Source organism: Mirounga angustirostris, unplaced genomic scaffold (genome assembly GCF_029215605.1).
Source record: "Mirounga angustirostris isolate CCGP_5_RB_7025 unplaced genomic scaffold, mMirAng1.0.hap1 SCAF_6, whole genome shotgun sequence".
Lineage (NCBI taxonomy): Eukaryota > Metazoa > Chordata > Mammalia > Carnivora > Phocidae > Mirounga > Mirounga angustirostris.
Window position 1 is genome coordinate 113836720 of NW_026991714.1, and position 71127 is coordinate 113907846.

General features: G+C 48.1%; 2 protein-coding genes across 2 annotated transcripts; both read right to left on the reverse strand.

The window, feature by feature from the left end:
* Positions 1 to 8460: 8460 nt before the first annotated feature.
* LOC123842623 (protein PFC0760c-like) lies at positions 8461 to 19452 on the reverse strand. Its single transcript, XM_064595538.1, has 6 exons — positions 19434 to 19452; positions 17041 to 19152; positions 15773 to 15811; positions 14595 to 14678; positions 13069 to 13146; positions 8461 to 10550 (listed from the first exon to the last, which is right to left on the reverse strand). The coding sequence occupies exons 1-2, from the start codon at positions 19450 to 19452 to the stop codon at positions 17186 to 17188; spliced, it is 1986 nt and encodes a 661-aa protein (XP_064451608.1). The 3' UTR covers positions 8461 to 10550; positions 13069 to 13146; positions 14595 to 14678; positions 15773 to 15811; positions 17041 to 17185.
* Positions 19165 to 29002, reverse strand: LOC123841880 (anthrax toxin receptor-like). The gene is made up of 7 exons (XM_064594925.1): positions 27910 to 29002; positions 27765 to 27833; positions 27323 to 27400; positions 27167 to 27227; positions 24827 to 24922; positions 21408 to 21477; positions 19165 to 20843 (listed from the first exon to the last, which is right to left on the reverse strand). Exons 1-7 carry the CDS (start codon positions 28288 to 28290, stop codon positions 20612 to 20614), a joined length of 987 nt encoding a protein of 328 aa, XP_064450995.1. The 5' UTR covers positions 28291 to 29002; the 3' UTR covers positions 19165 to 20611.
* Between the last annotated feature and the right edge of the window lie 42125 nt (positions 29003 to 71127).

A 71127-nucleotide genomic window follows, 5' to 3' on the forward strand; every position in this document is an offset into this window, starting at 1 on the left:
CTTCTGTGATTCACTGGGTGCTCAGTGTTTGGTGGTTAATCTTTATGTGTTTGAACATTTTCCAGCTCTCCCCATGTTACTCATTTCTAGTTTCATACCATTGTGGTTGGAAAAGATACTTGAAATGATTTGAATCATCTTAAATTTGTTAAGACTATTTTTGTGGCCTAAAATATGATCTATCCTAGAAAATGTTCCATAGCTGCTTGAGAAAAATGTGTATTCTGCTGTTATTGCTTGGCATGTAATGGCTATGTGTGTTAGACCTTGTTTGGTCTACAGTGTTGTTCAAATCCACTGTTTCCCTATTGATTCTCTGTCTGGATGATCTTTCCATTGTTGAGAGTGGGTATTGAGGCCCTCACCTATTATTGTATTGCTGTTTATTTATCCTTCTGTTCTGTTAGAAATTGCTTTATATATTTAGGTGCTCCAATGCTGGGTGCATAAATAAGTACAATTGCTGTATATTCTTGATACATTGACCTCTTTATTATTATACAGTCTCTTTGTCTTTGTCTCTTGACCATTTTTCGCTTAAAGTCTATTTGTCTGATAGAAGTATAGCTATCAATGCTGTCTTTTGGGACCGTTTGCTTAAAATATCTTTCTCCATCCCTTCTCTGTCAGTCTCTATGTGTATTTAAAGCTAAAGTGAGGGGGTGGAGCAAGATGGCAGAGGAGTAGGAGACCTGGATTTTGTCTGGTCCCAGGAATTCAGCTGGATAGGGATCAAACCATTCTGAAAACCTACGAACTCAACAGGAGATTGAAGAAAAGAATAGCAACAACTCTCTGAACAGAGAAGTGACCACATTCTGGAAGGTAGGACGTGTAGAGAAGTGAATCGGAGGCGATATTCAGGAGAATAGATGGCGGGGGAGGGGACCTCCGACGGCCGCTTCTGGCAAGTGATAGAGCAGCAGAGCACAAAATCGGAACTTTTAGAAGTCAGCTCCACTGAAGACGTCACTCCAGTGGCTAAGCGGGGGGTGGAACCCTCGCTGGGACAGTGTGGCTCAGGACCTTCGGGGTCACAGAAAGACCGGGGGTGCCTGAGTGTGGCAGAGCTCCCAGGTATCAGAGTGGGGAAGCCGGGTGCAGAGACAGAGCTGAGGCGCGGGCTCTCAGCTCGGGGTTGCCATAAACCATGATCCGCAGCACAGTCGGGCCACTGCTCCTCCAGTAGGGACCCAACAAGTGACAGATCCGGGGGGACTCCCTTTCCTCCCCCAGGAGGAACAGCACGGGAGCACACCACAGGGATCTGCTGGGTTTGGAGACTCCATTCTGAGTTGGGTGCCAGAGATAGAAATGCTCGGTCACAGGCCGGGTGAGCACGGAGTGAGGCTGGAGACCAGGGAGATGGGAGTGATTGACTGCTTTTCTCTGGGGGCACATTGAGGAGTGGGGCCCCAGGTTCTCGGCTCCTTCAGGGCAGAGATTGGGAGGCCGCCATTTTCACTCTCGTCCTCCAAAGCTGGACGGAAAGCTTGCAGGGAACAAAAGCTCCCGAGAGCAAACCTGAGCAGATTACTTAGCCCGGAACAGCAAGGGCAGGGCAATTCTGCCTCCAACAAAGACATCTGGGAACCACGGCAACAGGCCCCTCCCCCAGAAGATCAGCAGAACAACCAGCCAAGACCAAATTTACCGATCAATGAGAACAGCAGAACTCCAGCACTAGGGGAATACTTGACATAGAATCCATGGCTTTTTTACCATGATTCTTTAGTCTTTCAAAGTTAATTTTTTTTAAAGATTATATTTATTTATTTGAGAGAGAGAGAATGAGAGATAGAGAGTATATGAGAGGGGGGAGGGTCAGAGGGAGAAGCAGACTCCCTGTCGAGCAGGGAGCCCGATGCGGGACTCGAACCAGGGACTCCAGGATCATGACCTGAGCCAAAGGCAGTCGCTTAACTGACTGAGCCACCCAGGTGCCCAAAGTTATTTTTTTTTTAACTGTCTTTCTTTTTTTTGGAATTTTTCTTTTTCCCTATTTCAACCAACATCTTATCAATCCCTTTTTTAAAAAAATTTTCTTATGTTATGTTAGTCACCATACAATACATCATTAGTTTTTGATGTGGTGATCCATGATCCATTGTTTTCGTATAACAGCCAGTGCTCCATGCAGTACATGCCCTCCTTAATACCCATCACTGGTCCCTTTTTTAAAAAACATTTTTATTTTTCATTTTTAGGGTCATATTCTATCCCTTCATAGTAGTTACCCTTATTTTTGGTATATATATATAAGTTGTTCTCTCTTTAAAATTTTGAGATACAATTTCTTCTAGCAGATCAAAATATACCCTAAATCTCTAGTGTATGGCTTTCTTCTAGTCTCCTGACTGATCACATTCTCTCTATTTTTTTAAATCCTCTTCTTTCTTTTTTCAAACAAATTCTTATTTTATCAATTCCTTTTATAAAATCTTTTATAATTTTCATCTTTACAGTCACATTCCATCCCTTCATCGTATTAACACTTATTTTTGTACATATATAAGTTTTTCTTTCTTTAAAATTTTGGAAGGCACTTTCTTCTAACAGACCAAAATACACCCAAAATCTAGTGTGTGGCACTGATCTATGCACCAGCCTGATCTTATTTGATCATATTTTGTATTTTTGTTTTGTTCTGTTTTTGTTTGTTTTTACATTTATCTTTTTCTTTTTTCTTTCTTTCCCTTTCTTTTCCCCTGGTTTCAGGTCTTTTCTGATTTGTTTAGAGTATATTTTCTGGGGATGTTGTTACCCTGTTAGCATTTTGTTCTCTCATTCATCTATTCTCCTCTGGACAAAATGACAAGAAGGAAAAAATCACCTCAACAAAAAGAACAAGAGGCAGTACCGACTGCCAGAGACCTAATCAATACGGACATTAGTAAGATGTCGGAACTAGAGTTCAGAATGATGATTTTAAAGATACTAGCTGGGCTTGAAAAAAGCATGGAAATTATTAGACAAACCCTTTCTGGAGAAATAAAAGAACTAAAATCTAACCAAGTCGAAATCAAAAAGGCTATTAATGAGGTGCAATAAAAAATGGGGGTGCTAACTGCTAGGATAAATGAGGCAGAAGAGAGAATCAGTGATATAGAAGACCAAATGATGGAAAATAAAGAAGCTGAGAAAAAGAGAGATAAACTACTACTGGATCATGAGGGCAGAATTCGAGAGATAAGTGATACCATAAGATGAAACAACATTAGAATAATTGGGATCCCAGAAGAAGAAGAAAGAGAGAGAGGGGGGCAGAAGGTATATTGGAGCAAATTATAGCAGAGAACTTCCCTAATTTAGGGAAGGAAACAGGCATCAAAATCCAGGAGGCACAGAGAACCCCTCTCAAAATCAGTAAAAATAGGTCAACACCCCAACATCTAATAGTAAAACTTATGAGTCTCAGAGACAAAGAGAAAATCCTGAAAGCAGCTTGGGAGAAGAGATCTGTAACCTACAAGGGTAGAAACATTAGATTGGCAACAGACCTATCCACAGAGACCTGGCAGGCCAGAAAGGACTGGCATGATATATTCAGAGCACTAAATGAGAAAAATATGCAGCCAAGAATACTCTATCCAGCTAGGCTGTCATTGAAAATAGAAGGAGAGATAAAAAGCTTCCAAGACAAACAAAAACAAAAGAAATTTGCAAACATGAAACCAGCCCTACAAGAAATCTTGAAAGGGGTCTTCTAAGCAAAGAGAGACCCTAAAAGCAACATAGACCAGAAAGGAACACAGACAATATACAGTAAGAGTCACCTTACAGGCAATACAATGGCACTAAATTCATATCTTTCAATAGTTACCCTGAATGCAAATGGGCTAAATGCCCCAATCAAAAGACACAGGCTATCAGATTGGATAAAAAAACAAGACCCATTGATATGCTGTCTGTGAGAGACTCATTTTAGACCCAAAGACACCCCCAGACTGAAAGTGAGGGGGTGGAAAACCATTTACCATGCTAATGAACACCAAAAGAAAGCTGGGGTGGCAATCCTTATATCAGACAAATTAGATTTTAAACCAAAGACTCTAATAAGAGATGAGGAAGAGACTATATCCTACTTAAAGGGTCTATCCAACAAGAAGATCTAACAATTGTAAATATCTATGCCCCTAACATGGGAGCAGCCAATTATATAAGGCAATTAATAATAAAAGAAAAGAAAAACATTAACAACAATACAATAATAGTGGGGGACTTTAACACTCCCCTCACTGAAATGGACAGATCATCTAAGCAAAAGATCAACAAGGAAATATAGACTTTAAATGACACACTGGACCAAACGGACTTCACAGATATATTCAGAACATTCCCTCCCAAAGCAACAGAATACATATTCTTCTCTAGTGCCCATGGAACATTCTCCAGAATAGATCACATCGTAGGTCACAAATCAGGTCTTAACTGGTACCAAAAGATTGGGATCATTCCCTGCCTATTTTCAGACCACAATGCTTTGAAACTAGAATTCAATCACAAGAGGAAAGTCAGAAAAAACTCAAGTACATGGAGGCTAAAGAGCATCCTACTAAAGAATGAATGGGTCAACCTGGAAATTAAAGAAGAGTTTAAAAAATTCATGGAAACCAATGAAAATGAAAACACAACTGTTCAAAATCTTTGGGATACAGCAAAGGCAGTCCTAAGAGGAAAGTATGTAGCAAAACAAGCCTTTCTCAAGAAACAAGAAAGGTCTCAAATACACAACCTAACCCTACACCTAAAGGAGCTGGAGACACAAGAGCAAATAAAGCCTAAACCCAGCAGGAGAAGAGAAATAATAAAGGTCAGGGCAGAAATCAATGAAATAGAAACCAAAAGAACAGTAGAACAGATCAACGAAACTTAGGAGCTGGTTCTTTGAAAAAATTAACAAGATTGAGAAACCTCTGACCAGACTTATCAAAAAGAAAGGAGAAATGACCCAAATCAACAAAATCATGAATGAAAGAGGAGAGATCACGACCAACACCAAAGAAATACAATTATAAGCACATATTATGAGCAACTATATGCCAGCAAATTAGATAATCTGGAAGAAATGGATGCATTCCTAGAGATGTATCAACTATCAAAACTGAACCAGGAAGAAATAGAAAACCTGAACAGACGTATAACCACTAAGGAAATTGAAGCAGTGATCAAAAATCTCCCAACAAACAAGAGCCCAGGGCCAGATGGCTTCCCAGGGGAATTTTATCAAACATTTAAAGAAGAATTAATACCTATTCTTCTGAAACTGTTCCAAAAATTAGAAATGGAAGGAAAACTTCCAAACTCGTTTTATGAGGCCACCATTACCTTGATCCCCAAACCAGACAAAGACCCCATCAAAAAGGAGAATTACAGACCAATATCCTTGATAAACACAGATGCAAAAATTCTCACCAAAATACTAGTCAATAGGATCCCACAGTCCATTAAAAGGATTATTCACCATGACCAAGTGGGATTTATCCCTGGGCGGCAAGGTTGGTTCAACATCTGCAAATGAATCAACGTGATACAATACATTAATAAAAGAAAGAGCAAGAACCATATGATCCTTTCAATAGATGCAGAAAAAGCATTTGACAAAGTACAGCATCCTTTCTTGTTCAAAACTCTTCAGAGTATAGGGATAGAGGGTACATACCTCAATATCATAAAAGCCATGTATGAAAAACCCACAGCGAATATCATTCTCAATGGGGAAAAACTGAGAGCTTTCCCTCTAAGGTCAGGAACACGGTAGATATGTCCACTATCACCATTGCTATTCCACATAGTATCAGAAGTCCTAGCCACAGCAATCAGACAACAAAAAGAAATAAAAGGCATCCGAATCAGCAAAGAAGTCATCAAACTCTCACTCTTTGCAGATGATATGATACTCTATGTGGAAAACCCCAAAGACTCCACCCCAAAACTGCTAGAACTCATACAGGAATTCAGTAAAGTGGCAGGATATAAAATCAATGCATAGAAATCAGTGGCATTCCTATACACCAACAACAAGACAGAAGAAAGAGAAATCAAGGAGTCGATCCCATTTACAATCACAGCCAAAACCATAAGATACCTAGGAAAAAAATCTAACCAAAGAGGCAAAGAATCCATACTCAGAAAACTATAAAATACTCATGAAAGAAATTGAGGAAGACACAAAGAAATAGAAAAATGTTCCATGCTCATGGATTGGAAGAACAAATATTGTGAAGATGTCAATGCTACCCACAGCAATCTACACAATCAGTGCAGTCCCCATCAAAATACCATCCACTTTTTTCAAAGAAATGGAACAAATAATCCTAAAATTTGTATGGAACCAGAAAAGACCTCGAATAGCCAGAGGAATGTTGAAAAAGAAAAGCAAAGCTGGCAGCATCACAATTCCGGACTTCAAGCTCTATTACAAAGCTGTCATCATCGAGACAGTATGATACTGGCACAAAAACAGACACATAGATCAATGGAACAGAATAGAGAGCCCAGAAATGGACCCTCAACTCTATGGTCAACTGATCTTCGACAAAGCAGGAAAGAATGACCAGTGGAAAAAAGACAGTCTCTTCAACAAATGGTGTTGGGAAAATTGGACAGCCACATGCAGAAGAATGAAACTGGACCATTTCCTTACAGCACATACAAAAATAGACTCAAAATGGTTGAAAGACCTAAACGTGAGGCAGGAGTCCATCAAAATCCTAAAGGAGAACACAGGCAGCAACCTCTTCGACCTTAGCCGCAGGAACTTCTTCCTAGAAACATCACCAAAGGCAAGGGAAGCAAGGGCAAAAATGAACTATTGGGGCCTCATCAAGGTAAAAAGCTTTTGCACAGCAAAAGAAACAGTCAACAAAACCAAAAGAGAACCAACAGAATGGGAGAAGATATTTGCAAATGACATATCAGATAAAGGGCTAGTATCCAAAATCTATAAAGAACTTGTTAAACTCAACACCCAAAGAACAAATGATCCAATCAAGAAATGGGGAGAAGGCAGGAACAGACATTTTTCCAAAGAAGACATCCAAATGGCCAACAGTCACATGAAAAAGTGCTCAACATTGCTCGGCATCAGGGAAATCCAAATCAAAACCTCAATGAGATATCACCTCACACCAGTCAGAATGGCTAAAATTAACAAGTCAGGAAATGACAGATGTTGTGGGATGCGGAGAAAGGGGAACCCTCCTACACTGTTGGTGGAATGCAAGCTGGTGCAGCCACTCTGGAAAACAGTATGGAGATTCTTCAAAAGGTTGAAAATAGAGCTACCATATGATCCAGCAATTGCACTACTGTGTGTTTCCCCCAAAGATACAAATGTAGGGATCCAAAGGGGTACATGCACACTGATGTTTATGGCAGCAATGTCCACAATAGCCAAACTGTGGAGGGAGTGAAGATGTCCATCGACAGATGAATGGATAAAGATGAATGGATAAATGGATACAGACACACACACACAGGAATATTATGCAGCCATCAAAAAGAATGAATTCTTGCCATTTGCAATGACGTGGATGGAACTGGAGGGTATTATGCTGAGTGAAAGAAGTCAATCAGAGAAAGACATGTATCATATGACCTCACACTATGAGGAATTCTTAATCTCAAGAAACAAACTGAGGGTTGCTGGAGTGGCGGAGGGTGGGGGGAGGGGGTGGCTGGGTGATAGACATTGGGGAGGGTATGTGCTATGGTGAGTGCTGTGAATTGTGCAAGACTGTTGAATCACAGGGTGCCTGCGTGGCTCAGTTGGTTAAGCGACTGCCTTTGGCTCAGGTCATGATCCCGGAGTCCCGGGATCGAGTCCCGCATCAGGCTCCCTGCTCGGCGGGGAGTCTGCTTTGTCCTCTGACCCTATCCCCTCTCATGTGTTCTCTCTCTCTCAAATAAATAAATGAAATCTTAAAAAAAAAAAAGACTGTTGAATCACAGATCTGTACCTCTGAAACAAATAATACAGTATATGTTAAAAAAAAGAAGAAGAAGAAGAAGACGATGAAGGAGAAAAGAAGAGAAGAAGAGAAGAAGAAGAAGAAGAAGAAGAAGAAGAAGAAGAAGAAGAAGAAGAAGAAGAAGAAGAAGAAGAAGAAGAAGAAGGAGGAGAAGAAGAAGGAGAAGAAGATAACAGGAGGGGAAGAATGAAGGGGGGGAAATTGGACGGGGAGATGAACCATGAGAGACTATGGACTCTGAAAAACAAACTGAGGGTTCTAGAGGGGTATGGGGTGGGAGGATGGGTTAGCCTGGTGATGGGTATTAAAGAGGGCACGTTCTGCATGGAGCACTGGGTGTTATGAATCATGGAACACTACATCAAAAACTAACGATGTAATGTATGGTGATTAACATAATAAAAAAAATAAAGCTAAAGTGAATCTCTTATAGGCAGCATATTCTTAGATTTTTTTTTTTAAAGATTTTATTTATTTGAGAGAGAGAATGAGAGAGAGAGAGAGAGCATGAGAGGGGGAGGGTCAGAGGGAGAAGCAGACTCCCTGCTGAGCAGGGAGCCCGATGTGGGACTCGATCCCGGGACTCCAGGATCATGACCTGAGCCGAAGGCAGTCGCTTAACCAACTGAGCCACCCAGGTGCCCCAGATCTTATTTTTTTTTTACCCATTCAGCTATTCTGTGTCTTTTGATTAAAGAATTTAATTATTTTATGATTAAAGGAATTATTTATTACTATTGCCATTTAATTTTATTTATACGTTTCTTGTTTCTTATCTTGCTGTCTTTTGTTGTTTGACGACTTTTTGTAGGGATATGCTTTGATTCCTTTGATTCCTATTTCGTAACTTTTGTTTTTTAATTTTTATATATATTTTTAAAGACTTTATTTATTCATTTGTCAGAGAGAGAGACAGCACAAGCAGGGGAAGTGGGCTCAGGGAGAGGGAGAAGCAGGCTTGCAGGACCCTGGGATCATGACCTGAGCGAAGGCAGACACTTAACTGACTGAGTCACTCAGGCCCCCCTCATAACTTTTGCTTATCTCTTTTGGTTTTTCCTTTGTAATTGTGTGAAGGATTACATAAAATATCTTATTTTTATAACATCCTATTTTAAGCTGATAGCAACTTATTGATAGCATACATAAATTTATCCTTACATTTATCTGTCCTTCACATTTTAGGTAATTGATATTATAATTTACCTATTTTTAAATATTGTTTAACCAATAACAAGTTATGGTGGTTTTGTTTATTTTATACATTTTCTAGCCTTTTAACTAGAGTTCTAGGTAATTATGGACCACCATAACAATATTAGAGACTATCACCTTGACAATATGGTGGCCATTACCAATGAGTTTTGCAAACACTTTCTTTTGTTTTCACAATGTTAATTATGATCATTTACGTCTGCTTCATGGATATTCTTTAGCATATTGGGGGAGGCAGGTCTACTGGTTATGAACTCAACTATTGTTTGTTATGTTTTTCTCTCTCCATTTCAGAATAATAGGTTTGCTGGGTATCCTATTCTTGGTTGGCACTTTTTATCTTACACATTTGACTCTATCATCCTTCTTTCTTCTGCAAAGTTTCTGTTGAGAAATACACCTTAAGTCTTTTGGGAGGACTCCCCGTGTGTGATGACTCACATTTCTCTTGCTGCTTTCACAATTCCCTCTGCATTTCAGTTTTGGCAAGGTGTGTTGGTATAGCCCTATCTTGTTTAACCAGTTTGGGGGCCTTGGAGCCTCATGAATTTGGATTTCCATTTCTCTCTCCACATTTGATAAGTTTTCAGCCATTTAGCTTTAAATATCCTTTCTGTATCTTTCTCTTTCTCTTCTCACTCTGGGATTCTAAAACATTGTTTCTGTTGATGATGTCCCATTGTATTTCTTTGCTCCTTTTAAGTCCTTTTTTCTTTTTGTTTTTCCAATGGGATGATTTCAAATGACCTGTCCTTAAAGCACTGGGATATTAAGTAAACTTCCCAAGAGATTAAAACAGTCAGTGAGTGGGGAAACAGGTTGTATTCATATTTCAAAGACGCTTTGGGCTTTTTTCAAAGAGCAAAATTTGGACCAAATCCCATGCATCCAGGTCCTTCATGACAGATGAAGACCAACCTGCAGGGAGTGGGAGGCATCCATGTCTGCATCTGTAGACAGCAAGGTCCTTTATCCTGACAAGAACACTACAGATACATCTCATACAGTGGACTGATGCTGTAACAAACTCTCTTGTTGATCACCAACAATTCTAACTCCTTTGACCATATATCAAGACTCTATATATGTCCAATTCAGTACACAAAGGGCTCCTAACAGTCTTGGGTTTGGGGGGCTTTAGAGGCTGGACTATGGGGGTGGGAGTGACAAAGTAGGTCTGCAGAGTGCCTCGGCAGAGGGAGAGATCAATGGCAGCATCCTGGAGGGTGGGTGGGAGTATATGGTTGGGGGGTGTTGGCACTCTGAGCAGCAGCTGTTGAGGGGGAAGCATCCCTGGTTGGGTGGAAGGCAGGGCAACTGCCTGCAGAGGGGCTTCACTGGGGTGAAGTTGAAGCACCAACCCTGTAGGGAAGAGAATAGAGAGAAGGTCATCAAGAAGGCATTGGAGATGGAACCAGAATGCTTTGGTGTCCTTGGCTCAAGGGGGTTCCACCTCATGACCCATCAAGACCAACATGGTAGGACCTTGTTGATACCCTTCCTCTCCCTGGGTGCTGGCCTCCAGGCTGGGCTGCTATTTCAAGACTCATTTCAGGTGTTGGAAATCTTCCCTGCCTCCCCCAGGCAGCCCCAGTGTTCTGACTCTGGATTCCTTCTGTTCTGGTTTTGAACTTGTCTGCTTCCCCTTGGACTGGGAGCCTCAGGAATGAGAACAAAGCCTGACAGCTGAGGAGCACAAGCCTTGCCCAGGTTCTTTCAGCGATTGTGTGCTGAAGGGTTGAGTTCTCACCACAACCGTGAGGCCAGGTTCTGGGCCCCCAGGGCAAGGGAAGCTGGGGGCACCCTCGGGTGGGTGATGGGCTGTGGAGGCAGCAGTCAACCTGAACTCCTTGGCTTGGGATGAGAACAATACAGATGCTTCAGGACAGTAAAATCTGCCCCTAGTTTACTCTCATCCCCTCCTGCCCCTAGCCCTGAATCAGCTGAGAACTCCCAGCTGAAAGGCTCAGATAAGCCAGGGAGGGGGGCCTGGGCACGCTGGCTTCTGACAGCATCTCTGGCCCCTCTAGCTCCAGGAGATACAGACAGTGGATAAGAAAGGGCCTGTATTTTCCACAGGCAGCAAACCTGAGAGGAGGGAGACCATGTTGGCCTTTCCCAGACCCCCAGCTCCCTTCCAGGGAGCAGTTCTTCTAGGACCACAGGGTCTGGCTTTAATTCAAACAAACCTACTGGCACAAGGCAACCACAATTTTAGGAACACTGACTGGGTAAAGCCCCTGTGCATGGCCCTTCCTTAGTGTGGTCCTTGCACACCCCCACACACCATGCACACTTGCACCTCCAAGTCCCCATGACCTTCTGCTCATTATGTGCCACACGAAATGCAAAGTGCCAGATAGGACAGTCCCTGCTCTCAAAGGAGCTTCTAGGTCACTGGCTTGCTGTAGTCACTTGAATAACAGCCCTGACAGATATCCAGGTCCTGGTCTTTGGAACCTGTGGCTGTTTTGGGTTACACTGGAAAAGGACCTTTGAGATGTGATTAAGTTAAGGACCTTGAGATGAGATTATCCTGGGTTATGTGGATGGGCCCACAGGTGAGCACAGGTTCCTATGAGAGGGAGACCTACCCACAGAAGAGGAGAAGGTGATGGGAGGGGTGAAACAGGGAGATTCAAGGTGCTGCTCTGCTGGCATATGGATGGAAGAAGGGGCCAGGAGCCAGAGAACCCTAGGACTGCAGTTCCGGAAGTGGAAAAGGCAGGAAAGGGATTGTCTACAGTCAGACCCTCCAGAAGGAGCACGGTCCTGGTGAGAACTGGATTTCTGCTCAGGAAAACGGTTTCACACTTCCAGCCTCCAGAGCTGTGAGGACTCCAGGACTGAAAACTTGTGGTTTTCAGCTGCTAAGTTTGTGACACTTTGTTACAGCAGCCACAGGAAAGTAGCACCCTTGCCCACCAGAGGACCGACAGTAAAAACATAGCCATTCACAACACTGGAGGAAAGAACAGACTGAGCCCGCAGAGCACAGCCCCGTTCGGGGTTCAGGGTTCGTGCTGAGTGTTCAGATCCTGCACACCACTCCCTGCCAGCTCTCAGCAGTGCTGTGTGTGTTCTCCAAGGGGCTCAGGCCACAGTGAGGATCTCATCCACAGAGGTGTGCAGACTCAGGAGGCAGGAGAGGGAGTGGCTCTCCGAGCCCAGCTCTCTATTGACTAAGGGGCCCTGGACAGGCTTTGACCCTCAAAGTCAGATGGGAAGGGACAGAGGAGTGGGAAGGGAGCCCCCTCCTACAGGGCCTACTTATGAGCTCCCAGCTCTGCTCAGGATGAGCGGATTGACTTCAGACAGCCCTGGGTGCCGAACTTGCTCTCTGGGTGGCCTCCATTCCTTTCCTGACCTCTTGGACGGTTATTTGCCATTGGCACACAAACAGGGCCCCTCCTGGCTCCAGAGAGGACTGGGCCAACTCTAGAGCTGGCATGGCAGGAGCCTGGCAGAGCCGTGGGCAGCTGTAAGTGCCCCACAATGCATGAGTCCGCCCAGGAGAGTCTCAGTGGATGAGGGCAGCCAGCAGACCCCCCAGGGGGGTGGTGCTCAATAGGGAGGGATGATGGATAGGGGCCAGGAGAACTCTCTGGCTGGCCTCCCTCTACAGCTTCTTTGACTTAAGTTTGGAGGCCCTGGGTCATAAGAAAGTTTCCTGTTATTTGGAGAGGATATGCATGAAAATGCAGGCATCATGTCCAGAATCAGCCTGGGAGGCTCCTGAGCACCACCTCTCCATGTCTTGGCATCCTCCCTGGCAGATGCCTAGACACAATCCCTGACCCACAGTCCCTGAGTGCAACTGTCAAGGGCAAAGAGCAAAGTCCTCCTTCCCCATGGGGAGCATCCCTGTGCCCCTGCTTACCTGGTCCCTAGGCTGACACCACATCAACGGCAGCTGATTGCAGGTTTGAACAAAGTCACACAAGGTATCCAGTTTGTCCTGAAAAGCAGATGTGGCCATGAGGAGACTCTAGGCATGGTGGTCACCTCGAGAGGGGTAGAGTCCTCTCTGGCTTGAGATGGTCCCAGAGGGCTCTGTCCCCAGGAACACACTGAGACAGCACTGCAGCCTCTACCTGGGGCAGGGGCCTGGTGGCCTTGTGGTTTGAGGGCAGGAGTGTCACTGCAGATTGCTTTGGAATCTGGAACAGGTCTTCCTCTCGATGTACTGCCTGGGGCCTCCTCATCCCTGCCCTCACACCACCCTCTGCAGGGTTGGGAGCTCCCTCCCTGGGTGGGGCCCAGTGCATCCTGGGGTAAGGATATTTCCTTCAGGCCTCCTCCTCCATGAGGCCCTGGTCCCTCCATGTCACTGGGCCCCAAGGACAATGGAGTTAGCTCAGTCCCTCACTCTGCTGAGCGGACTCGTGCAAGGCTCGCAGGAGCCACGGGCGTTTCTGGATACTTTTAATAGTGAACAAACCTTGCTCAGAATTTTCCTGTAGAAGATGTTGTTTCTGACCCACAGGAGCCTGCTTATGATTGAGCCTGTGTTTGCTCATGCACCTGCTGGCGGGTGAGACTGAAGCCATTGCTGGAGCCGCTGACAAGCTCTGAGAGAGCCCGGGACCGGCAGGCTGTAGCCAGCCGCCAGCTTCTGCAAACCTGGGCCTTTGCCAAGGGGGAGACCCTAGTGCTGGGCCCCACATGGTGGCGGTGGCTGGAGCCCTCACTTTTTGTTCTCTCCTGGGCCCGGGGATCAGGATGCCCTGTGCTTTTTCTCTAGTGCCAAGGGATCAATGTCGCTTTCCATAAACGTCATCTCCCTGAATGCCACGGTTCATATGGTCCATGAACGGGCTGCTCCCTTTTCTTCCTCAGCCCAGCCTGGAGGTCACAGCACCCTCCCCAGTGCTCTTCTTTTTTTTTTTTTTTATTCTTATGTTAATCCCCATACATCATTAATTTTAGATAAAGTGTTCTATGATTCATTGTTTGTGCATAACACCCAGTGCTCCATGCAGAATGTGCCCTCCTCAATACCCACCACCAGGCTAACCCATCCTCCCACCCCCCTCCCCTCTAGAACCCTGTTTCTTTTTCAGAGTCCATCGTCTCTCATGGTTTGTCTACCCCTCCAATTTCCCCCGCTTCATTCTTCCCCTCCTGCTACCTTCTTCTTCTTCTTCTTTTTTTTTTCTTAACATATATTGCATTATTTGTTTCAGAGGTACAGATCTGAGATTCAACAGTCTTGCACAATTCACAGCGCTTACCAGAGCACATACCCTCCCCAGTGTCTATCACCCAGTCACCCCATCCCTCCCACCACACCCCACTCCAGCAACCCTCAGTTTGTTTCCTGCAATTAAGAATTCCTCATATCAGTGATATCATATGATACATGTCTTTCTCTGTTTGACTTATTTTCCCCAGTGCTCTTCTTACCTCGATATGTCTCACGTTGTCTTGCTGGTACCTACAACAAGGGACAATCACCATGTTGCATGTCTGTATACACGTCTCTGACTCCTAGGAAGAGAAAGCACAGCTTGCTTTTTTGTCTGGCAGCTCCTGGGCACAGACACATGACCTGTGCTGCTCCAGCTCCTGGTAGCGGCCACTCAGGACAAGTGCACTGCTGCGAGATTTCGAGGACAAATGAGGAGCACCCTGCTCTGTGACAGTTTCTCCATGGGAAAAACAAGGAAACTCAATGTATTTGCAAATATGGCCTTCCCCCAAAAGGCTGACTAACTCTATCCTGTCCCTTTGGTCTCCTGGGGCTGCCTGTGGTAGAAAAGCCCGGTCTTAGGGCTGCACAGTGTACAGGAGGGCTGTCCACGTGGGAGCATTTGCAAGGGACAGGGCTGCACTCACCTGACCCTGGCAGATCCATTCTCAGCAGGTAGCACTGCACCTAGTCCCTGCACAGCCCCGGGCAGTGAGGCCTGCTTCCCACCAGCCCTCAGGCTCAGGTGCCCCTGTTCAGAACACTTTGTCCCCACTATAACTCCTTCTTCTGGGACCTGGCTTGGGCCCCCACCCTGGGGGATCCACAGCCTGCTCCCCTGACCCTGGCTTTCTGTGCTCACCTGGGCTGGGCCTGCCTCACAGCTCAATGCCAGGCAAGACACCCTCCAATATCCCCAACTCCAGCCAAGCCCCTGGCCCTGCCAGGGGACCGGGATGGAGATCAATGATATGCAGCCCAATATACATCAGAGCCTGGGCAGAGGACCAAATTTTGAAATCTAAGGCTCCTTTTCTAAAAGTTCACCTGAGTCTCTCAAACAGTCCTGTGGAAATTGACCCAAAGTCCCTATATTTTAATAAAGATCAGAGCACTTGCTGAAACAGGCTACCTCAAGTTGCTAATTCGGTGACAAAGCCCTGGATCAGCAGAGCTGCATACTTGGGAAGGGTGTTTTGAGTCCCAAGTCCTCCTGAGGCCCCTCTGTATTCCTCGGTACCCTCTTCTTTCTGCCTGCTCTCTCAGCCCAGCTAGTTGGGAGGTGTGGGGGAAAGGGGAACAAATATCCCATAGGCAGCAGGAGTCCTTTTGTGTGAAGTTCAATGTGGGCATCGGGCATACTGACCACATCAGGACCAAAATCATGACTTACCCTTTCTATTTTCTCCACTGGTGGTGGCTCCTTGTCAGTCTAGAATGTTAAAGAGACATAAACGCGGGCTAGAGTGGCATGGAGGTTGCAGGCTCCACCATGCAGACAGGAGGGGACCCTACTCAGCAGCAGCTGGACAGAACGTGGGCTTTGGGTGTCAGTCTACCAGCCCACTGCCCATGGGTCTCTGCCCAACCAGCTGCACCACCCTGAGCCCCAGGCTCCTGGGTTATCAAAGGGGATCAGACCTCCCTGGAGGGTGCACTGGGAGACAGCCAGACTAGGCTGCCTGGTCCCCGGCAGAGGCACCCCAGCTGGTAGTGTTCATCAGCAGCCCTTCCATCACACGAAGACAGGAGAACTCGCCCCACTTCGCCTCCTACCCCTTACCTCCCAAGTCCCCGTAGCCCTCTCTGGCCCCTCCTGTGCGATGGCAGCGCCCAACCCCACCTTCTGTCCTCATAGCTCCCCCTCCGCAGCAATGGGACCTGCTTGTGTCCTGCAGCTTTGCTCTGTCCTTTCCTACCTCTGCCATCTCCTCTTCCTTCACCAGCTCTGGCCCGGGCCCTTGCAAACCCAGCAGCCAGTGCATCTGCCCTCCTGCCTCCCCCAAGGCCAGTGTCTGTCCTTTGCTAGGGCTCTCCTTGCCACACCCTATGAAGGTGACATTTACCCTCCACCCCCAGGTACCAATCCAGACCAGACACCAGACTGTGAACTCCTGAGGGCAAGGCTGGTGGCAGCTCCATTCCTGTCCTTCTGTGGCCCAGCGTGCCCTGGCCCTGAGTAATGGCTGAGGAAGGAAGGCCAGACCCACTGGACGAGGGCAGAGATCCTTGTTGGGGTCCAAGGCTCAGCTGCCCCAGAGGTCAGGGATCCTCCCAGCTGGCAGGATTCTCCCTTGGAGCCCTCAGTGCCTCCCGCAGGGCCCTCCTTCTTCCCTCAGCACCAGAGGCCTCTTCTGGTGTTGGCCTCCCTGAGTCTTCCAGAAGCCTGGCAGCTGTGTGGCCTCCCTGGTGGCTTCTCCCCAGAGGCCAGGGCAGCTCTTAGGTCCCCTCTAGAGACATGTGTGAGGCAGGTGGTCCCTCAGACACAGGCTGAATCTCTGCCTGGGAATACAAGGCAAGCTGTGCTTCTATTTGCTCATGCAAAGACCTGGTTGCTGATGGGAACCTGCCCACAGGCAGAATATGGGGGTGGAATGGCTCGGGTCCCTTGTAGTTTGGGGAGGGCCCGTGTCACAGGCTGTGCGGGCAGGGCTCACTCACGTTCATGCAACAGCAGATGCAGCAGATCAGCACCGGGATAATGAGCAGGGTTGGGACGAGCACTGGGTATAGGAGAGATGTGTCAAGGATAGGCTTTTCTGTGACAAACATGTGCACTGTGGTCTTTGGTATGACAACTGAGGTCTCAGTCATTTCCTGTGTGACAACTGTGGACAGTGTGGTTGTCCACGTGGTCGTCGTGGGCATTGTGGTCATCCGTGTCGTCGTCATGAGCGTTGTGGTCATCCGTGTGGTCGTTGTGGGCGTTGTGGTCGTCCGTGTGGTCGTTGTGGGCGTTGTGGTCGTCCGTGTGGTTGTCGTGGGCGTTGTGGTCCTCCGTGTGGTCGTGGTGGTGGTTGTGGTCCTCCGTGTGGTCGTGGTGGTGGTTGTGGTCCTCCGTGTGGTTGTCGTGGGCGTTGTGGTTCTCCGTGTGGTGGTGGTGGTGGTTGTGGTCCTCCGTGTGGTTGTCGTGGGTGTGGTGGTCCTCCGTGTAGTTGTGGTGGTGGTTGTGGTTGTCGTGGTGGTTGTGGTCCTCCTTGTGGTCGTTGTGGTCCTCCGTGTGGTCGTTGTGGTCCTCCGTGTGGTCGTCGTGGGCGTCGTGGTCCTCCGTGTGGTCGTCGTGGGCGTCGTGGTCCTCCGTGTGGTCGTCGTGGTCCTCCGTGTGGTTGTCGTGGGCGTTGTGGTCTTCCGTGTGGTTGTCGTGGTCCTTCGTGTGGTTGTCGTGGGCGTTGTGGTCCTCCGTGTTGTTGTGGTCGTTGTGGTTGTTGTGGTTGTCCGTGTGGTTGTTGTGGTCCTCCTTGTGGTCGTCGTGGTCCTCCGTGTGGTCGTCGTCGGCGTTGTGGTCCTTCGTGTGGTCGTCGTGGTCCTCCGTGTGGTCGTTGTGGGCGTTGTGGTCCTCCGTGTGGTCGTTGTGGTCCTCCGTGTGGTCGTGGGAGTTGTGGTCCTCCGTGTGGTCGTCGTGGTCCTCCGTGTGGTCGTGGGAGTTGTGGTCCTCCGTGTGGTCGTCGTGGTCCTCCGTGTGGTCGTCGTGGGCCTCCGTGTGGTCGTTGTGGTCCTCCGTGTGGTCGTCGTGGTCCTCCGTGTGGTTGTCGTGGTCCTCCGTGTGGTCGTCGTGGTCCTCCATGTGGTCGTCGTGGTCCTCCATGTGGTCGTTGTGGTCCTCCGTGTGGTTGCCCTGGTCCTCCGTGTGGTCGTCGTGGTCCTCCATGTGGTCGTCGTGGTCCTCCGTGTGGTCGTCCTGGTCCTCCGTGTGGTCGTCGTGGTCCTCCGTGTGGTCGTTGTGGTCCTCCGTGTGGTCGTCGTGGTCCTCCGTGTGGTCGTTGTGGTCCTCCGTGTGGTCGTTGTGGTGGTCGTGGTCCTCCGTGTGGTCGTCGTGGGCGTTGTGGTCCGCCGTGTGGTCGTCGTTGTGGTTGTGGTCCTCCGTGTGGTCGTCGTGGGCGTTGTGGTCCACCGTGTGGTCGTCGTTGTGGTTGTGGTCCTCCGTGTGGTCGTCGTTGGCGTTGTGGTCCGCCGTGTGGTCGTTGTGGTGGTTGTGGTCCTCCGTGTGGTCGTCGTGGGCGTTGTGGTCCTCCGTGTGGTCGTCGTTGTGGTTGTGGTCGTCCGTGTGGTCGTCGTTGGCGTTGTGGTCCGCCGTGTGGTCGTCGTGGTGGTTGTGGTCCTCCGTGTGGTCGTCGTTGGCGTTGTGGTCCGCCGTGTGGTCGTCGTTGTGGTTGTGGTCCTCCGTGTGGTCGTCGTGGGTGTTGTGGTCCTGCGTGTGGTCGTCGTTGTGGTTGTGGTCCTCCGTGTGGTCGTCGTTGGCGTTGTGGTCCGCCGTGTGGTCGTCGTGGTGGTTGTGGTCCTCCGTGTGGTCGTCGTGGGCGTCGTGGTCCTCCGTGTGGTCGTTGTGGGTGTCGTGGTCCTCCGTGTTGTCGTCGTGGGTGTTGTGGTTGTCCGTGTGGTCGTCGTTGGCGTTGTGGTCCTGCGTGTGGTCGTCGTGGTTGTTGTGGTCCTCCGTGTGGTCGTCGTGGGTGTTGTGGTCGTCTGCGTGGTCGTCGTGGGTGTTGTGGTTGTTCGTGTGGTTGTCGTGGGCATTGTGGTCTTCTCTAGTGGTTCCTTGGGCCTTAATGGGTCTTCCTGCAAAATCCAGACATGTCAGTGACTGGGGTGGGCATGAGTGACCTCTTACTGGGGGTACACCCTCGTACCCACACCAGACCTTCCCATACTCCTGGTCCTATAGGCCTTAATATTCCCACCTCCAGGGAGCACTGAGGGGCTGGAGGACAGGGACAGTAACCAGAGAGCCACTGTGGAACCCCGGGCCACAGAGCACACACTAGCCCTGCTCACAGGCTCTGTCCTAGAGCCCTGACAAGGGAGTGGAATCCCCGTGGTGGCACAAAGCCAGTCCTCACTGCATGCCTCGGCTGACATGCTGCACAGCCCTGCCCTAAGCCAAGTGGTCTGCTTTCCCAGAGGCAGGAGAAGGAGAGGGGTGAGGGTCTGTGTCCAGGAAACAAAGCAGCTGAAGGGGGAGGCAGGGTAGGGCCCATGGTGGTGTGGCTCCTCCTGAGGTCTTTCTGACATGTGTCTGCTGAGGCCGGGCTGTCAGTTGGTGGGACTCCTGGTGGGCAAATGGGTGAGTTCAGTCTGCTGATCCAGGAGTGTATGTCCGGGCACAAGCAAAGACACAGTCGGAGGACTGTCAGCACTGTTGGAACCCTCCCAGGCTGGGACTGGACAATAGGGTGGTGGCAATTAGGCACAGTTGGCCCTCCTCCCAGGCAGCTGTCTTCCACATCCTGACGCTGTCGCCCATGTCATGCTGCCCTGTGCCAGGTGTCCAGGTGACACAGAGCTCTGAGGAAGGGGCACCTGGGAGCAGAACCTTCTTTCCCACCTGTCATTGAGTTGCCTGTCCCTGAGTTGAGCCCCAGGTTCTCCCCACAGCCCTGCCCGCTTCCCCACCCACTGCAGGAGAGCACCGTCCTTCAGAGGTCAGAAAAAGTTAGCAGAGAGGGCAGCTGAGGAGCGTGAGAAAGCAGCAGAGGCAGAGGGGAGGCTGATGTTCTCTGCAAAATGACAGCGGGTGTTCTTCATGTGGGCTGGGTCTCAGGGCCAGTGATGGGCGTGTGTGGGTTCAGCCATACCAGCAACTGCATCCATACAGTGGAAACACACCTGGTCCCACCCTCCAGATGCCCTGTGTCTGGGACCTGGATTTGCAGTGTTCCAGTGTCCCAGAGGTCCTGGATTCTGTCTCCTAGCACACAGCCCCCCAGCTTCTCCCAGTTGCCTAGCTGGAATGCAGGGTGGAGCCCTGAGTTCCCCACCACTAGACCTGGGCCAGGAGAGGTGGCAAGGGGAGAGGCAGGTGTCAGAGGCTCAGCACTATTTCTGGAGTCTCCTCAGAGCTTAACTGTCCCCTTTCATGTGCTTCCAATGACACTTGGTTCACACAGAGAGCAGAGCTTCTGCAGGGCCTGGACAGGTGGCTGCACCATAGGGGATCTTCTGGAAGCACTCCCAGGGCACCTCAGAAGCCTGAGTGTGGGGACAGCTTGCTGATGAAGGGCTGAGGGCCCCAAGCTGGCTATGAGAAGCTGCCCAGCTGCTTGTCTGCATGAGCCACTTGCTTGGACTGCTTGGGACATTCTTCCCCTCTTCTGCCTCCCCTGGTGTCTGCTCCTTCCATGAAGTGGTTCTGGTCAGCCCAGGAGGGAGGCTGCAGCCCTACTTTGGCACTCACACAGTCGTTGCCTTGGAAAACCATTTTGCCGAGGAAGCTGTTGCCACCGTCCATGCTATATCTCACGATGACCTTCCTAAAGCATAGAAAAGGCAGATGGTGATCACCAGTATGGATAGGTATACTTCTTGCATTTGAGTCAGCTATAGTCAATAGTTTTGTTTATTGCAATGGCTTTGGCCATCAGGCATTGGGTCCACCAGTGAGCATACAGTATGGGTAAGGGGGGCTCACCCCAAGCACTACAAGGTCAACTTCTGCAGTGAAGACTGACCAGGCATGAGGAGACTTACATCGGGTCAGATGCCCTCTTGGCCGTGGGCTAAGTTTCCAGGGAGCGCAGCTTGGTGTCACCATCCTGACTCTTTATTTATAGAGTATGTTGACTTAGCTCTGAACAGCTGTCTGGAACAAAGTTACCATCACAGGGTACATCATCTCCTGAATCCTACATTCCTCAGCAGAGCCAGGGATGAGGGAATCCTTGAGTGCTTCTGGGGACCACCACCAAGGGCATGTGCTGAGGATGCCTGGAGCCCTCCCTGAATTAGACACGTACTACCCGTAGCTTGGCATCCCGTGTTCTGTATACCTCATGGTGGCAAAAATGCCCATCTGGCCCCTGTCCTGGGGCACTTACTGTTTGTCGGTCTCAATTATATGTCCAGGGCACATTATACTTCTTTCCGTTACTTCAAGCGCTTTTCTATCTGAGAGACAATCACAATAGAATAATGTCAGTGTCATGTCCATTCATCCATCTCTTCTTTTCTGCCAGCCTCTGGCAAGCAGAGTTAACACTTTGAAAGATATCAGCTTCTCCTCTCTGCATTCCTCTGAGCCCCTACTGTGCACCAGGTCCTCTAGAATGCTCTGGTTGGAATGGAAGAGACAGGCTGAGTCCCAGTTCCCAACGGCCTTACATTTGAGGGACTGGAGGGAAGACAAACATTGAAATAACTAACAAAGAACAAAATAGGGGTGCCTGGGTGGCTCAGTTGGTTAAGCGTCTGCCTTCGGCTCAGGTCATGATCCCAGGGTCCTGGGATCGAGCCCCGCATTGGGCTCCCTGCTCAGTGGGAAGCCTGCTTCTCCCTTTCCCACTCCCCGTGCTTGTGTTCCCTCTCTCGCTGTGTCTCTCTCTATCAAATAAATAAAATCTTTAAAAAAAAAATTTAAAAAAAAGGAACAAAATAAATGCAGACAGTGAGAAGTGCTGAGACAATAAGAAGCAAGGGGAGGACAGAGAGTGGAAGGGAAAAGACACAGCTTAGGAATGGGGGACCTGTCCTGTCCTTAAGAGATACCATTTCCTTTCACAGAAACAAAAATCTGTATACTTCAGTGACTTCACTGATGTGATGGCTGGGATTTGCTTCAAAGTAATCCACGGTGAAGGCATCAATAAAACCAGATTGTCCAGAGTTGATAATTATTGAAAGTAGGTGAAGCTGTGTCAAGTTCATTATACAATTTTTGCTACTTGTCTCTATTGTTGAAAATTTCCATTACAAATAAAGTCTCTTTGAGGAGAGGATCCTAGAGCTGAAACCAGGTGGGGGGAAAGCCAAGGAAAGATCCAAGGAAAGAGTGTCTGGCTTCTGCGAGCAAGTGCCAAGGGCCTGGGGCATAACTAGCTGAGCTTGTTGAGGAGAGACGTGAGTGAGGAGAGGTGGGCAGGGCATTGTGGGCCCTGGGAAGGGGTTTGGGTTTTATTCTAAGATGATGAATCTGACAGGGGGCTGGCCAGATCTGGGCAGGTTTTGGACATTGAAGCAACAGTGAACTGGATGTGGAGCAAAAGCAAAGGGGAAGCACAGTTGATAGGCAGGGTTTGGTGACAATGACTGGGTGGATGGTGGTGCCATTTAGTGAGGTAGCAAAGCCTGAGGGAGGAAGAGGGGCTCTCTTTGTCTTTGTGTTTTTGTGTGTGTGTGGGGGATCCTGGGAGTTGGCACTCAAGAGGCTCAGAACAGTTTTGTCTCTTGCAGCTGGGGGACCAAACTCTTTCATACCCCTAACTTTGGTCACAAGCCAGGACTATTCCCTACAGAATGGCTCATTTCCATGTGGACCAACCCTGGCCCTAACTCAATGGTCACATTAACTATGAGCTCCTGAACTGTCTGACCCCTCCACTGGGCTGATAATGAAAGCTAGCCACCACATATGGTTTCGGGAAAGCCAGCTGTGTCTGAGAGGTAGGATGGTTGGGGTTAGTGCGGAAAAAAATCCCTAAGAAATGCAATTTACTTTCCCGTAGGGTGTTCACAGTCCAGAGCAGAAAGAAGCTAATGACAGGTAGCTGCACACTGAGGGCCCAGAAGTTTGCTGAAGTGGAAAGGAGTTTTCAAACCACTATTAACTGATTAAACTGAATACTTAATTTATTTATTTAAACTAGTATAAAATTTCTTAAAACATAGAAACATTACACACTAAAGACAGAATACATACATAGCAACACCGATTTTAAAATTTTCTATATGCTTCTCTGTATTTTCTAAAATGTTTTCCCAGACATTTAAATCTAAGGAAAATGTAATTAGAAAAAAATTGAATCACTCCCCATCAGTGCATCAGAGGTCTTGGCAATAAAAAAAAAAAATCCTGCTAGGCCACTTGCGACCAGCCACTGAATGCATGCAGAGTGGCCATCAGCTGAAATGCACAGGAGTATGTGTTGGATTCTGCCATGTGAGGCCCTGGCACCAGTCCACACTGAAGAGGAACACTGGTGATCTCCAGGGTGCTAACCGATAGAGTCACAGGGCACAGAGGAAGTATCTGAGCACATTTCCTAGGAGATAGGTTGTGTCCAGCACTCCTTAAGAATGTCATCTCAGCAAGGCAAGGCCCAGACTAGGCAATTGGATCACATCTGTCTGTTTCCAGCTCTTCCTACAGCAGCTTCTGGCCTTGGGCAAACTCATTATTACCCCTCTGCCTCATTCCAGAGCTATACTGAGAAATAACAGTTTTGAGAATTTGGGGACATGACATATGCAAGGCCCTTAACACATTACCTGATATAGTAAGTGCTCCATGAACATTGTTCTCCATACAAAGGCTTCCTCAGTCCCTAAACCACTCCTGAGGAAGTACTGAGCAAGGAAAATCTAATCCCCCGAGGCCATCTATACACTGCAGCTGTGGGAATGTGGCCACAACAGTGCCCTGTCCTGTTCTGTGTGCCCACGGGAAAGAAGGAGACTAGAGATGCCCTGGGGGAGAGGATTTGCTATGGATTGACCAGATGGCCCTGGAAGATGTCACTGAACATACTATAATCAGGTGAAAGGATGGCATCAGCGGGCTAACTGGGAGAGCCGAGGAGGACACAGAAAGTCCTCCTGTCCCCCAGAGCTCTGGGGAGGATCACACCCACCTCAGCACCGAGGGCACATCTGCCTGCCCACCCGTGCGCTTCCTCAGGCCACTCGGCCATATGGAGGTACACCTGAGCCCGAGTGTTTCCCCAAATATTGGCTTATATAGGCAATATGGCTTAGTTAGCTCAACTATCATATTAGCCCCATTTTACAGTAGAGAAAAGAGAGGCCGAGAACAGAATCCTCATTTGGTGAAGGTCACACATGTGACATGTGCCTGTGCCAAGATCCCAGGGCCTGGGTCTGGCAGGTGGCACCCTCTCTCCATCCCAGGTGCACATACCCTTCCAGGAAGCTACCAGCGCACCTGGCCCAGACTCAGAGCCCCAGGGCTGCCTCGTTTCTACCAGCAGTCTCCAGGGATTCGGGTCCTTGTGGCTCAAGGCAAGTGAGTGCTGAGCCAAGGGAGGGGGAATGCAGCTCTGGGGCAGACCCAGCACCCAGAGCCATTAGGGGTAAAGCCCTGCTCCAACAGGCTCTGGTGCTTTGGGGGTTGATGACTTCCCAACTTCCCAGCCAGGTCCCTCCTTCCCCTTGTCCACACAGATCTATCCTCACAGTGTTCACAGTGCATGGTCAGCAAGGACTTTGAAGGCCTAGCTGGCTGAGGGGAAGGCAGCCTGAGATGGGGAATTTGTCACTTGGAGGCACCGAGGGGACTACTTACTGGGGAACCTCTTGCCGCCCACAAAATATTGGCAGACAAATTTCTCCTTGTTACTTGGATCTGGGACAGGTCTCAAAAATTCCACATCATAGTATTCTGCAAAGGCAATATTCGAAGGTCTGTGTGAGGCAGAGCTGAGAGCTACTTTCCCTCCTATCTGCTAGTTATAACAGTTCACACCAAAACCCCATTCTCAGGAACTCCTTCTGAGGAAAGCAACTTTGCTGCTCTCTCTGCTCCAACACCCCTCACCCAATTCCTCCAATAGTAACAAGCACACGAAGAAAATGAAGCCAAGGACAGACTAACGTCAGCTTGTGGGAGCTGCATTTCCTACAGAGGGGGGCACTGCATTGCAGCGGTCAGTGGCATGAGGACCCGTAGCCCCCAGCAGAGAGACCGGTCCTTCTGGATGGAGAACTTTCCTTCTGGAGAAGTTGTACAGCAGGCCTCCCGGAGCTCCAGAGAGAGGAGCTAGAAAGGCAGGCAGCTCCCTGACCAACGTTTCACCTGTGTCCTCTTCATGCTGCAATTCTACTTCTGGGATTGACCCAGGGAATCCTGACCCATGCCCACAGAGAGTGAGCCTCATGGTGCTCACAGCCTGCTGTAGCCACATGTTAGGAACAACCAGAATATTGACCAGAGAGACGAGTGAAAGAAATTTCCTCCATCTGTAGAATGGAATATGTGCTCATGGTTGGAAAATGTTATGTACTGCATGATCCCATTAATGCAAAACATCCTTGAAAAGCATATTTAGATAGCTGTGTACAGATACATGATCAGCCATCTATGGGAGTTATCTGTGGGAGAGAGATGGATGGGACAAATAGTAACTTTATCATAGTGGAGTGGAGGGACAGTAGCTAACAGACTGGCTGCAGGCATGTCTCTGCACTCACAGCGTTCCTTCTGCAGGCTCCTCCTGCCCAGCACAGCCTGCAGGCACTCCACTCAGAGGGTCTACCTGCCACCCTGCCCACTGGATCTTAGAGGAAAGCCCTCCTCTGCCCTGGGTCCTACTATGTGCCACCATGGATGTGCCCTGTCTGTTCTTTGCAGACATTCACTCTGGGTCCATCACATACAGGAACAAGAATGACAAGGTGCCAGCAACATCCTGCCTCAGTGGGCGAGAAAGCCCCAAGCATACCCAGCAAACACACAGGAGGGATGAATCTGCGAACCACTCAGCCTAGTACATCAACCAAACAGCGTTCATACCACATGAGTCCGTTAAGGGGATGTTTTTACACAGCAAACTAGCCTATGGAAGGAAAAATCAGAACATTAACTGCCTTCAGGTGGCAGGAGAAAGATTTTCTGAACAAGGGCCTAGCATGGATTTTCTGGAAACCAGTGTAGTGGTCTGTGTTTTCATGGGGGTTGGAGTCACACATGTGTTGTGTACTTTTGTCAGAACTCATGAAATGATACACTTTTGTCATATTTCAGAAAAATAACTTAATAAATATTGGTCCCTAGTTTAAGATACGCAGATGAGGGGTTTTAGTGAAATAGACTAATACCTATAATTTGCTTTACAATGCAACAAAAATTAAGGATGGATTCATGGACAGAGAGGGAGAGAGAGAATAGAGCAAGTGCACTAGATAGATCAATGATAAAAACCATGGTCAGATACTAAATATTAACTGCAAAATCCAGGCAGTGGAGGCAGGGCTGTTCATTGTACAGTTGTTTCCACTTTGCTGTAGGTTGGGAAATTTCCTTCACAAAAGGCTGGGAAAATATCAAAGAACAGAATGATAAAAATAAACCGTGACAGAGCCAAGCCGAAGTCATGGCACATACAAAGTGCCAAGGGCTGTGGGAATCCAGAGGGGCCAGTGAACCAGGGAAGGGGCAAGGGGGAGACTCCTGGGAGTGAGGCCTCAAAGGAGGGGTGGGCTGGACCCTGGAAAGCGGAGGGAGGGGCTTGCAGGAAGCCCATGCCTTCTCCCCCTCCCCCAGCCTAGCCCTGTTGGGGGCTAGGGGCCTCACACTCCCAGGCCAGGCTGGGGTTCGGGAAGGGGCCTGCTCCGTGCCCTCGGGCCCTGTGCAGAAGATGCCAGCCTGAGCCACAGAGGTGAAGAGGCTGCGAGTCTCATGCTCACCCCTGTCTGCTTTTCTAGGTGCTCTGGCCCTGGGATTTATTCACCATGCAAGGACCAGACACTCACACAAGTCACACTACCACCAAACACACAGTCACACTAACACTCACACAAACACAGACTCCACACATTTGGAGCCCACGGACACAGACATACATGTGTGCATACGTGCACACACTCCCCACACGCTTCTGTCTAGAACAGTGAGCTCATCTCTTACCATATAAACACATAAAGTAAATGCCCCTTGCCATAGCTTTCTCACAGGAATTTGCCACGAGCTAGAAAAGAGAGAGGGGTAGCAGATCAGGGACAGTGGATGGTGGTGAAATGGTGAGAAGCCTCCTTATCCCCTTCTCATTTAGTGCACACTCACCGATTTATAAAGGACTTCCATTTCCTTGACCTTCTCTGTTCCATACACATGGGACTGTTTTCCTGTAATGTCAGCCAGCTACAACGAAGAGGAAGTGTCTTGGCTCACAGGCAGTTGTAACTATGAGGTGTTCACAGGTAGTTGAAGACACAGAAGTCCCCATCCCAGGAGACAGTCTTTTGCCTCATGCTTGTTAGATTCCGAGGGCCAGACCCTGGTGTTGGCCAGCAGCCCACCCTTAGGGAAGGGAAAGCCCTTACATGTGTACCTGGGGTATATAGGTTTAACACAACAATTGTTATTTGTTTCTGGAGTGGCTATCTGCTGTCTAGACACTAGGTGTGGGTTAGAGGTCCATCCTCATGCAACCTTGGGAATGGTGCCTCTGAAAGTTTTCCCATCTAGGTTCATAGGTGGCACATGGTTACCTGCTCAGAATTACCTTATCTCTGTCATATTTGTTGAAACCCACGAAGTAAACTATGCCCCTCATTTTCTGAGCCTTCTGAACCTAAGACAAAGAAGATCTTGAGTAAAAATACCAAAATACATTCAGTGAAATGCTAGTAACGATGGGTTGGACTCACTTGGGACTTAATCATTGGTATTGATGATGATTTTGGTGGTGCAGTGTTCACAGCAATAATCAGGCTGTTAGTACGTGGGTCTGCAGAAGAAATACACAGTGGCCTGATCGGTAAAGGCACCCAGAGTGACTCTCTGCAGGCTGCTGGAACCACAGCACTGCTCCCCACACCTCCTCCCCAGAGGGGAGGCACCCCAACCCGAGCACCCACCATCACGGGTGCCTGCAGGGCTAGCAGCCCAGCCCTGGAGGGAGAAGGGATCTTAGCCAGGACCCACATTACAGACGACAGCACTGCGCCCTGCTCCGGCCCTTCCCACCAAACCGTCACTATGACCAGGTGTATAACCTTTGCCCTGAAAGGTAACTCCAGCTCCCTCATTGGACAAGCGTCAGTCTTTCAGATGAGCAAAGGATTGGACTGCCAGACTCGACTGTACCAGATGTCTCACAGCGCAGTGGAAAGCCTGGCTCTGGCTCAGGGCAGAGCCCACAGAAAGTCCTGCTCTATCTGCGGGCCCAGGGGTCCAGAAGGCGAGGTAGAGACTCTCGGGCTGCGGATCCCATGCCCAGCTCAGTGCCTTTCCCCACCAGGCCCATGCTTCCTTCCTGGCGAGTGCTGCAGCCCTACACTCTAGAAGAACATGGTTGTGGGCAGAGCACAGCTTTTTCCAGTGTTGGAGACACAGGCACAGGATGACATGAGCCAAAGGGAAGGAAGAGAAGGGAAAGGAGCCAGGGCCAGAAATGTGATGGAGACAAAGTGTGGGCAGCAGGGGGGGAATCCAGTGCTTTTTTCTGAAAACAGAATCTTATCTGCTCTAGGTCCCTTGGCTTTTCTGTTTTCTTGTTCAGGCAGCCCAAGTGTAGGTCAAGCACCTCTCAGTTACCAAGAACCTAGAAGGTCCATGCATGGCCCCATGTTGTTCTGAGACATATCACTGGGGGTGGTTTCATCCTCACTGCACAGAGGAGGGACCTATAGCCCAGAGAGGACAGCACCTTGCTCCAAGAGTCCGTGCTAGGAAGGGGCCGACGAGGGTCTGCACCAGACCTCCCTGAGGCTCAGGCCTGGCTCTGTTCCCACACCTGCCCACAGTGAAGTCACCAGGCAGCTTACTTAATTTGTGTGCTTCTTGAAGCTCCTCATTTACCTGCAAGGGAATGAAGGAGTGTTGGGGAAAGGCACTGAGAGGTCCCAGGATTACTCTAAGAACCCCATAAAGCAGAAGTCCTACAGTCAGTACCTCTTCAAATCCTTTCTCCATTAAACTTTCTCCTGCAGTTTCTATTGTCTTAAGTCCATTAAGAGTATTTTGTATTTTCTTTCTGAAAAAATCAGAAAAGGGGTTGAGGTGTAATTTGGGGTTGATATTAAAGGCAGCCCCAAGCCATCCTGGAGCCACTGTGCAGTGTGAAGACCTGTCTGGCTGGGACAGGACACAAGTCAAGTAGTCTGGTCATGACCTTCTGCCCTCTGTCCTTGATACTGACAGACCTCGCTCAGGCCTCCTCTGTCCCCATTGTGAGCATAGGGTGGGAGATGCTGCTTTGATGGTCCCATGGGTATGGCTTGGCTTTCTCTGCACTCGTCACTGTCTCAGGGCCCCAAGGCCCTGCCTTGACCATCCACGGTGAACATGGGGCACACCCATGGATGTGCCACTGTGAATCCCCACTCGCGATGTGACTGGCAGGGCTGCTAGAAGCTAACGCATCCCCTGGGAAGGCACACTATCCTCCAACAGGTAAGGCTGAGTTTGGAAAAGGTCATCCTGTGGATTGATACTCCTGCCCTGTCCCATCCTCCCCTGCCACAGGCCCCCAAGGTTGACTCGGTCCCCCCAAACTTCTTCCCCTTCTGGACTGGTGCTAAAGGAAGTAGCAAGCTGCTTCATGAGAGTGCTAGGGCTCCTGAGTTCATGTGCTCCTGAACAAAAAGGCCAAAGGCTGGGAAGTGGCCCTGAGGGCTGTTCATGCAGGTGGACGAGGAGTGATCCCCTGGCTGCCACGGGTATGTGGCCAGACAGCTGCTGTGAAGGCAGATTTCAGGGGTGGGACTGGGACAAAAGAGGGGCTGGGGGCTTAGGTTCAGGCCAATCCCATATGACGAGCTGAGCTGGCACAGTCAAGCTAGGAAAGTGTGGACTCTGAGAAGGCTTTTCACTGTGGGTAGTGGAGATGTTGCTGTTGGGGGAGACCTGAGAGCCCCGGGTCAAGTCCAGCCCAGCCCAGCCCAGCCCAGGAGGAGAGGCCTGGGACCCATGGCCAGTGGAGGCCAAACCAGGCACTGCTCATCCAGCAGAAGGACTGTCTCCTCCTCTCTCATCACACATTGGAAGATTTGTATTTTGCGACAGCACTCCAAGTATGGGGGAACTCTCAGCTCTTCCCAGTGTCTGGCCTAGGAGCCCCCAGGCCACGCATTGTTCTGGTCCGATAGGCTCCCTCCAGGGAGTGCTGCCCCTCTAGTCCTACTCCCAGCTCTGTCCATGGAAGGGACAACAGACTCCTTGTCCCCTAGCAGTCTCTCTTCCTTTTTTTTTTTTTTTAAAGATTTTATTTATTTATTTGAGACAGAGAGAATGAGAGAGAGAGAGCACATGAGAGGGGGGAGGGTCAGAGGGAGAAGCAGGCTCCCCACCGAGCAGGGAGCCCGATGCGGGACTCAATCCTGGGACTCCAGGATCATGACCTGAGCCGAAGGCAGTCGCTCAACCAACTGAGCCACCCAGGCGCCCTCTCTTCCTCTTTAATACCCATCTCAACTCCTTGGAGTCCTTCATCTCTTCCCTGTTGTCACCCTCCTGGCCAACACCCCTGGGGTGTTCCTAGCCCCTGTGCCATCTGGCTTCTCCAGCATCCAGAACAAACCCCTCTTGGACTGTGTCTCCTCAGCCTACTCGATCTTAGCAGAAAGGGCTCAGAAAACACCAAGCAAGGTCCTAGCCTTGGTCCCACATTCTCTGTAGACCCTCCAGAGTCACACGTGTATCAGGTAACATGTCCCCTCCTGGATTCTCTCTGCATGCCAGGGCCCACCCGGGCTCTCGGCCAGAGGCCTCCTCAACTCTTAGGCAGTGGGGCACATTTGGGAAGGCCCAGTCCCAGGCTGAGCCCAGCTCCAGTCAAGATCCTGTGGGTTTCTCAGGAGCTGGTAGCTTTAGGGCCCTGATATGAGTATGAGCTCTCTTCCCAGCTGCACATCTTGCCCCATCCCAATTCCACATCTTTTCCACTCCCCTGGGTACCACTCCCACTCCTGAACCCTCGCTTGTGGAAGACGTCACTATGTTCCCTGTCCAGAGACACACAGGAGGCCCTCCCTGAGCCCCCACACAGCTTCTCACAACTGGGCCCTGAGACTCCCACCTTGGAGAAAGCAGAGGTCTTCCTCTCCCCAAGGGGAGCTCCTCCACAAGAGCCCCCTGCCCAGCAGCCTTGCATCTCTCTGCCACCTGCCAGCATCACCCCCAATGGACTTGCTTCCTTCCACCTCATATGCACTCAGGTCTCTCTGTCCTAAACACATAACCACACATCTGCACAAATCCGTGCCTCCGCAAGTCCTTGGAGCAACCAGTCCCCTCCCTGCTTGTCCTGGAGTCAGGCAGGCATGAGAGTGCGGCCTCCATGCACTGACATCTCCACTCTGCTGCTCCTGGTTTCTCTCCATGGTCCTGAATGGTGGCTGTACGTCACAGATCCTGGGTCCATCCAGTCCTAAGGGTGCTCAACCCTCTTTGGTCCTTCACTCTGTCTAAGTTGGATTTCAGTTATTTATGTCCATGAGAATCTCAACCTTTCAGCCACTCAGAAGCTCCATAACTTCCCATCTCTAGGTTTTTGAGAAAACTGCTTGGCCCACCATGGCCCACCTCAACCATTCTATCCCACCTTGGTGTTCAGGACCCCACTCAATGGCTCCCCTGTCTCAGACCCACTAAGCAACCAAAATCTGCTTCACTGAGACCCATCAACACTTTGACGTTGCCCATCCCTTCTCCCCTGGTACTGACTTTATCTCTCCCTGCTCCTCTGGCCCAGGGCAGTGAGTGACACAGCAGGTACCTAACATTGACACTTTTCATAAATAAGCCACACATCTGTCCTACCCCATCCAGGGAGTCCTCACAGCTAGCCTCTTCTAAGAACAGGGAAGAGCACAGAGAGAAGGACTCAGGACACATGATGACAGGGCTTAGAGGGGCAGGGATAGTCTAACAGTACAGAGTAGGCCATTCTCAGAGCAACCAGGGGTCAGAGGAAAGAGGGGAGTCAGAGCTTGGGGTCAGAGTGCACAATGAAGGAATCCCAGGCCAGCCCATGCACACACCAGTGGGCTTCCCACTGTGGTCTCAGGGAACCCCTCAGCTCCCTTGATCTTTCTGGGGTCTCACCTACTAGGCCTGCCTTGGGGGTCAACGTGGCACTTGCCTGTCTGGGGTGAGTTTCATTTGGTTGTTGCTCTGTGAAGAGTATGTGATTATGGAGATCCTCAGGCTTGGGCTGGGGAGGAAGGACATGCTTGTGAGAAGCTATCAACATTGTCTCAAAATGAAGCCAGGGACAGTCAGGGAGGGAGTGCATGACAGTTTCCCTGCCCCCACCTCAAATCTTCTGTTTGGGGGCTCACTTTCCAAACCCCAGAACTTCCTGTAACTTTAGCAAAGAAATTCTGAGGCCTGTGAGATGGGCAGCCTTCCTGGAAGAGTGTGCAAGAATGGTATCCTGATCCATCCTTACACTCTCTCTAAACACACACACACACACACACACACACAAGCATGTGCACAATGCAACTCAAGGAGATAGACACCTTCACACTCCTGCATGAGGGTCTCCCAAATGGCCTCTCCTCTACTGCAACATATTTTGGATCCCCTTCCCTCCTCCTAACTCCTTCCCCACCTCCCTCTCTTCTCAAAAAGTTAATCTCCCTTTTGGTAGCCATTCATATACATCCCTTCATTTCCTCCCCTTGGTCACTGTTTTCTCATTTGCTGACTCTCATTCTCCCTTAGCTAAACTGCTCTTGGTTCTTCTCCCAACTCATTTTACCTCTATTATCAGACTTTCTTCCTAGAGCACAACTTTGATATTGTCAGACCCCTAAACAAGAACTATCTGTGGCTTTCTATAGCTCACAGCAGAAAATTCAAGCCCCATGGCCTGGCATTATGAATCACTGTGTTTTGGCTCTAAGCTAACCCATCTGGCTTCATCTCTCAGCCCTCCCCTGAGTTAACCCTATTCTGCACCCAGACGGACCTCTCATTCCACAAGAAGTCTCCTTGATGGTTCCGGTTACCCTGTTTTTCCCATCCTTCAAGAAATAGATCAAATTTCACATCCCCTGGGAAGCCATCCTTGACTTTTTTCTGTGAATTCTTAATTTTTCCTTAAAGTTGCCTTAAGTCCTTTGCCTTTTCTTTTGGGCCCTGACATCATTTAATCAAGTGTTTATTTACTGCTACTGGTTTGCTTGTTTCCTAATCTGTTAGGTCCTCAAGAGCAGACTGTATCCCCAGCAATATGGCCTGACTCTCAGGCAGGAGCCAGTCAAAGATGTCACGACGCAATGGAATGACTGTGATGTCCTTCTTTCCTGTTTCAAGACACTGCCCTGGGCTCTATGCTCCTGACCCGAGGGATGCCCATGCCCACTGAGCTAAAGAGCTGTGTACTCTGCCTGGCAGAGGGAAACACAAGCCTACTTTGTGAACTTCTTCAGCAGTTCCTCCACAAGTTTGTGAATTTCTTTCCAGGATTCTTTTGCAGTTTCTGACCTGAAAACCAAAACAACATTGATCAGAGGGGTTACATGCCTCCATCAGGTAGGCAGCATTTCTGCCTCCCCACCTCCCACAGACCCTTTAGCAAGCTCATCCCCAGCCCACATAGCTGATGTCTGTCACACACCCTCAGCAACCTTAGTGGGTCACCATGGTGGTGACTATCATCAGTGTAAGTGGTGGGGAGGATGACCACATAGACCCATGCTTGAGAGATTTTTTATTTTGGCCTAATTAAATCTCCCTTCTGCACTAAGAGATTCTCTAGTATTTTTTATGCTTTTTTTCCGGTTCAACTAGTAACTTTATAATTGTTATTTGAATTCCAGGTCTGACATTTTACTTATATTCATATCAATTAGATCTGTGGAAGAGAGTATTACCTCTTTCTTTTGTGGTGAATTCCTCCTTCTAGTCATTTTGCCCAGAGAAGAATGGATGAACGAGTCAACAGAATCAAAAATATCAACCATGACTCAAGCAAAATACACACCAGACAAATCCAAAGAGGTCAGAAACCAAAACAGAAAAGCAAAAGAATAAGCAAAAGAAAAAAGAAAAAAGGGGAAGGGAGGGGAAGAGAGAATATAATCTCACAGGGTGGACAAAACAGGGTGATCCACTTGTTCCTGAGTGTATTTTGGTCTATGTGTTAGAAGACATTAAATCCCAAAATTGTAAAGTAAGCAAAACTTATATATATACAAAAATAAAACTGAATAGAGTGAAAGGAAGCCAAAAATGAAGAATCTATCTATAAAATGTAAATGTAAAAAAAGAAAGTTAAAAAAATGTAAAAAAGTTATAAAATGTAAATATAAAAAATGGAAGTTAAAAAAAGACTTAAAAACAAAGAGTTGATAAAATAAGAAACTAGTTGAAAAGGGAAAGAAGAGAAAAAAGAAATGGAAAATTTTAAACTGAAAGATAAATGAATCATGAGAAAAAACCTCAAATTCTATATACTATTTTCCCCTAGCACTGGAGTTTTACAGTCTTGTGGGGTCTGTAAACTTGCTCTGCACCTCTTCTTCCAGTTGGTCTTCTGGGGGAGGGACCTGCTGTGCTGCTTCTTAGGTGTCTTTGCCTGGGTGTAGTTGCCCCACCCATTGCCAGGGGGCTGGGCTCAGTGTAAGCTGGTCTTGTGTGTGGCATTTGTTCCCTGAAGGCTTTCCACGCCTCTTTAGAGGATCAAAATGGAAATGGTTGCACCTGATCTCCATCCCCAGAGCCTAAAGACATGGTCTATTCTCTTTAGTAAACCCTCTGGGATAAACGGTCTTCACTTTTGTGTGTGCCAAACTCTGCAGACTCCCATGGCGCTCGCCCACAGTGATCTCCCATGGGGAAGTCGTAGGGTCCTGTGTTACTGCTCTTTGTAGGGCCCTGGTGCTAAGAGCAGTCACTGGATTGTGTGCGACCCATTCCGCCCCTCCCAGGGGATGGTGGAGGGTCTCTGTGTTCCAGTCCTCTACAGGGTCCACAGGCAGAGAGTGGTCACCCGATTGGCCCAGCTTGCAATTTATGGCAAATTGAGCTGAGAGCCCCCCTGCTGGGCTCGCTGACGATAACCAGTTTCTCCGCTCCACTGCTTGGGAACTCTACCATCTCAGGAACCCCTGTTAATTCTGTGACTCCAGGGATCCTGAGACCACACTGTTCCACCTAGAAATCTTCCCATTTCATCCCCTGAGCACCTTTCAGGCAGGGATGTCTCTCACTGGGGTAGATTTCTAAGGGTTCTGATTTTGCCCTCTGGGGCTATATCACTTTCTGGTAGCCGGCCCTCAGAGGCTCCCTCCCACCTCCATTTATCTTCTTCAAATTCACTTCTCTGCACCTCCTACCTTGCAAAAAGTGGTCGTTTTTCTACTTACAGAGTTCCAGATATTCTTTTCCTACATCTCAGGTTGAATTCATGGGTGTTCAGAATGATTTGATAGTTATCTAGCTAAATTCAAGGGACCAGATGAAACGAGGTCCCCTACTCTTCCACCATCTTGCCTCCTCCCTTGCAATATCTGATTTTTTAAAATAAACTTCTCTTTATCAATTTCAAAATGAAGTCTTTTTGACCTCAAAATAATTTTGGGATATTTAAGAGGGTCCCTGGAACATCTCAAAAATTTTTTCTCTCTCCTTATAAAAGAGACATGTTAAACTAATGCTAGTTTGCCATGTTGAATTACAAGGGAAGTACTGTCAAATAAGAAGATATGTTAAGCCATTTTTAGGTTATATTTGTATGGATCTATGTTATTAAAGTAAGTGTTCCAGAAATTGTATGGAATTCCTAGAAATCAATGTTTTGGTATTATGTTATCAGTCATAATTCTAATTATGATCTTAAAATGTATGTCAAAGAAAATGAAATTTCCTTGTCAATTGCATTGTAATGAACCCTCATCAGATCTTTAATATTGGCTGCTTTTAAGCTTTTAAGTCTTTTGAGATTTATAGACAGTTATTGCTTTACACTAGTGCTTTTACAGAAGTAGTTTCTCTTCAAAGAGATTTATGGAAAGGACCCTTTCTAACAAATTTCCAGGTACAAGTTTCGGATCACTTTAAGATGATATCACTGAACTGAGGAAGAATTTTCTGAACACTAATGGAGAAACTGATGTATTCATAAAATTTCCAACTGAAGATCAAACATTAATCAAGAATTAATTACATAGGACTAGAAGAACTCATGAGGATTATTATAAATTTATGACCGTTTTTTTCAAACATTGCTTGTTTTTCTATGTTTCCCCCCCAGATTTAAGGAGTCCTTTTTACCCTTCTTTTAATCTACCTATAATTTATAGAAATTTAGTAAACAAACTCTTAACTGAAAATAAAGTATCTTTCTCTCTATCTGGTCCCTCTATTCTTCAGAAATTCTTATTGAGTATTTTTTAAGATTATTTATTTATTTATTTATCTGAGAGAGAGAGAGTGAGGGGAGGGTCAGAGGTGGAGAGGGAGAGAATCCCAAGCAGACTCCGTGCAGAGCCAGATGCCAGGCTTGATCTCAGGACTCTAAGAACATAACCTGAGCCAAAACCAAGAGTTGGATGCTCAACAGACTGAGCCACCCAGGTGCCCCTTGAATATTCTTATTTTACATGACAATATAGGTATTTGTGTAAGCTAAATAAGAATCTAATTTCCTTCTAACAGGATGAAATTGGGCAAGTGACTGGTTTGGATTCTTAGCTTTAAAAAATCTAATCACCTTATGGTATCACTTACCTCTCGAATTCTACCCTCATGATCCAGTAGTTGTTTATCTCTCTTTTTCTCAGCTTCTTTATTTTCCATATAAGTGATACCATAAGACGAAACAATATTAGAATAATTGGGATCACAGAAGAAGAAGAAAGAGAAAGAGGGGCAGAAGGTATATTGGAGCAAATTATAGCAGAGATCTTCCCTAATTTGGGGAAGGAAACAGGCATTAAAATCCAGGAGGCTCAGAGAACCCCTCTTAAAATCAATAAAAATAGGTCAACTCCCCGACATCTAATAGTAAAACTTATGAGTCTCAGAGACAAAGAGAAAATCCTGAAAGCAGCTTGGGAGAAGAGATCTGTAACCTACAAGGGTAGAAACATTAGATTGGCAACAGACCTATCCACAGAGACCTGGCAGGCCAGAAAGGACTGGCATGATATATTCAGAGCACTAAATGAGAAAAATATGCAGCCAGGAACACTATATCCAGCTAGACTGTCATTGAAAATAGAAGGAGAGATAAAAAGCTTCCAAGGCAAACAAAAACTAAAGGAATTTGCAAACACGAAACCAGCCCTACAAGAAATCTTGAAAGGGGTCCTCTAAGCAAAGAGAGAGCCTAAAAGTAACATAGACCAGAAAGGACCACAGACAATATACAGTAACAGTCACCTTACAGGCAGTCTAATGGCACTAAATTCATATCTTTCAATAGTTACCCTGAAATGTAAATGGGCTAAATGCCCCAATCAAAAGACACAGGCTATCAGATTAGATAAAAAAAACAAAACTCATCGATATGCTGAGTGCAAGAGATTCATTTTAGACCCAAAGACACCCCCAGATTGAAAGTGAGGGGGTGGAAAACCATTTACCATGCTAATGGACACCAAAAGAAAGCTGGGGTGGCAATCCTTATATCAGACAAATTAGATTTTAAACCAAAGACTATAATTAGAGATGAGGAAGGACACTATAACCTACTTAAAGGGTCTATCCAACAAGAAGATCTAACAATTGTAAATATCTATGCCCCTAACATGGGAGCAGCCAATTATATAAGGCAATTAATAATAAAAGAAAAGAAACACATTAACAACAATACAATAATAGTGGGGGACTTTAACACTCCCCTCACTGAAATGGACAGATCATCTAAGCAAAAGATCAACAAGGAAATATAGACTTTAAATGACACACTGGACCAAACGGACTTCACAGATATATTCAGAACATTCCCTCCCAAAGCAACAGAATACATATTCTTCTCTAGTGCCCATGGAACATTCTCCAGAATAGATCACATCGTAGGTCACAAACCAGGTCTTAACTGGTACCAAAAGATTGGGATCATTCCCTGCCTATTTTCAGACCACAATGCTTTGAAACTAGAATTCAATCACAAGAGGAAAGTCAGAAAAAACTCAAGTACATGGAGGCTAAAGAGCATCCTACTAAAGAATGAATGCGTCAACCAGGAAATTAAAGAAGAGTTTAAAAAATTCATGGAAACCAATGAAAATGAAAACACAACTGTTCAAAATCTTTGGGATACAGCAAAGGCAGTCCTAAGAGGAAAGTATATAGCAATACAAGCCTTTCTCAAGAAACAAGAAAGGTCTCAAATACACAACCTAACCCTACACCTAAAGGAGCTGGAGACACAACAGCAAATAAAGCCTAAACCCAGCAGGAGAAGAGAAATAATAAAGGTCAGGGCAGAAATCAATGAAAGAGAAACCAAAAGAACAGTAGAACAGATCAATGAAACTTAGGAGCTGGTTCTTTGAAAGAATTAACAAGTTTGAGAAACCCCTGGCCAGACTTATCAAAAAGAAAAGAGAAATGACCCAAATAAATAAAATCATGAATGAAAGAGGAGAGATCACAACCAACACCAAAGAAATACAATTATAAGAACATATTATGAGCAACTATATGCCAGCAAATTAGATAATCTGGAAGAAATGGATGCATTCCTAGAGATGTATCAACTACCAAAACTGAACCAGGAAGAAATAGAAAGCCTGAACAGACCTATAACCACTAAGGAAATTGAAGGAGTCATCAAAAATCTCCCAACGAACAAGAGCCCAGGGCCAGATGGCTTTCCAGGAGAATTCTACCAAACATTTAAAGAAGAATTAATACCTATTCTTCTGAAACTGTTCCAAAAATTAGAAATGGAAGGAAAACTTCCAAACTCGTTTTATGAGGCCACCATTACCTTGATCCCCAAACCAAAGACCCCATCAAAAAGGAGAATTACAGACCAATATCCTTGATGAACATGGATGCAAAAATTCTCACCAAAATACTAGCCAATAGGATCCCACAGTCCATTAAAAGGATTATTCACCACGACCAAGTGGGATTTATCCCTGGGCTCCAAGGTTGGTTCAACATCTGCAAATGAATCAACGTGATACAATACATTAATAAAAGAAAGAACAAGAACCATATGATCCTTTCAATAGATGCAGAAAAAGCATTTGATAAAGTATGGCATCCTTTCTTGATCAAAACTCTTCAGAGTATAGGGATAGAGGGCACATACCTCAATATCATAAAAGCCATCTATGAAAAACCCACAGCGAATATCATTCTCAATGGGGAAAAACTGAGAGCTTTCCCCCCAAGGTCAGGAACACGGCAGGGATGTCCACTGTCACCACTGCTATTCCACATAGTATCAGAAGTCCTAGCCACAGCAATCAGAAAACAAAAAGAAATAAAAGGCATCCGAATCAGCAAAGAAGAAGTCAAACTCTCACTGTTTGCAGATGATATGATACTTTATGTGGAAAACCCAAAAGACTCCACCCCAAAACTGCTAGAACTCATACAGGAATTCAGTAAAGTGGCAGGATATAAAATCAATGCACAGAAATCAGTGGCATTCCTATACACCAACAACAAGACAGAAGAAAGAGAAATTAAGGAGTCGATCCCATTTACAATTGCACCCAAAACCGTAAGATACCTAGGAAAAAAACTAAGCAAAGAGGCAAAGGATCTGTACTCAGAAAACTATAAAATACTCATGAAAGAAATTGAGGAAGACACAAAGAAATGGAAAAACGTTCCATGCTCATGGATTGGAAGAACAAATATTGTGAAGATGTCAATGCTACCTAGAGCAATCTACACATTCAATGCAATCCCTATCAAAATACCATCCACTTTTTTCAAAGAAATGGAACAAATCATCCTAAAATTTGTATGGAACCAGAAAAGACCTCGAATAGCCAGAGGAATGTTGAAAAAGAAAAGCAAAGCTGGCAGCATCACAATTCCGGACTTCAAGCTCTATTACAAAGCTGTCATCATCAAGACAGTATGGTACTGGCACAAAAACAGACACATAGATCAATGGAACAGAATAGAGAGCCCAGAAATGGACCCTCAACTCTATGGTCAACTAGTCTTTGACAAAGCAGGAAAGAATGTCCAATGGAAAAAAGAGTCTCTTCAACAAATATTGTTGGGAAAATTGGACAGCCACATGCAGAAGAATGAAACTGGACCATTTCCTTACACCACACACAAAAATAGATTCAAATGGATGAAAGACCTCAATGTGAGAGAGGAGTCCATCAACATCCTAAAGGAGAACACAGGCAGCAACCTCTTTCCCCTCAGCCGCAGCAATTTCTTCCTAGAAACATTGCCAAAGACAAGGGAAGCAAGGGCAAAAATGAACTCCTGGGACTTCATCAAGAAAAAAAGCTTTTGCACAGCAAAAGAAACAGTCAACAAAACCAAAAGACAACCAACAGAATGGGAGAAGATATTTGCAAATGACATATCAGATAAAGGGCTAGTATCCAAAATCTATAAAGAACTTGTTAAACTCAACACCCAAAGAACAAATGATCCAATCAAGAAATGGGCAGAAGACATGAGCAGACATTTTTCCAAAGAAGACATCCAAATGGCCAACAGACACATGAGAAAGTGCTCAGCATCACTCGGCATCAGGGAAATCGAAATCAAAACCTCAATGAGATATCACCTCACACCAGTCAGGATGGCTAAAATAACAGGTCAGGAAACGACAGATGTTGGCAGGGATGCAGAGAAAGGGGAACCCTCCTACACTGTTGGTGGGAATGCAAGCTGGTGCAGCCACTCTGGAAAACAGTATGGAGGTTCTTCAAAAAGTTGAAAATAGAGCTACCATATGATCCAGCAATTGCACTACTGGGTATTTACCCCAAAGATACAAATGTAGGGATCCAAAGGGGTACATGCACCCCAATGTTTATAGCAGCAATGTCCACAAGAGCCAAACTGTGGAAAGAGACAAGATGTCCATCAACAGATGAATGGATAAAGAAGATGTGGTATATATATATACAATGGAATGTTATGCAGCCATCAAAAGGAATGAAATCTTGCCATTTGCAACGACGTGGATAGAACTGGAGAGTGGTATACTGAGCGAAATAAGTCAATCAGAGAAAGACATGTATCATATGACCTCACTGATATGAGGAATTCTTAATCTCAGGAAACAAACTGAAGGTTGCTGGAGTGGTGGGGGGTGGGAGGGATGGGGTGGCTGGGTGACAGACATTGGGGAGTGTATGTGCTAGGGTGAGCGCTGTGAACTGTATAAGACTGTTGAATCACAGACCTGTACCTCAGAAACAAATATATTATATGTTAAAAAAAAAAAGAAGAAGATAGGAGGGGAAGAACGAAGGGGGGGGGAAATTGGAGGGGGGAGACAAACCATGAGAGACTATGGACTCTGAAAAACAAACTGAGGGTTCTAGAGGGGATAGGGGTGGGGGGATGGGTTAGCCTGGTGATGCGTATTAAGGAGGGCATGTTCTGCATGGAGCACTGGGTGTTATATGCAAACAAATGGAAAACTACATCAAAAACTAATGATGTGGGGATTAACATAAGAATAAAAATTAAAAAAAAAACTAATGATGTATGGTGATTAACATAACATAATAATAAATAATAAACAAATAATCGAATCACAAAACCACAAAAAACAACGACAAAATCTAATCAAAGATTCCTTATTACCAGATTTAAAAACCCAGGTGGACCTTAATGGAGACAATAAGTCCTCTTAGATATCATCAAAGCTTTAACTGGTATATCACATCTGAGATTATACATAAAATCATTATTCTTCCTGTACTTATGGAAATAATTAAGCCCTGTTTAATGAGACTAGAGTGATTTTGCAAACAAATTCGTCTTACTGGGATTTTTTTTTTGCTAGAAATTGGGATAATGGTAGAGATGAAGATTATGTTTCAGTAAAAACTATAACACACCCTCATGGATATCAGATTCTAGCTAGAACTGTTCATTGTCTTTGAGGTGTTTCTATCTACCTGTAAAATGTAATGGATCCTAAATTCTTCTGTTTTCCTCCAATATCTGTCTACAGTTCTCTAAACTAATGCTTTCAATTTTCTCCTACCCTCTGCTTTGGAATCCCTAAAATCAAAAACTGCTTTTTTCCCAAAGCCCTACAAACTAAGCTGGTAACTTGATATAAACTTCATAGAAATCAACACAATAGCTCATGCACAGAAAACATTTGTGTGTGTTGCTGGGTAGGCCACTCAGAACAATCATCTGAACACCCATTGACATCACCAGGAACATTCAAACTACACAAGGTGCTTTGAGCTCACATTTAGGAGCCCTATGTCTATACTTCTTCTCAATTGACAGATTTCTGGACTCAGAACCTGATTTTTGTCTGCTCTAACCATTAACTTTTTTTTTTTTTTTTAAGATTTTATTTATTTATTTGACAGAGAGAGACACAGCGAGAGAGGGAACGCAAGCAGGAGGAATGGGAGAGGGAGAAGCAGGCTTTCCGCTGAGCTGAGAGCCCGATGTGGGGCTCAATCCCAGGACTCTGGGATCATGACCTGAGCCGAAGGCAGACGCTTAATGACTGAGCCACCCAGGCACCCCTAACCATTAACTTTTATTTTGTTTTCATTAAAATGCATCTGATTAAATATGTGATTGCTCACATGGTATAGGTCTAACTTTAGGAGCCCATCTGTAGCACCACCTCGTTAGATGAGATACCACTGTTTAACTGAACTGACCTATTCTCAAGAATAAGGGACAACTTCAGTGAGATGGAACAAACCATTAACTCAACTTCTAGACTGAAATTTTCTGGGGAATTTTCAAAAAAGGTAAATGAATGAAAGGTAGAAAAATATGCCACTCCAAAGTATCTATGGAAAAAGGTCATTAGACCAAGGTGGTCCTAATGCCTTGTTGGTAGCCTATATAAGAAAATCAATAAAAAACAGCTAAGTAGGCTTTTCCCAAATAAGGTAACTACTTAAACTATAATATTCAAATAATTTCTTTGTTTTTCTTTTACATCCTCTCTCTATAAATCTCAGCACTGGATCCTGCCAATGCAGTGTTCCTAACAACTTAAGTTTGGTGTGACTTGATGTAAATCCATGTATACTTTAATTCTTAAAAATTACAAATTGCCTCAGTTTATCTTTTAACATCAGGAAAAGCAGCTGTGAGACCTGTCATCCACAGTGCACTCACAGTGACATGCCCATGTTGCTGGCGTGATGGATCCAAAGCTCTGCCTCTCTTGTTTATACCAGCTCCTCCTATTCCAACTGTGCCATATATGTAGGAAATTTGGTGGGGTCTGTCTCCCTCTTCTTTCATTGGGCACACCTGATCTGGTTTCCCATTTGTTTTTTTCCCAGCCTCTCAGGCTTTTGGGAACTCCTAGGATTTCCCCCTTTAATTCCACTCATGATGCCATCCTTCCCCCCTTCCTATCTACTCCCCAAGGAATATAAGGGGTTCTTTCAAGAACACAGATCTGATCCATCTCTCCTCTGATAAAAATGTTTCAGTGAATCCCCCAGATGCCCTTGAGGTATAACACACACCGCTCAGATAGGCCCAAGGGCCCACTATTGGCCAGCCCCTTCCTTCTTCCTCCTCCTCTACCCCACTCCTTCCTCACACTCTGGGATCATCTGAGGGTCTCACACTCAGGCCACTCCCTCAACCTGGAGTCCCCAGGCCCTCAAAGGGAGTCAGTCCTGGAGCAATGGCAGGGTTCACTAATTTTCACCCAATTCAACTTAATGAATCTAATGAATAAGGTGGAAGCAAACCACTCAAGACCTTCTTGCAGGTAACAGGCTGTGGTTTGCCTCCAAGACCACCACAGGGATTCTCAGGGACCCACCCAGCCTTGGAGTCTTTGGAATGGGCTTTGGAGGAAGACATTCCAGGGTTTCAATTCCTGCTCCATGTCTTCCCATCTGAGGGCTTTAGAGGGTCATTCCTGGCCCTGAGTGGCCTTTTCTCCTCATCGGTGAAATAGATAACATTTACACACAGTGGAGAGGAAGACTCAGTGCTGAAGCTGCTTTCCCCTTTCCCCTTGTTCCCAGTCTACAGCCACACCTGGGCTCCCCCATCCAACCTGTCTGGATTCCTCAAGATAGATCCAGAGTCTGGCCACTCAGCACCTCCACCCCTACCCCAAAAGTCCACACCATCATCTCCCTGGATCCCTGCACCAGCCCCTGCACTGGTTTCCCTGCAGGTTCTGCCCTTCGGCCCCTCAACTGCCATCCTTTCAGACCAAGATCTGGTCACATGCTCCCTCTGCTCAAAAACACCCTCTCAGCCCCCCTCCCCCCCAACCCCCACACCTTCTAGTCTATCAGCCCTGTCTTCCCTGACCACCTCATCAGAAAGGCCCCTCCCTCAGCACTTCCCATCCTCCTGCCCTGATTTTCCCTGGTGCTTATTCCATCTAATAAACTACTTCCTCTCCTCTTTTATTTATTCCCTCTCTTGTCATGGAAACTCCAGGAGGACAGGGATTTTGTCCAGTTTTGTTTGCTGCCTTACCTCCACACCCAAATAGTGACTGTTGTGTAGCAGTTGCTCAGATATTATTTGTGAGTGCATGAATTGTTAAGGGAATGAATGAATGAATGAATGAATGAATGAATGAATGAATAGGACTGCTCATCACATAGATGAAAGGCCCAGAGAACCTTGGGAGTGTCACCAGCAGAGGCATTTGACCTGTATCCTGCCATCCCAAAGGGCACATCGGAAGAGAGCTGAGCTGGGGAGTCAGGGCTGGGTCAGGGGCCCCTGCAGTGCCAGGGAGTCCCCAGCCCCAGCATGCCTGACTCTGCCTTCCCTGGCAGCATTTTATACTCATCTTCCACAATTCCATCTGATACTGTGCTGGGCATGTTGCCTACAAACTCCCCTTCATCCTCAAAACAACCTGGTGAGTTGGGTATGAAGATCCCCATCATACAGAGGGGGACACTAAGGCACAGAGAGGTGAAGCAAGTTGTCCAGGGGGAACGTAACTGGTGAGTGCAGTCTGCCTGACTGCAAAACTGGGGCTGCCCCCTCAGTGGTCATTACTCCCCTTGCCCTGAGAGCAGCAGGAAGTGCTGGAGGGAATATGTCCTCACCCTCCAGGAATTTCTCAAGTTGGCCCTCAAAGTCAGTATATAAGGCCTTCTTCAACCAGACTAGATGTGCACAGGTCCCAGGAAGATGGTGTTATTTCCCTGGGGCTGAGGAGTTTGCTGTGGTTTCAGACAAGCCTTGCCTGCCTAACCACAGGGCAGGCTCTAGCCAGACACCTCACTGATGGCCCAGGGCTGGGAAAGGGGTGTGTAAGGGCTCTTTCATGGACACCCTCAGCTCCTCCTCCCATCTGTGCATCCAGCAGGATTCAGTTCTGCCTAGCTGGAATAGCATGTCAGAATAAGGGTTGTGGGGCCTGTGGAGTAGCCTTGATCCTGGAGCATGAGTGAGGGTACAGGGGATTTGACTGCTCTCCTTCCCACCTTGCCCTCCCAGCCTGCAGGGTGAGGTCCATACCCTTTACTTCAACATATAGCTGCAGCCAGCTGTGATCAGAGAGAACAGTACCACCTCCCAGCATTTAAAAGCTGAAGGGGGAAAGAGCAGGGCTATGAAAGGGACAAGAAGGGGGGACGTCTTTGTTCAGGAAGCCATTTCTCTGGCACCTTTCTTGTCCCCCAACTGCACACCCTCCTCAGAAGAGAGGAAAGAGAGCATCCTCCCACTATCTAATGTGCAGCAAACTGACTCAATTGACATTGAACACATCACTAATCCCTCCAAGCCTCAGTTTTATCACCCTATCATAGAGTAATAGTATCCACTTCCCTAAGCTTTGGGAGGCTTAGTTCAGCACATCACAGGCATGTAGAAATTGCTCAATTAATATTATTTCATAGGCCCCACCTATACCCAGAATCCTTCCCAATGCATCCCAGGGCTGGGTTGTGCCCAACCTGGACTTAAAAGCAGAGACTAGGTGCATGATTAAGGGCACTGTAACAGGATGGCGGATGAGGGGGCCTTTGGACTCACCCACCAGCCTTGGGGCTACATTATCCAACCTCTAGAACCTGTCCCCTTTCCAGGAGATCGCAAATGCAAAATGCCTTTCCTACTCTACACCCCAGGATGGTTTTGAGGATGATGGAAGAGCAGTGGAAGCGCTTTGGAAACCAAAATGTGCTTCAACGATGACATTATTGACAGTCATACTATTATTATTATTGAATGGGTCTACCCAACAGATAAGTTGGAAATGGAAACAAGGCAATGTCTCCAGTTTCTCCAAGCATGAAGATCCACCCCCTTGGGCCACAGGGTGACTAATGCACAGCCCAGCTTCCCAGGACAACACCCCATCAGACCTAGCTGTTCTGGAAGTGCACACAATCTGGAATGTGGTCTCCAAGTGGTTGAAGAAAGAAGCAAAAGCCTTGAGAGGAAAGCAAAGTTCTAAGCATTGACACTCTGAGAATGCCCAACAGAAGCAAGAGGGCAATCTCTCTGGCACCCAGTAAAAATAGAATCCACATGGGCGAAAAGCAACAGAAGCAAAAAAATAGCACAGACAGAAACTGAAACCCAGCGAGCTTCTAATAAGTGCTGAGAAGGAGCTTCTAGCAATCACCTGCCCCTCCAGCTGTTTTAAGGGGCATGCAGGTCACAGATCCTGGCCATGTCAGAGGAGGGACTGAGAGCCACCTAGAAACCCTATAGTGGCCTTTTTTCCTTTCCAAAAGGAAAAGTCCCAGGGAACAAATTCTTGGGGCATTCCTTCTGCCTCAGGAAAAGGGGGTTTTTATCTTGGGTGTGGTTAAGGCTGTCTCCACCTCTGCTTTCCCAGAGGCTGGGATCCCCTTGAGCCACTTCATGCCCTGAGGGACATGTCCTGAGGAACACCCAGGGCCAGGGTGGGAGAGCTGCTCACGTGTCTAAGAGGAAGAAGAGGTTAAAGGCACCCTCGCAGGTGCCCAGCTTCTGTGTTTTGCTCCTGTGGTGCATGGTGCCCTGGTGGAAATTTCTCCAAGCTGGGAGGCGGTGCAGGAAGCTCCCTGTACTCAGCAGTGGAGGTGGCAGCAGCAGGAGCAGGAGCAGGGAGAGTGCAGGGCCTGGGACCCAGATGCTGCTGCTCCCTATTTTCTTAGCTGCCCCTGAGGCTCCACTCTCTCCTGGGGCAGGGGTGGGATTAGTGCTGGCCATGCCCAGTCACGACAGGCCTCTGCTTCATCCACTGTCTCCCCCAAAACCCCTGTGCCCTGCGACCTTATTCCCTCCAGCCCTTTCCCTAAGGTGCTCTGCGAGTCTCCACCTAGTACCTCCCCTTTGGGCAGAAGAGGCAAGTGGCTGGCTCTGGGGCGATGGCCCCACTACCTGATTCCCTGTGATGTCCCTTATGATGGACAGGAGGGTTGGCATGGTGACTTTGTGACCTGCAGCTCTGCTCAGTGTCCTGCCTGTGGAAACCCCAGGTGGGAGTCATGGGATCTCTGGCTGGGGGATAAGATGAGGCCACCATTTGTCCCTTATCCCAAACCCTCACAGGTGGCCATTAAAATCCTCAAGACCCTGCCTTTTTATAACTCAAAGCAGGCAGCTGAGGTGGCTTAGATGAGGACATCCCTGTGGGTGAGGAGGTCCAGGAACTGGGAGACTAGAGTACAGTAATGGTCTTGGTGTGAACACCCTTGGACATAGAAAGATCTAGAAGGTCTAGAGGGTTTGTGCAAGCATTCCAAAGTCCTTTGTGAATGAGGGACATTCTGGTTATGTACTGCTATGTAACAAACCACCCAAATGTAGTGACATACAAGAGAACCATTTCCTACGTGCACAGATTCTGTGGATCAGAAATGCAGACAGGGTTGAGTGGAGAGGGCTTGCTTGTGCTTCATGGAAAAACACAGGAATAGACAACTCTGAGTCAAAAGTGATTCCATCACTTATACTGTGATGTGAAAAGTATTTAGAAATTCATTAACAAATTTACTTTCTTCATTTTTGTATGTACAAAGGAAGAGTGATATACCCCCAAATCCTTCTAAGTCTACAATGTATCTTCCAATACTTATTACATAAAAATTACAAGTGATGAAAATCACTGTGTAGGTGTGATTTTTTTGAGTGGTATTTAAAATCACAGGATATCTTATAGACCAATGGAACAGAATAGAGAGCCCAGATATGGACCCTCAACTCTATGGTCAAATAATCTTCGACAAAGCAGGAAAAAATATGCAATGGAAAAAAAGACAGTCTCTTCAATAAATGATGCTGGGAAAATTGGACAGCCACATGCAGAAGAATGAAACTCAATCATTCCCTATTACCATACACAAAGATAAACTCAAAATGGATGAAAGACTTCAATGTGAGACAGGAATCCATCAAAATCCTACAGAAGAACATAGGCAGTAACCTCTTTGACATCAGCCACAGCAACTTCTTTCAAGATACATCTCCAAAGGCTAGTGAAGCAAAAGCAAAAATGAACTTTTGGGACTTCATCAAGATAAAAAGCTTCTGCACAGCAAAGGAAACAGTCAACAAAACAAAGAGGCAACCCACAGAATGGGAGAAGATATTTACAACTGACACTAGAGACAAAGCGCTGATTTTCAAGATCTATAAAGAACTTCTCAAACTCAAAACCCAAGAAAGAATAATCAAGTCAAAAATGGGCAGAAGACATGAACAGACACTTCTCTGAAGAAGACATACAAATGGCTAACAGACACATGAAAAAATGTTCATCATCATTAGCCATCAGGGAAATTCAAATCAAAACCACAGTGAGATACCACCTTACACCAGTTAGAATGGCAAAAATGGACAGGGAAAGAAACAACAAATGTTGGAGTGGTTGTGGAGAAAGGGGAACGCTCTTACACTGTTGGTGGGAATGCAAGTTGGTACAGCCACTTTGGAAAACAGTGGGGAGGTGCCTCAAAAAATTAAAAAAGAGAGCTACCCTATGACCCAGCAATTGCACTCCTGGGTATTTACCCCAAAGACATAGATGTAGTGAAAAGAAGGGCCATATGCACCCCAGTGTTCAAAGCAGCAATGTCCACAATAGCCAAACTGTGGAAAGAGCCAAAATGCCCTTCAACAGACGAATGGATAAAGATGTGGTCCATATATACAATGGAATATTATTCAGCCATCAGAAAGGATGAATACCCAACTTTTACATCAACAGGGATGGGACTGGAGATTATGCTAAGTGAAATAAGTCAAGCAGAGAAAGTCAATTATCATATGGTTTCACTTATTTGTGGAACATAAGGAATAGCATGGAGGACATTAGGAGAAGGAAGGGAAAAATGAAGGAAGGGAAATCGGATGAGAAGATGAACCATGAGAGACTATGGACTCCAAGAAACAAACTGAGGGTTTTAGAGGGGAGGAGGGTAGGGGGATGGGTTAGTCTGGTGATGGGTATTAAGGAGGGCATGTTCTGCATGGAGCACTAGGTGTTATACGAAAACGGTGAATCATGGAACACTACATCAAAAACTAATGATGTACTGTATGGTGACTAACATAACATAAGAAAATAAAAAAAAAAGAAGGTGTAATAGCACACTAACCATGATTTTTACCATTTTCATCCTTTAAATAAAAACCATCAGTAAACCATGAAAAATTTGCAATCGGTAGGGGAGATTCCTGTAAATTGTCACGGGGAGTCAAAAGGTAATCTGTCAACATTAAGCAGTCATTAAGGATTTTGTCTAGATCCAAATGTAGTCCTTGCTCCGAGGTCAAATGCCCTAGGTATCAAACGTGAGCTTGAGCAAACTGCAATTTTTCTTTGGAGACTTTATGTTCTTTTAAGGCCAAAGGTTTTCATAGGTGGATGCTGTCTTCTTGTGAAGAGGTGTGAGAAGGGAAGCAGAGCAAACTGTCTAAGTATTTTAACAAAGCAGAAAATTTTCTATCATCCAAATCAATTTTGAAAGTTTGTAAAAAGTAAGAAGGACTCTGTGAAACCCTGGGCCATTACTGTCCAGGTGTATTTCCGTCCCAAGTGAAAGCAAAAAGATATTGGCTATCCTTTTCAACTGGAATACTAAAAATGCACTGCATAGATTAATTACAGTGAAAAATTTGCTGGAATGGATGTTAGTAGCACACAGGGGTTAGGATCAACAGGGTGCCAAGGGATAACAGTGTTATTTATTGCTTGAAGATCCTGGACAAACTTCCATTCCCAGACATTGGCTTTTCTCACAGGGAAGATAGGGGCATTATAGAGACTAGTGCAGGGGATAGTGAGGCCTTAATTCTTGTAATCTTCTGTTATGGGCTTAATGCCTTGAAAGGCTTCTTTATTTATAGGGGATTGATTAATTCTGGGAAGAGGTTTTGGGGGATCTATTAGAATCTTGATGGGAGGTGCACTGTGGATTCTGCCAGTATCGGTTGAAGGTTTTTTTCCCATAAAGAGGATGGTAGCTGATCCAATAGGAAAAAATGATCATTGTTCCCAGACTCAGCTGTAGCACCATCAGAGAGAGAGCAAACAAAAGATGTTGAAGTGTCACTTAATTCTCTGGCTGGCTATATTGATTACTACTGTCGAATTCCAGAACTAATTCCCCCTTTTGAAAGAAAAACATTCTGGCATGATACTTTTCTAAAAAATCTTAGCCCAATAAGTGAATAGGGCAGATGAAATCTCTCAAAGGGCTTAGACAAAAGGGAATAGGTTCAGAGACAGGAACCTGTTGAGGTTTATTACCAACCCCTATTATTTGAACTGTTTTAGTACTGGGGCTGCTTTATAGCAGTGGGGTTGAGTCCTGAGAGTAGCTTCAGTGTCCATAAGGACAGACAAATTCATCTCCTATCTGGAGAGTGGTTTCTTTGAGCTGATTAAGAGGGAGGGTTGGGAAGCACCCCTGTAACTCCTTGGAACCCCAACATCAGGAACTAAGAGGAGACTGGAAAAAATGATTAGAGGTGTGAAGGCGCCTGGAGTGTTTAAGTTTGTAATAGTCTTTTTTCCCCCAATGTCCTGGCGCTTTGCAATAATAGCAGAAACTAGGAGGTTGTAAGTTCTATTGAGGGGCCTTCATTTGCTGGAGCTGAAAACTGAGAATTGTAGTAGTCTTTCTTTTAGGTGAGTAATCTAGGATGCAAATGAGCTGGTTTGCCAAATTAACTAAATCTGGAGTGAACATAGTTTCCCATTCCTTCTTTTTTCTTTTATTTATTTATTTATTTATTTGAGAGAGAGAGTGAGAGAGAGAAAGAGCACAAGAGGGGGGAGCGGGAGAGGGAGAAGCAGACTCCCTGCTGAGCAGGTAGCCCGATGTGGGACTCGATCCCAGGACTCCAGGATCATGACCTGAGCCGAAGGCAGTCGCTTAACCAACTGAGCCACCCAGGTGCCCGATTTCCCATTCCTTCTTGGTCCTTTTATCTAAAGAAGAAAGATTCTAGCTTAGTCCATTAACAAACACAGAGTTAAATGCTATCTCAGGGGCTTCAGTATCTAAAGAAAAACCAGAATTTCTTTTAAAACAATTTGGAGTCAATTGTAATAGTCATGGACAGGTTTACTAGGCTTTTGAGTGCAAGACTGAATTTTGTTTCAATCAACAGGCTTAGGAAAAGCTACTGTAATTGCTCAGTGGAGATTTCTTGCAAGTGTTCTAGCATCTTGCCAGAAGTTAGGGGCCTGATTCTCTAAATCATTTTCAGGATGTTCCCATGGGAATGGTTTCATCCAGTGTTTAATCTTGCCCTTACCAATAAGCATGTGGAGTAATTGATAATCTGAGAAACTGTGTTGGTAAGTTTGAAGTACTTAGCTAACCTACAGGGGCCCTCAGTTACTTTAGGAAACTCTTTAACTATGTCTTGCAATTCAGCCTTAGTATAAGGAACATAAAAAATCTGGGGTTTATTTAGATTCTCAGAACACATAACTTTATTATTATTTTTTTAATTTTATTATGTTATGTTAGTCACCATACAATACATCATTAGTTTTTGATGTGGTGATCCACAATCCATTGTTTTCGTATAACACCCAGTGCTCCATGCAGTATGTGCCTCCTTAATACCCATCACCAGGCTAACCAATCCCCTCTCCCCCTTCCCCTCTAAAACCCTGTTTGTTTCTCAGAACACATAACTTTAAAGAGGCAGGTTTTAATAGATTTAGGAAAGAAGGGAGTAAGGACAGGTTTGGAGGAAAAGGTAAGTTTGGCAGAGAGCCTAGGTTTAGGGCCTGAGCACAAGGTGGCTGCTAAGTGTCTGCAGACAAAGAAGACAGGGGAGGGTAAAAAAAAGGTCTCAGAAGCCATTTTGACTTATTTCAATAGTTTGCCTCAGTTAATTTAAGAAATAGTGCTTTGCAAAGAGGCAACCTTAGAATCCTGAGAATGTTTGGAATGTTCAAGACACCAGTTAAAATAGCCATCCCATTCAGTTCGTTTGTTTATTTGTTTTTGTTTTCTGGAGCCATGGCTTTCTAATTTAATTTTGAGAAAACCAAGTATGGGGAGACTGAAAAGTTCCCCATAATGGCCATTGAAGTTCTAAATTACTTTTGGTTAAGTTGGCCCATTTAATTGTAAGTGTGCATGAGGAGGGACCACAGTTTTTAAATATAAAATCAGCTAGAGTCCCAGTGGTGGGGGGAGCCTCAAAGCATTTTGATGACTGGGATCCCATTTCTTGGAGGCTTTTTCCCTAGAGCATGAAGAAAAATTTCAAAGTGGCACAGTTTTAATAGGAATAGCCTGGTTCCTGAATAAAGCCAGGAGAACTCAAACACAGAGTAGAGCTCAAAATCCAGGAGAAAACTTACCCTCAAACTCTAGGGTTGGCAAGACAGCAGTGAGTACAATTAGCTCTGGGGGTACCGGCATCTGTTTGCTCACCAGCCTTGAAATTGTCTTCTCTGGATCCCCCTTCTGATCGCCAAACACTGTTAACTTTAGAAATAAAACTGTCAGTTATTTTACCAGCATGGGTTTATTCAGGAATAGCAGAAAATCGCAATTTGGAACAGGCAAGCTATTGTAAAACCATACGCAAGTCCTGAGAACAAAGGAGAGGAATGTTCTTTTACAGAGGAAGATGGAAGTTGGGAGGGCTATTATGAACAAAAAGTCACTGGAGAAAACTGAGAGTCTGAAGTATAGTGAGTTTTCATTGGCTGAGTTGAGACACTCTCTCATTGGCAGAGCTGTTGCTGGAGCAGGAGGAAACATTTTGTCCTCGTGTCGTGTACTAGCTGAAGTACTGTGGTTTTGCAAGGTAGGTCTCTTCCTGTGGAGTCTGCAACTGATGGTGAGAGGTAGGGCCTGAGAACTTCCCCTGCTGGCCTCCTGACTCTACCTCAGTGAGGCCTCTGTTTCTACTTCTTTGTTGACCTCATTTGGTTCATGCATTGTTTCACTAATTTTGTTTAGTTTTGTGTCTGTGTGTTCATGTAGTTCACTAAAATTCTTTAAGAGGATTATTCTGAACTGTCAGAAAGTTCATATATCTCCATTTCTTTAGGTTCAGTTATTAGAACTTTATTAGTTTCTTTTCATTGTGTCATGTGTATCTGATTGTGATTCCTGATGTGTTGTGTTGGTATGTGCACATTTGACTCAGCAATTTCCTTGTCCTGACTTTACAAGTTTGCTCTGGCAGAGATAGTTCTTCACTAGTCAGTTCAGCTTGGGGTTCTGGAAGGGTCATTTGACAGTGTACTTGAATAAGTGGGGCTTGCTATTGAGCTTTCTATTTGGGTGAGACCACTATCCAAGCTCAGAGGTCAGTGGGGTGACACTGGCTGGGAACAGCTGGATGGCACTACTCTCTTGATTCCATGCCTGAGCATGCTTGTAGAATGGGCTCTATAGTTGCCCCAGTTCTCTGGTCAGGCTTCCTCATGCTGTACTCAATAGTGTGTGGAGCCATGAACCCATTTCCTTATTTACGCAGGACAGCAGGACAGATTCCAAGGCCAGCATGGTTCATTGGTTAGGGGCAAAAATCAGGCAGAACTGCCCACCAAGTTCTCTGGCCAGATAGAGCCATCACTGCAGTTGGGAAGAGTTGCTGGTTGTGTTCTTTGCTTGGATACCACTGTAAGCAGTGCAATAGGTTGGGCTATGCGGCTTTCAGGTATTCCAGTTAGGCTTCCTGATCAAGAATTGGGGGCTATATTCGTCAGTAGATGGGGATAGAAATTTGCTTCCCTGCCTGGGTAAAGGGCTACAACAGGCTCCAAGGGCTGCATGACTTATTGGCTGGAGACCTGAATCAGGAGGAACTGCCTAAAAGTTCCTTGGCTAGATGGGATCATTGGCTTGTCTCTGTGGTGGGCAGAACCACTGGCTGAGGTCTCTATTCAGGGACCACCGAGAAGAGGAACAGTCTGCCAGTATCTGAACACTGGTTGCTGTAAGACCTGCCTGTCTTGTCCATCTCAATCCAATTCCACACTCAATCCCTGCAGCTTTCACCTTTGATTCTGGTAAGGAGAGACCAGAGTGGGCCTCCTGGGAATGTCCCCTAAAGCTGGAAAAGGCTAGATGTCCACTTTAGGACAACTTAGCCCTCTCAGTGCAGTGCAGTGACATCCTGGGAGGGGTGTGGTGAGGTCAGAGTGTAGTCTTTTCTCCTACCCTTCTCAGACACTGTGGTCCAGGGAGATGCTTTAACCTCACTCCCATGTTCTGGGATTTTCCAAATGGAATCTTGTCTATGGATAGTCTTCAAACACGTTAGTGTGGAAGAAAAACGCTGATCAGGTCAACAAAGGCTTAATGAGGAATGATTTGAACAATTGGAAGGTCTGCCTCTGTCAGGAGGGAAGCAGATTTTAAAGCTCAGGAAAGAGGGTACCATAGTTTTCCTTTGTATCATGAGAAATACTAAGGGTATGGAAAGGGAACTAACATTTCTGAAGAAGGTAGTAGATGCCATGGCCTTTCCCAATGGTGTCTGGGTGGTCATGTGGGTGGTGGATCTGAGGGTGTTCCATCCCCATTCCCTTGTGTCCAAAGTGGAAAGGCTCACACATTGTCTCCATTCTGACTGCCCTGACCTCACCAGATACATCTTGATGTCTCTTAGCTCATCTTCCCATCCACTCCTGGAGCACAAAAGGAAGACATTAGCTACTGGACACCTGAGTATTTACCAGGCACCTGGCCCTGTGCTGGGCACCTTGCAGCCCATACCACTACCCTCAAGGCCATCGTGTAGAGGAGACACCATTATCCCCATCTTTTCAAAGAGGTCATTGAAGCACAGGGAGATTAAGTAACTTGCCCCAAATATTAAATAATAGCCAATGACTGGTGGACACAGGGTATATTCACATTTCAAAGACATTATGGACTCTCTTCAAAGAACAGAATTTGGCTAAAACCCCATGTGACAGATGAAGAGCAGGCTGTGGGGAGTGGGAGGCATCCATGTCTGCATCCACAGGACACCAAGGTGCTTTGTCCTGGCAGGAGCAGTATAGACTGTATGTCTCACACAGTGAAGCAATGCTCACCAGGTAACAAATTCTTGTTGGCGAGCAATAATTTCAACTCCTTTTGACCATATAAACCAAGCCTCAATATACATGTCCAATTCAGTACACAAAGGGCTCTTAACAGTCTTGGGTTTTGGGGGCTTTAGAGGCTGGACTATGGGGGTGAGAGTGACAAAGTAGTTCTGCAGAGTGCCTGGGCAGGGGGAGGGATCAGCGGCAGTATCCTGGAGGGTGGCTGGGAGAACATGGGTGGGGGTTGAGGGTTGGTACCGTGAGCAGCAGCTACTGAGGGGAAAGCACTCCTTGTTGGGTGGAAGGCTGATCTTTGGGCCGCAGGGCAACTGCCTGCAGAGCGGTTTCACTGGGGTGAAGCTGATGTACCTCTCCTATAGGAAAGAGAAGAGAGGGAAGGTCACTGAGAAGCCATTGGAATTAGGACCAGAAGGCTATAGTGTCCTTGGCCTAAGGGAGTTAAGCTCAAGAACTGTCAGGACACACATTGTAGGGCTTTGTTGATACCCTTCTTCACCCTGGGTGCTGGCTTTCAGTCTGGGCTGCTATTTCAAGACTCTGTTCAGGTGATGGAAGTCTGCCCTGCCTCCCCCAGGCACCCCAGGTTTTTGGATTCTGAACACCCTTTGCTTTGCATTGGACTTGATGCTCCCTGCTGGACTGGGAGCCTCGGAAGGAAGGAGGAGGCCTTGAAGCCCCAGTGTTTCCCAGGCTTTCTCAGGGAGTGTGTGATGAAGGGATGAGCCTTCAATTCAGCCCTCAGCCCAGGATGCAGGCTGCTAAAAGCCAGGGAAAGTAGGGGCATGCTCCCATGGGTAACAGACTAAGGAGGCAGCAGAACCCATGGGTCTCTTGGTATGAGATGAGAATGATACTGTTCAAAGATTCTGAATATCCACAAGCCCAGCCACTGACAGTGAGTGTCTGAATGTGACCAAAGCAGCCCTTGCTACAGATACTAGTGATCACAATATCCTCCAGGCACCTGGCTCAGTCTGAGCAAAGGGTCTGAGATGGGGAAACCCAGGCATATGACTCCCAGGAACATGCTTTTCATGGGGTCTAGGTCTGAATCCTGCTGTGGTTTGTAGGGAAAACAACATTAGATGATGAATGCTGACCTGACAGTGGGTTCAAGTGCTAACCAGGGCCTGCGGTTCAAGTCCATGACCAGGGTTTATGACCTGGGGCAAGTCACTGGACCTCTCTGTGCCTTAGTTCACCCCTTGGTAAAATGGGCATATTAGTAGGACCTGCATGTAGAGACACAAGCAAGATCAAATAGTGGAAATATGGAAACTTCTTAGACTGGCAGCTGGCCCACAGGAGGAGCTCTATAACATGGAGCCATCACTGCTATTCAGTTCCATGGAGGGCGCCTGTAACAAGCTGGCTTCTCCCTATGGTCACAGGCAATGACATAAGGAGGGACTCTACTACCTGGTACAAGCAGTCAGTGTTGGCCAACAACATGTTCTCCACCAGGCTCTCCACCAGTCCTGGCATAAGAGTGAGCCGCACAGGAGAGTCTCAGTGGATGAGGGCAGCCAGCAGACCCCCCAGGGGAGGGTGGTGGCGCTCAATAGGGAGGGATGATGGATAGGGGCCAGAAGAACTCTCTGGCTGGCCTCCCTTTATAGCTTCTTTGACTTAAGTTTGGAAGCCCTGGGTCATAAGAAAGTTTCCTGTTATTCTGGAGAGGATATGCATGAAAATGCAGGCATCATGCCCAGAGTCAGCCCGGGAGGCTCATGAGCACCACCTCTCATGTCTTGGCATCCTCCCTGGCAGATGCCTAGACACAATCCCTGACCCACAGTCCCTGAGTGCAACTGTCAAGGGCAAAGAGCAAAGGCCTCCTTCCACATGAGGAGCATCCCTGTGCCCCTGCTTACCTGGTCCCTAGGCTGATACCACATCAATGGCACCTAATTGCAGCTTTGAACAAAGTCACTGGATACAAGGTATCAAAGATATATGAAGGTATCCAGTTTGTCCTGAAAAGCAGATGTGGCCATGAGGAAACTCTAGGCATGGTGGTCACCTCGAGAGGGGTAGAGTCCTCTCTGGCTTGAGATGGTCCCAGAGGGCTCTGTCCCCAGGAACACACTGAGACAGCACTGCAGCCTCTACCTGGGGCAGGGGCCTGGTGGCCTTGTGGTTTGAGGGCAGGAGTGTCACTGCAGATTGCTTTGGAATCTGGAACAGGTCTTCCTCTCGATGTGCTGCCTGGGGCCTCCTCATCCCTGCCCTCACACCACCCTCTGCAGGGTTGGGAGCGCCCTCCCTGGGTGGGGCCCAGTGCATCCTGGGGTAAGGATATTTCCTTCAGGCCTCCTCCTCCATGAGGCCCTGGTCCCTCCATGTCACTGGGCCCCAAGGACAATGGAGTTAGCTCAGTCCCTCACTCTGCTGAGCGGACTCGTGCAAGGCTCGCAGGAGCCACGGGCGTTTCTGGATACTTTTAATAGTGAACAAACCTTGCTCAGAATTTTCCTGTAGAAAATGTTGTTTCTGACCCACAGGAGCCTGCTTATGATTGAGCCTGTGTTTGCTCATGCACCTGCTGGCGGGTGAGACTGAAGCCATTGCTGGAGCCGCTGACAAGCTCTGAGAGAGCCCGGGACCGGCAGGCTGTAGCCAGCCGCCAGCTTCTGCAAACCTGGGCCTGTGCCAAGGGGGAGACCCTAGTGCTGGGCCCCACATGGTGGTGGTGGCAGGAGCCCTCACTTTTTGTTCTCTCCTGGGCCCGGGGATCAGGATGCCCTGTGCTTTTTCTCTAGTGCCAAGGGATCAATGTCGCTTTCCATAAACGTCATCTCCCTGAATGCCACGGTCCATGAACGGGCTGCTCCCTTCTCTTCCTCAGCCCAGTCTGGAGGTCACAGCACCCTCCCCAGTGCTCTTCTTACCTCGATATGTCTCACATTGTCTTGCTGGTACCTACAACAAGGGACAATCACCATGTTGCATGTCTGTATACACGTCTCTGACTCCTAGGAAGAGAAAGCACAGCTTGCTTTTTTGTCTGACAGCTCCTGGGCACAGACACATGACCTGTGCTGCTCTAGCACCTGTCAGCGGCCACTCAGGACAAGTGCATCGCTGCGAGATTTCGAGGACAAATGAGGAGCACCCTGCTCTGTGACAGTTTCCCCATTGGAAAAACAAGCAAACTCAATGTATTTGCGCCAACCAACTCTATCCTGTCCCTTTGGTCTCCTGGGGCTGCCCATGGTGGAGAAGCCCAGTCTTGGGGCTGTGCAGTGTACAAGAGGGCTGTCCATGTGGGAGCATTTGCAGGGGACAGGGCTGCACTCACCTGACCCTGGCAGATCCATTCTCAGCAGGTAGCACTGCACCTAGTCCCTGCACAGCCCTGGGCAGTGAGGCCTGCTTCCCACCAGCCCTCAGGCTCAGGTGCCCCTGTTCAGGACACTGTGTCCCCACTATAACTCCTTCTTCTGCGACCTGGCTTGGGCCCCACCCTGGGGAATCCACAGCCTGCTCCCCTGACCCTGGCTCTCTGTGTTCATCTAGGCTGGGCCTGCCTCACAGCTCAATACCGGCAAGACACCCTCCAACATCCCCAACTCCAGCCAAGCCCCTGGCCCTGCCAGGGGACCGGGATGGAGTCCAATGATATGCAGCCCAACATATATCAGAGCCTGGGCAGAGGACCAAATTTTGAAATCTAAGGCTCCTTTTCTAAAAGTTCACCTGAGTCTCTCAAACAGTCCTGTGGAAATTGACCCAAAGTCCCTATATTTTAATAAAGATCAGAGCACTTACTGAAACAGGCTACCTCAAGTTGCTAATTCGGTGACAAAGCCCTGGATCAGCAGAGCTGCATATTTGGGAAGGGTGTTTTGAGTCCCAAGTCCTCCCAAGTCCCCTCCCTGTCCCTCGGTTACCCTCTTCTTTCTGCCAGGTAGTTGGGAGGTGCTGGGGCCGGGAGTACAAACATCCCGTAGGCAACAGGGGCCCTTTCGTGTGAAGTTCAATGTGGGCATCGGGCATGCTGACCACTTCGGGACCAAAATCATGACTTACCCTTTGTATTATGTGCACTGGTGGTAGCTCCTTGTCAGTCTAGAATGTTAAAGAGACACGAGCACGGGCTAGAGTGGCATGGAGGTTGCAGGCTCCACCATGCAGAAAGGAGGGGACCCTACTCAGCAGCAGCTGGACAGAACGTGGGCTTTGGGTGTCAGTCTACCAGCCCACTGCCCATGGGTCTCTGCCCAACCAGCTGCACCACCCTGAGCCCCAGGCTCCTGGGTTATCAAAGGGGATTGGACCTCCCTGGAGGGTGCACTGGGAGACAGCCGAACTAGGCTGCCTGGTCCCCGGCAGAGGCACCCCAGCTGGTAGTGTTCATCAGCAACCCTTCCATCACACGAAGACAGGAGAACTTGCCCCACTTCCCCTCCTCCTACCCTTTACCTCCCAAGTCCCTGCAGCCCTCTCTGGCCCCTCCTGTGTGATGGCAGCGCCCAACCCCACCTTCTGTCCTCATAGCTCCCCCTCCGCAGCAATGGGAGCATCGTGAGCATTGTGGTCGTCTGTGAGGTCATTGTGGTGGTTGTGGTCCTCCGTGTGGTCACCGTGGTGGTTGTGGTCCTCCGTGTGGTCGTCATGGGCGTTGTGGTCCTCCGTGTGGTCGCTGTGGTGGTTGTGGTCCTCTGTGTGGTCGTTGTGGTCCTCTGGGTGGTCGTCGTGGGCGTTTTGGTCCTCCGTGTTGTCGTCGTGGTCCTCCCTGTGGTCGTCGTGGGTGTTGTGGTCATCCGTGTGGTCATCATGGTCCTCCGTGTGGTCGTCGTGGTCCTCCATGTGGGCATTGTGGTCCTCCGTATTGTCGTCGTCGTCCTCCGTGTGGTCATTGTGGTCATCCGTGTGGTTGTCGTGGTTGTCCGTGTGGTTGTCGTGGTCCTCTGTGTGGTCATCGTGGGCGTTGTGGTCATCTGTGTGGTCGTCGTGGTCCTCTGTGTGGTCATCATGGGTGTTGTGGTTGTCCATGTGGTCGTCGTGGTCCTCCGTGTGGTCGTTGTGGGTGTTGTGGTCCTCCGTGTGGTTGTCGTGGGTGTTGTGGTCATCCTGTCGGTTGTTGTGGTCCTCCGTGTGGTCGTCGTGGGCGTTGTGGTCGTCCGTGTGGTCATCGTGGTCATCCGTGTGGTCGTCGTGGGCATTGTGGTCCTCTGTGTGGTTGTCGTGGTTGTCGTGGTCCTCCGTGTGGTCGTTGTGGTCATCCGTGTGGTTGTTGTGGTCCTCCGTGTGGTTGTCGTGGTCCTCTGTGTGGTCGTCGTGGGTGTTGTGGTCCTCCGTGTGGTCGTTGTGGTCCTCCGTGTTGTCGTCGTGGTCGTCGTGGTCCTCCGTGTAGTCGTTGTGGTCGTCCGTGTGGTTGTCGTGGTCTTCCATGTGGTTGTTGTGGTCCTCCGTGTGGTCGTTGCGGGCGTTGTGGTCATCCGTGTGGTCATGGTGGTCCTCTGTGTGGTCGTCGTGGGCATTGTGGTCCTCCGTGTTGTCATCATGGTTGTCGTGGTCCTCCGTGTGGTCGTTGTGGTCCTCCGTGTGGCTGTCGTGGTCCTCCGTGTGGTTGTCGTGGTCCTCCGTGTGGTTGTCGTGGTCCTCCGTGTGGTCGTCGCGGGTGTTGTGGTTGTCCGTGTGGTTGTCGTGGTCGTCCGTGTGTTCGTCGTGGTCCTCCGTGTGGTTGTTGTGGTCATCCGTGTGGTTGTCATGGTCCTCCGTGTGGTTGTTGTGGTCCTCCGTGTGTTCGTCGCGGGTGTTGTGGTTGTCCGTGTGGTCATCGTGGTCCTCCGTGTGGTCATCGTGGGCATTGTGATCCTCTGTGTGGTCATCGTGGTGGCTGTGGTCCTCCGTGTGGTCGTCGTGGGTGTTGTGGTCCTCCGTGTGGTCGTCGTGGTCCTCGTGGTCCTCTGTGTGGTTGTCGTGGGTGTTGCAGTCGTCCGTGTGGTGGTCGTGGTCCTCTGTGTGGTCGTCGTGGGCGTTGGGGTCATCCGTGTGGTCGTCGTGGTCCTCCATGTGGTCGCCGTGGGTGGTGTAATCCTCCGTGTGGTCGTCGTGGTCCTCTGTGCAGTCATCCTGGGCGTTGTGGTCCTCTGTGCGGTCATCATGGGCATTGTGGTCCTCTGTGTGGTCGTCGTGGTGGTTGTGGTCCTCCGTGTTGTCATCATGGTCCTCTGTGCGGTTGTCGTGGGTGTTGTGGTCATCCTGTCGGTTGTCGTGGTCCTCCGTGTGGTCGTCGTGGGCATTGTGGTCCTCCGTGTGGCCATCGTGATCCTCCGTGTGGTCATCGTGGGCATTGTGGTCCTCCGTGTTGTCATCATGGTCGTCGTGGTCCTCCGTGTGGTCATTGTGGTCCTCCGTGTGGTCGTTGTGGTCCTCCGTGTGGTCGTCGCGGGTGTTGTGGTTGTCCGTGTGGTCATTGTGGGCATTGTGATCCTCCGTGTGGTCGTTGTGGTGGTTATGGTCCTCCGTGTGGTCGTCATGGGTGTTGTGGTCCTCCGTGTGGTTGTCGTGGGTGTTGTGGTCGTCCGTGTGGTCATCGTGATCCTCCGTGTGGTCGTCGTGGGCACTGTGGTCCTCCGTGTTGTCATCATGGTCGTCGTGGTCCTCCGTGTGGTCGTTGTGGTCATCTGTGTGGTTGTCGTGGTCCTCCGTGTGGTTGTCGTGGTTATCTGTGTGGCCGTCGCGGGTGTTGCGGTTGTCCGTGTGGTCGTCGTGGTCGTCCGTGTGGTCATCGTGGTCATCCGTGTGGTTGTCGTGGTCCTCCGTGTGGTCGTTGTGGTCCTCCGTGTGGTTGTCGTGGTCCTCCGTGTGGTCGTCGCGGGTGTTGTGGTTGTCCGTGTGGTCATCGTGGTCCTCCATGTGGTCATCGTGGGAATTGTGATCCTCCGTGTGGTCATCGTGGTGGCTGTGGTCCTCCGTGTGGTCATCGTGGGTGTTGTGGTCCTCCGTGTGGTCGTCGTGGTCCTCCGTGCAGTCATCGTGGGCGTTGTGGTCCTCCGTGTGGTCGTCGTGGTCCTCCGTGCGGTCATCGTGGGCATTGTGATCCTCCGTGTGGTCGTCGTGGTGGTTGTGGTCCTCCGTGTTGTCGTCATGGTCCTCTGTGTGGTTGTCGTGGGTGTTGTGGTCATCCTGTTGGTTGTCGTGGTCCTCCGTGCGGTCGTCGTGGGCGTTGTGGTCCTCTGTGTGGTCATCGTTGTCCTCCGTGTGATCGTTGTGGGCGTTGTGGTCCTCTGTGTGGTCGTGGGAGTTGTGGTCCTCCGTATGGTCGTCGTGGCCCTCTGTGTGGTCGTCGTGGGTGTTGTGGTCCTCTGTGTGGTCGTCGTGGTCCTCCGTGTGGTCATCGTGGATGTTGTGGTCCTCCGTGTGGTCGTCGTGGTCCTCCCTGTGGTTGTCGTGGTCCTCGGTGTGGTCGTCGTGGGCGTTGTGGTCCTCTGTGTGGTCGTTGTGGTGGTTGTGGTCCTCCGTGTTGTCATCGTGGTCCTCCGTGTGGTTGTCGTGGGTGTTGTGGTCATCCTGTCTGTTGTCGTGGTCCTCCGTGTGGTCATCGTGGTCCTCCGTGTGGTTGTCGTGGTCTTCCGTGTGGTCGTCATGGTCCTCCGTGTGGTCGTCGTGGGTGTTGTGGTTGTTTGTGTGGTTGTTGTGGTCCTCCGTGTGGTCATCGTGGTCCTCTGTGTGGTCATCGTGGGTGTTGTGGTCCTCCGTGTGGTCGTCGTGGTGGTTGTGGTCCTCTGTGTGGTCGTCGTGGGTGTTGTGGTCCTCTGTGTGGTCGTTGTGGTCCTCCGTGTGGTTGTTGTGGTCCTCCGTGTGGTCGTCGTGGGCGTTGTGGTCCTCCATGTGGTCATCGTGGTCCTCTGTGTGGTCGTTGTGGGCATTGTGGTCCTCCGTGTTGTCATCATGGTCGTCGTGGTCCTCCGTGTGATCGTTGTGCTCATCTGTGTGGTTGTCGTGGTCCTCCGTGTGGTTGTTGTGGTCCTCCGTGTGGTCGTCGTGTGTGTTGTGGTCCTCTGTGTGGTCATCGTGGGCGTTGTGGTCCTCTGTGTGGTCGTCGTGGTGGTTGTGGTCCTCCGTGTGGTCGTCGTGGGCATTGTGGTCCTCCGTGTGGTCATCGTGGTGGTTGTGGTCCTCCGTGTGGTCGTCGTGGTCCTCTGTGTGGTCGTTGTGGGCGTTGTGGTCCTCCATGTTGTCGTCGTGGTCCTCCGTGTGGTTGTCATGGGCGTTGTGGTCCTCCGTGTGCCTTCCCCCCCTCCCCCAGCCTTAGAGCTGAGGGAAGACCTGGCCAGCCCTGTTGGGGGCTAGGGGCCTCACACTCCCAGGCCAGGCTGGGGTTCGGGAAGGGGCCTGCTCCGTGCCCTCGGGCCCTGTGCAGAAGATGCCAGCCTGAGCCACAGAGGTGAAGAGGCTGCGAGTCTCATGCTCACCCCTGTCTGCTTTTCTAGGTGCTCTGGCCCTGGGGTTTATTCACCATGCAAGGACCAGACACTCACACAAGTCACACTAACACCAAACACACATTCAGTCACACTAAGACAGGGCCTGAGGGCACTGAGCGGAGGACGGGCTGGAGCTCAGGCGTAGAGGCAGGAAGGCCAGCAGAGGCCTCTGCCTCACCCTGGAGAGCACCCCGAGAGGCTGAAAAGGCCCAGAGTCTCATGCTCATCCCCTATCTGCTTCCCAAGGCTCCCTGACCCACTGATTTATTTCGAATGACAGCCTGATGAAATGCGTCCTTCTGTTTCATTTGGGGTCCAGGTTCCTGCCTTGAGCGTGGCCTCCAAGTGACTGTCACATTGTGACAGCTTCCTCAAGAGGGCAACAACTGAAAAGGTCAGAGCAGGAAATGCTGAGTTAAGCTGTCAGCGGGTGTGTGGCAGGCACCTGTAACCCCGGCCTGGCCGCCGTGGGGGAGGCACAATGACTGACATCTGCCCCTGCAGTTTGACATGCTGTTGCGACACCATGGCCTGTGTGTGTCCAGGGGGCATAATCAGAGAAATGAAGCTGTCAGGTCGGCTACACGGCTCGGTGCTTTAAAACAGAAGCAGGACAAGAGCCTATTTGTGTGGGGGTCTGTTGCCCACCTCCAGCCTCTCACTGCAGGTCGGTGCAGAAGACAGGAGGAGTCAGAGAGCTGCGGCCCACAGCTGGTTCAGCTGGAGATGCTTTTCATCCTTGATGATTTCACCATGCCCTCCACACATGGCCTCAGCACTGGGGCGGGGGGCACCATGGTGATGGGAATATTAGTACCACTACTCCTGCTTAAGGCTGACCAGCTTCTAGATCCTGTGCCAGTCCTTGTAAAATCCCCCAGCCTTACCTCTCACATCTGCTAGTGGGTGTTGTTATTTCTACTTCTTGGAGACAAGAGGGGAGCTCGCAGATGTTCGGTAGTTGGCTCCAGGTTGCACGTCCATGGGCAGCACAGCCAGATGTGAACACAGTTCTGTCTGACCCCATGGTCTGTTGCACTATGGCCTTACAGTTAAGAGCACAGAGGCCAGACCCAGCCTCTGGGTCTGCATCTGGCTGATCCAGCTGAGTGCTGTTAGCAGTGGAAGAAATGTGCTTATCCATTCACCTCCACTGTTCCAATCCCCACGATAAGATATATAAGCCAGCACACACAGAGCTCATTACAAAGAGGGGGTTTCTGTCACAGAAGTCACTGAATAGGAGTCCTCACCAGACTGACACAGGGACCCCTGGAGGGGGAGAAGTCACCCTTGTGAAGTTCCAGATGTCAGAGAGAGGAGTTCCCCATATAACCAGTGGATGAGATGTTAGCTGTATTTGTATGGACGCCTTTTGTCTGGCTATGTTCCTAGTATGATGGTGGCCATTGAACTGTGTCCAATGCTTTAGTCATCCATGGAGATAATCATGTTTCTCTTCTACATGTTGCTGATGTGGTAAGTTACACTGATATTTTAAATACTGAATCAGACTTGTATTGTAGGGGTGGTCCCTAATTAGTCTTGATGTCCTGTCTCTTTATATATTCTCAGATTTCATTTTACAGTGTTCTGTTGAAGGTTATTAAACATATTTTTTCCTTGTTGTGTATTAAACTTTTGGCTTTGAGTTTTAAAAAGTAATGACACTAATCTTATTGTGGTCATCATTTCATGATATATCCATGTCAAATCATTATGTGGAATACCTTAAACTTATACACAGGTGTATGTCAATTATATCTCCATAATAATGGGGAAGCAGTCATTAAGCACATCATCACACCACAACCCTTGCTTGACATGCACACTCCAGTCAATCATAGCTGTACTTATATGCCCCATGCACACTCATATGTCCAAAATGTTTCTGTACAACCACGTTACATGCACATACCATACTCTGAAACGCACACACACTACCCACATACCAAATATTCACACACTTCACATCACACACACACACTCACACACACACACAGAGCATGTTTTGTCTAGAACAGTGACTATAGCTCTTACCTCCTACACAGACAAAATAACTCTCCCCAGCCATAACTTCAAGACAGGAATTTACCACCAGCTAGAATAGAGAGAGGGGTGGCAGGTCAGGGAGAGTGAATGGGGGGGGACATGGTGAGAAGCCACCCCATTCCCCTTCTCACATTTAGTCCACACTCACCAAGTTAATAATGTCTTCCAGGGACTTGAATCCATTGTTTACACCACACATTTGATCCTTTCTTTCTACGATGTCATTCAGCTACAAGAAAGAAGGGTTGCCTTGGGCCCATGGCCAGGAGTTGAGGACACAGAAGTCCCCATCCCAGGAGACAGTCTCTTCCCTCATGCCATGTTGGACTCCAAGGTCCAGGCCTTAGCATTGGCCAGCAGCCCACCCTTAGGGAAGGGAAAGCCCTTCCACCTGCACCTCTGGTGGCAGGTTTTACACACTTGTCATTCATTTCTGGAGTGGCTATCTGCTGTCCAGACACTACAGGTGAGTTAGAGGAGCAAACTTAGGAAAGCTGCCTGTGAATGCTTTCCCGATCTAGGGTCACAAGGGGCACCTGGTTATCTGTTCTGAATTACCTGATCTTTCCTATAGTCTTTTACACCCATGCAATAAACTTTGGCACCCATATATCTTGAGCTTTCTCAGCCTAAGAGAAAGAACCCTTTGAGTATAAACTACCAAATACATGGAACAAAATGTTGGTAACAGTGGGTTGGACTCACTTTGGACTTAGTCTCCTGACATGCCTTTGGTGTCAGTGGTCCTGTGGTCAGAGCAATAATCAGACTAGCATTGTTGCCTGTAGGGGAAATAGGGAGTGACCCCATTGGTAAAGGCACACAAAGTGACTCTCTTTGCAGGCTGCCAGGGCCACAACACTGCTCCCTGTACCTCCTTCTCCAAGGGAGAAGTACCCAGACCTCAGCACCTGCCATCATGAGCACCTGGAGGACTAGCAGGTCAGTTCTGGAGGGAGAAGGAGCCTTAGCCAGGATGTTAGACGAAGATGGTTTTGGGTAGAGCATAGCCTTTTCCATTGCTGGAGACACAGTCACAGGATGACATCAGCCAAAGGGAAGGAACAGAAGGGAAAGGAGCCAGGGCCAGAAATGTGATGGAGACAAAGTGGGCAGCCAGGGGTAAATCCAGCACTTTTTTCTGAAAACGGAATCTTGTCTGCTCTACGTCCCCTGGCTTTTCTGTTTTCTTGTTCAGGCAGCCCAAGTGTAGGTCAAGCATCTCTCAGTTACCAAGAACCTAGAAGGTCCATGCATGGCCCCATGTTGTTCTGAGACACATCACTGGGGGTGGTTTCATCCTCACTGCACAGAGGAGGGGCCCATGGCCCAGAAAGGACAGCACCTTGCTCCAAGAGTCCGTGCTAGGAAGGGGCCAATAGGGTCTGCACTAGACCTCCCTGAGGCCCAGGCCTGGCTCTGTCCCCAGACCTGCCCACAGTGAAGTCACCAGGCAGCTTACCTCCAGAGTTCGCTTGTTTAATCTGTTCATTTGCCTGCAAGGAAATGAAGGAATGTTGGGGGAGGGCAGAGAGGACCCAGGAATACTCTAAGAACCCATAACGCAGAAGTCCTCAGAGCTCTAGGTTCAGTACATTTTAAAATCTTTCATGCATATTTGTGGCTCCAGTAGGCTTTATTCTTAAGTCTGCTAAGACTATTATGTATTTTGTTTCTAAATAAAAATCAGAGGAGGTTGAGGTACAATTTGGGGTTGATATTAAAAGTAGCTCTAGTATTATGCTGAGTGAAATAAGTCAGAGAAAGACAAGTATCATATGATCTCACTGATATGAGGAATTCTTAATCTCAGGAAACAAACTGAGGGTTGCTGGAGTGGTGGGGGGTGGGAGGGATGGGGTGGTTGGGTGACAGACATTGGGGAGGGTATGTGCAACGGTGAGCGCTGTGAATTGTGTAAAAGACTGTTGAATCACAGACCTGTACCTCTGAAACAAATAATACATTATATGTTAAAAAAAAAAAAAAAAGAAGATAGCAGGAAGGGAAAAATGAACAGGGGCAAATTGGAGGGGGAGATGAACCATGAGAGACTATGGACTCTGAGAAATAAACTGAGGGTTCTAGAGGGGAGGGGGGTGGGGGGATGGGTTAGCCTGGTGATGGGTATAAAAGAGGGCACGTACTGCATGGAGCACTGGGTGTTATATGCAAACAATGAACCATGGATCACTACATCAAAAACTAATGATGTAATGTGATTAACATAACATAATAAAGTTAAAAAAATGGCATCATACTATAAAAAAAAAAAAGTAGCTCTAGTCCTGGAGCCACCGTGCAGTGTGTAGACCTGTCTGGCTGGGACAGGACACTTGTGACCTTCTGCCCTCTGTGCTTGATATTGACAGGCTTCACTCAGGCCTCCTCTGTGCCCCATCAGGTGAGCATAGGGTGGGAATGCTGCTTTGCTGGTCCCATGGGTATGGCCTGGCTTTCTTGTCACTGTCTCAGGACCCCAAGGCCCTGCCTTGACCATCCACGGTGAACATGGGTCACACCCATGGATGTACCACTGTGAATCCCCACTCACAATGTGACTGGCAGGGTTGCTAGAAGCTACCGGGTCCCCCAGGAAGGCACACTATCCTCCAACAGGTAAGGCTGAATTTGGAAAAGGTCATCCTGCTGATTGATACTCCTGCGCTGTCCCATCCTCCCCTGCCACAGGCCCCCAAGGTTGACTCGGTCCCCCCAAGCTTATTCCCCTTCTCGACTGGTGCTAAAGGGACTAGCAAGCTGCTTCATGAGAGTGTTAGAGCTCCTGAGTTCATGTGCTCCTGAACAAAAAGGCCAAAGGCTGGGAAGTGGCCCTGAGGGCTGTTCATGCAGGTGGATGAGGAGTGATCCCCTGGCTGCCACGGGTATGTGGCCAGACGGCCGCTGTGAAGGCAGATTTCACGGGTGGGAATGGGACACAAGAGGGGCTGGGGACTTAGGTCCAGGCCAATCCCATGTGACGAGCTGAGCTGGCACAGTCAAGCTAGGAGAGTGTGGACCCTGAGAAGGCTTATCACTGTGGGGAGTGAAGATGTTGCTGTGGGGGGAGACCTGAGAGCCCTGGGTCCAGTCCAGCCCAGCCCAGCCCAGGAGGAGAGGCCTGGGACCTGTGGCTAGTGGAGGCCAAACCAGGCACTGCCCAGCCCAGCAGAAGCACTCTCCTTCTTCTTGCCACATTTTGGAAAATTTTTGTTTTTTTGACTGAACCCTCAAATATGGGGGAACTCTCATCCCTTTTTAGTCTCTGGCCTAGGAGGCCCCTGGCCAGGCATATGCTTGTTTGCTCCAATGCCCCCAAGGAAGTGCTGCCTCTCCAGCCCTACTCCTAAGCTCTGAACTTGGAAGGAATACAGGCTCCTGTCACCCTCAGCTAGACTCCTCTTAAAATATTACTCCCTCACAAAACCATAATTCTACATCTTTCCATTCCCCTGGGTACCACTCCCATTCCTGAACCCTCGCTTGTGGAAGACGTCACTATGTTCCCTGTCCAGAGACATCCGGGAGGCCCTCCCTGAGCCCCCACACAGCTTCTCACAACTGGGCCCTGAGACTCCCACCTTGGAGAAAGCAGAGGTCTTCCTCTCCCCAAGGGGAGCTCCTCCACAAGAGCCCCCTGCCCAGCAGCCTTGTATCTCTCTGCCACCTGCCAGCATCACCACCAATGGACTTGCTTCCTTCCACCTCATATGCACTCAGGTCTCTCTGTCCTAAACACATAACCACACATCTGCACAAATCCGTGCCTCCGCTAGTCCTTGGAGTAACCAGCCCCCTCCCTGCTTGTCCTGGAGTCAGGCATGAGAGTGCTGCCTCCATGCACTGACATCTCCACTCTGCTGCTCCTGGCTTCTCTCCATGGTCCTGAATGGCAGCTCTGTGCTACAAATCCTGGGGCCCACCTTGTCCTAAGGGTGCTTAATCTCTCTTTGATGCTTCACCCTCTCCAAATTAGGTTTCAGTCATTTGTGTCCATGAGAATCTTAACCTCCATAATTTCCCACTTTCAGACCTTTGGGCAAACTGCTGGGCCCACCATGGTCCACCTAGGATGCAGGCATGTCATGCCTTCCTCAAACGCCCTATCCCAGCCTTGTGTTCAGAACCCCACTCATGGGCTCCCTTGTCTCAGACCTACCAAGGGAGCAAAATCCCCTCCACTGAAAACATCAATACTTCAATGCTGCCCATCCCTTCCTCCCTGGGCCTGATCTGTCTCCCATCCACCCCTCCTCCCACACTGGACCAGGGCAGAGAGTGACACACAACACAGGTCACTGTTCATAAAGGACCTTCACATGTGCTCCATACAATCCTGGGAGTCCTCACACATAGCCCATTCTGAGAAAATCAAAGAGTGTGGAGGGAAGAACTCAGGCCAGCTGTAGGTCAGGGCTTAGAGGGGCAGAGATGGTCTAGCAGCATGTAGTCTGCCAGTGTCAGTGCAGCCAGGGCTCAGAGAGGGCTAGGGAGCCAGATCTGGGGGTCAAGGTGCACAATGAGTGGAGGTCAAGCCAATGTGGCTTCAGGGAACTCTTCAGCTTCCTGGCTCTCCCTGAGACTCAGCTCTTCCATGTCTGCCACGGGGGATCAAATCAGTGCTTACCTGTCTGAGGTGAGTTTCATAAGGGTGTGGCCCTGTGTGGAGTAGGTGATGAAGGACATCCGCACTTTTCAAGCTGGGGAGGGAGCACGTGCTTGTGAGAAGCCATCAACACAGGCTTAAAAGGATGCCAATAAAGCTCAAAAAAAACAGGGCTCAC

Coding starts and splice junctions, on each gene's coding strand:
- LOC123841880 (XM_064594925.1), bottom strand. CDS start 28,290: ATGAGGGAGCTGGAGTTACCTTTCAGGGCAAAGGTTATACACCTGGTC. Junction 27,228..27,322: donor TGGAAGTCCTTTATAAATCG/GTGAGTGTGCAC, acceptor TCTCTTTTCTAG/CTCGTGGCAAATTCCTGTGA. Junction 24,923..27,166: donor TTACTTTATGTGTTTATATG/GTAAGAGATGAG, acceptor TTGCCTTTGCAG/AATACTATGATGTGGAATTT.